Genomic DNA, 66,918 nt, shown 5'->3' on the forward strand with positions numbered 1-66,918 from the left:
CTGCGCCCCCCATACAACGGGCCGTTCAGGGTCCTGGAGCACGGGGATAAGAGCCTGCTCGTGGACATTGGCTGGGTCAAACCCGCGCACCTGGACATTGCCCAGCCTTTGGGGTTGGCCCTCCCCCCGCGCCGGGGTCGTCCCCCTTTGCCCTGTGCCCCTGCGCCTGCCGGGGTGCCCTTGACCCCGCCTCGGCCCTTGTCCCGTGACTCAAGGGACAGTGCAGCCCAGCCCCCCTCGGCCCCTACAGTGCACACCCGCCGCGGTATGGTCGTCATCCCTCCACGGCACGAGGATTTTGACTATGGGTGAAATCTGGGGGGGCTTGTGTGGTGTTTACATAATTCACCCGCGGGACCTCGAGTTGGGGTGCTGGGTTCCGCACGGACTGTTTTTGTTGTTGCTCTTCCGGAGGTTAACAGCGTTCCCGCCGTTATGCGAGCAGTGTTTTGATGTCTGCCAATAAAACAAGTTTTGTTCCTGTGTCCGACACTCCGCCTCCGACTCCTTTTCTCCAGCGCTACATTCTCACTGTTGTTTTACCGTTTTATTTTAAAAAATAATGAATGGGAGTACATTTTCTCATTACCCTTTGATATTGCAGCGACTCGATATTTTGTTATAAAAACTCCAGAGAGGTGAAGCCGGATTTGAACCTCAGTCCTCAGAACTGTGAGCCAGATGTGCATACAAGTCGGTGAAATAATTGACTATCCTCAAGGATGATAAGGACTATCATCGAAGACCTTGCGTTGAGCTGAAGAAAAAAAATGGATGAAGAATGTTGGGTGCCCGATTAATGGATTTGCATTGGGAGCCCAAATTTGGGCTATATCTGGTGACAGAGAATCGTAAATAGGCTACGCCCCTCTCTGTGTTATTACATGTCCGTAAAAAACATGTTTAGGTCGTGAGGTGGCGAACTGCTCACGTCAAGTAAGGTTTGGAGTGCGCCGAACAGGTGGAAAGACCAGACAACATTGGATTGATTGTGTTCTGTACTTGAGCTGCATATTCAACCTGATTGTACAGAGCAGGAAAAAGTCAGACTTATTCAACCTAGAAGAAACTCAATTGACATTGACTGGAATAAAAATTAATATAATGCATGCAAGTGCGCGCCAGTATAAATGACTGCTCCTGATTCGATAATCAGACTTCAACCGAGTTTCCTAATGCCTATATTCTCACGCTTGTCTTGTATCCAAGTGCATTCCAAGTTTGATCCTCATCAAGAACACGGTTTAACAATGAATTTAGATGTTTTTGAATCCAAGATGTCAACCAAACCAAGGTCTCGAACCAAAGATGGTAAAACAACGGGGATGAAGATTTTGCTTTTTTTGAGGGCCTGTGAATGCAACAGTGGATTTGACAGCACGACAGCAAACATGGCGCTTGTCGGAGCGTCCCAGCAACATCTCCTCTTTCCTCTCAGCTGTCAGGAAAGAAGCTGGCTGGGGGACGATTTATAAGTGACTGTGATCAGCTGTTGGCGTTTGTCCGCCTTCCGTTGTTTTTAATTTCCCTGCTTTGCCCGATGATAACGATCTTTGTGAAAGAGTGAACCGACCGACACAACAACAGCATCGGCTAGGTTTCCTCACTTCAAGCGACATGCTGAACAGGTCAGACACGATTTGACTTACTGTGGCGTTACTGTAAAATGTACTATCAATGACACAACAGCTCGTTTTGGTCAGTGGAATTCCTCAACGAGGACAGAAGTTGGTTGTTAGGATAAGGGGTTAGGAATTTAAAGCGTACTTTCGCTGTTTACAGCTATCTGTTCGAATTGTAATAACTGCGTTTACATGTTCAGTTGGTCGCCTGTGTAGACTTGCGAGGTAGACGTCTCTGACAAGGTGTTCATGGCAAGGTGTTTTTGGCATGGAAAAAAATTTGAAAATGAAAAAGTCGTCACGAATAGACAGCGGTAATAGGTGGGGAAATGTTTTTTTTTCACTGTGGCGTCACCACCCTGACTTCACCGAGGTTGACAGGTTAACGGGTTACGTCATCAACCTCGTTATCGCTAAGTCATGGGTTCTCAACACATGTTGGAGATGCTCAAGCACACCGAAATGCGAAGAATACAAGCACCTTTCAATTTTGAGATTTATTTATTTTACACTATGCCCTTTTTGAACTAGTTAAAACGGTGTACAGCACTGTATACCCATATAGTCCTTGATTGAAACGCAATCCGTTTTCGACAAGAACACACCATGAAAAAAACGTACCTGGTTTACATTTGGGTATGTGGAACATTTCTGAACTTCGACCACTCATTGCCAATGCATTATTATTGTGAACATTATTCTTTTTGTGTGTGCATGTAACCATACCTTGTTAAAGGTGCATATTGTAGTAGCGTTGAAACCGCTAGCAAGATTTTAATGTAGCCTCACTTCATTGATCAACTATTCAAATAGAGACAAAGACACAACACGGAGTTGAGGTAAAGAATAAGCTGAGATCAAAAATCTATTTAAAAAATATTTCTGGTCAGGGGTTAGGGTTAGTTTGCTGTTTGTTTGTTTTTTGGTTATAAAACACCTAACCACAGCAAAGTATTTTTTCTGAAGAATAATAAAAAAGGCAGCACTGTGATTCAGCTGTAAAGTGTTGGCCTCACAGTTCAGAGGTCCAGGGTTTGATCCGCCTATGTGGAGTTTGCATGTTATCCCCGTTCCTGCGTGGGTTTTCTCCAGACACACCAGTTTCCTCCCACATCCCAAAACATGTAACATTAATTGGACACTCTAAATTGCCCCTAGGTGTGATTGTGATTTCGGCTGTTTTCCTCTATGTGCCCTGCAATTGGCTGGAAACCAGTTCAGGATGTACCCTGCCTCCTGCCCGTTGACAGCTGGGATAGGCTGCAGCACTCCCCGAGACGCTTGTGAGGATAACCGGCTAAAACAATGGATGGACATATTATAAAGAGATATAGATTACACCTGGAGGGAAAAGGGGGTAGCTTGACCCAAGAACACCATACCTACTGTAAAGCATTGTGGTGGTGTCATCATGTTGTGGGCTGTTTTGCTCCATTAGGAACTGGAGCTCTTTATAGAATTCATGAAAAAAGAACATAGCGTGGATATTTTAAGGCAACATCTCAAGACATCAGTCAGGAAGCTAAAACTTGGGTGCAAATTGGTCTTCCAAAAGGAAAATAACCCTAAGCGTACTGCCAAAATACAGAAAAAGTGGCTTGATGATAAAGTCAATGTCTTGGAGTGACCATCACAAAGTCCTGATCAGAACCCCATCAAAAATGTGCGTGCATACTGCCAAAATGGTTCAAAAGTGGCTTGTTGATAAAGTCTTGAAATGTTCATCACAAAGTCCTGATCTGAATCTCATTGAAATTTGTAGACAGATCTGAAAAGGCATGTGCAGGGAAGGCAACTGACAAAGCTGACTCAGTTACACCAGTTCTGGTCAGGAGGAATGGGGCAAGATTCCATAAGAGTACTGTCAGGAGCTTATGGAAAAGTAGAGAGTATACTGTACATAAATTGAACTTAAACTATATTTTTTTTATTTTATATGCTTTACCTTATCAAAAGGCTGTTGTTTTATTATTAATGCATTATCTATTTTAATTGGAGACTGTTATTTATCATATTCTTTTGCAATTAGTCCATTCATTTGTCTGTGGAAGTCATTAGGGGAAAAGAGAAAAGAACTCTGCATTATTTTATTAATTGAACTGAAACTGGCTTATTTTCATTGTACTTACCTTTTCAGAAGGTAGTTTTTATCCATCCATCCATCCATCCATATTCTTGGCCGCTTATCCTCACAAGAGTCACAGGGAGTGCTGGAGCCTATCCCAGCTGTGAACAGGCAGGAGGCAGGGTACACCCTGAACTGGTTGCCAGCCAATCGCAGGGCACATCGAGACAAACAGCTGCACTCACAATCACACGTCGGGGCAATTTAGAGTGTCCAATTGATGTTGCATGTTTTTGGGATGTGGGAGGAAACCGGAGTGCCTGGAGGAAACCCACGCAGGCACGGGGAGAACATGCAAACTCCACATAGGCCTCAGAACTGTGAGGCCAACGCTTTCCAGCTGAACCACCGTCCCGCCCCAGGTAGTTGTTATTTTGTTTTTTAATTCCAAGTTCCATTATATTACTATGTCTGTTGGCCACAAAAAGGGGAAAAGAAAAGCCTTCATCATAAGACTTATACCGTATAAGGCTGTTAATTTTTATGTGGCTCCAGCCAGATTTTACCATATATGTTTTTTGGAATAGAGTAAGTATCTTTCGGCTTGTCCCTTTCGGGGTCGCCACAGCGTGTCATCTCAGATGAACTCACATATATGTTTGGCACAATTTTTTTTACGCCGGATGCCCTTCCTGACGCAACCCTTCTCAGGGAGTGGAGGCCCCAGTGGGATACGAACCCACAACCCCTGGTTTACCAAACCAGTGCTCTTACCGCTGAGCTACAGGTAGTTGTTATTTTGTTTTTTAATTCCAAGTTCCATTATATTACTATGTCTGTTGGCCACAAAAAGGGGAAAAGAAAAGCCTTCATCATAAGACTTATACCGTATAAGGCTGTTAATTTTTATGTGGCTCCAGCCAGATTTTACCATATATGTTTTTTGGAATGTGGGAGGAAAAAGGAATACCCAGAGAAAATGCACACAGGGTCTTCAGAATTGCGAGGCAGATGTGCTAACCACCATGCCGCTGTTAGTTGCAACTCTATTGTATTGTATCCTTTGTATTTGTCATTCATTGATTCTTTCCTTTCACCACTCTGCAGGTAAACTCCCTGTCAACCAGCCTCTCCCATTAGTCCTCATTCCCACCTGCTGCTGATGTCATCACCACCACTGAAGCCATGTCCCGAGTCTGGACTTTCCAAGACTCTGGATTCTCTGTCCATGTCTTCACTTTTATCTGGGGAATTAAACGAGAATGGAATCGAAAGAGGAGGAGACCAGGATGAGGATGGTCTTAGACACCTGGAAGTGAACCCATATGACAGTCTGCCTTTTTCTTCTCGCTACTACACGCTGCTGGAAGAGAGGCAACAGCTTCCTATATGGACACTGAGACAGAATCTACTGGAGCACCTGGAAAGTCACAGTATGGTGCTGCTCAGTGCCCCCAGTGGAGTAGGGAAAAGCACCCAGGTAAATAAAAAAACATTGGTTAAGTATCTTGTCCATTTAGTTTGCTGGCCTCTCTCCAGAAAAATAAAGGATATAGTTGAACAAGATTTCATATTAGTCCCTCAATTTGATCCATAAAAATTTATAATTTGAATCTGTTTTCATCATGTCAACAAACATGCAATATGACCATAACGTTAACATAATCGTTATGAACATGACTCCCTCATGCATTCAATTAACGTGCTAACCAGTCAACCATGTGAACTACTGTACATCTTGTGCCAGTGTTATTGCTTGTTCCTGGTATTACCATTCTCTAATAGCCAAAACATTTATTACTTTTATTTACCATTGTATGTAAACAAGCAAGTCAATGTCAAGGATGAACCCCAAAAAGCTTCAACACAGTAGCCTCCAATTTTTCTCAATGTTTAAAATTCTCATGTAGAATTTTATTTAAACATACTGTACAATAAATATCAACCTCTGAACATCGTTTCTGCACAAAAAACTTTGTACATACTATTTATCTATAGTTAGAAAAATGCTTTAATGAATAAAATTTTGCAAGGGCATAAGCATAGAATCATCAAAACCAGGAAAAAAACTTTGTGAACTATTTACTCATTGAGTTAAAACATTTCAGTGCAATCCTTTGAAATGAAAACTAAAAAAAACCCATCAGTTCCAGGAGAAAGTTCGTTCCATTCAAAGTCTTATTCGATCACATATGAAGAGAGACCAAGTTGTGAAAAATCCAAAACATTGAAAAGTAAGATACCGTAATTAAATTAATTTTAAAAATTAACCAAAAGGAATATTAAATTAATCAGATTGCCATCCCCTTGACAAGTTCCTTCTTGAAACGTATCTATGGAGTAGGCAAACATTAAGAATGGATGCTGGAGTGCATTCTCCTTAAGCCTTTGCACTAATCCTCTATTTGAATTTGCCCAATCCTTTCAGAAGGTTTTTCTGCTGTCTTCAGAAGCTCCATCTACTCTTCATCCTGCATCTTACACAAAGATAGACTGGGAATCCAACTCAGCATCCTGTTGATGCTCACCATCGGGAACAAGAAACCCCATGTTTCCAGCTTTAATTTTTAACCACCAAATTGAAGAGATGATGAAGTTGATAAATATTGGACTGAAATGTAAAATTTTATGTAGGTAAAAGTTGTGGTGGGTTATTTGAGAATTATCTCACCTGAGGATTCGGCCCTTGTGAGGGTAAGGGGTATGGAAAATAATTGGATGGATGTTTTTTCCCGTAGAATTTATAAAATCTTCCATGAGCAGTATTTTATTGCTACTTCCTCTTCTTGATGACCGTTCTTTGTCTTATTCTTTCCTCTAGGTGCCACAGTGGTGTGTGGAGTATGCTTTGTCCTATGAATTTTCTCAGGGGCTGGTTTGTTGTTCCCAGCCTTATTCAGTCGCAGCAGTCAGTCTGGCCCTTCGTGTGGCCGATGAGATGGACCTCAGCTTGGGTCTGGAGGTGGGCTACGGGGTGGCTCATGATGACAGCTGTACACCAGATACTTTGCTCAGGTTAGGACACATAATAAAGGCTAATAACATACAGTACATGCATATTATTGTTGTTGTATGACTTGCAAAAGTGCTTTTCCAGCTACATTGGCAGGAAAAAATATGTGAATTATGTGGAATTTATTCAATTTCTGCATAAATTGATCAGAAAATGTAGTTTGATCTTCATCTGAATCATAAGAATAAACAGTCTGCGAAACTAATACCACACAAATATTGTTTTTCATATATTTAGAAAAGGTAATGTCCACATTCACAAGATGAGGCGGAAGAAGTAAATGAACCCTTTATTTAATAACCTAATAATTCTTATATGGCAGCAATAATCTTAGCAAAACATTTTCTAGAGTTGACAATCAGACGTGCACAATGATCAGGAGGAACATTGGCCCATTCCTCTGCAGCAGACATGTCCAAAGTCCGGCCCCCGGGCCAATTGCGGCCCGTGGACAAATTTTTACCGGCCCGCGGCCTCTATCATGAAATCAATAATATGCGGCCCGCCAGCACTGTTGACCACAGTATAAAATACATGTGTACAAAAAGCTATTTTTCATTTCACCAGAAGATGGCAGTAGCCCTGTGGCCGCACTCTGGCCGCCGTGACCCTTGACCTTGCGTGATCGTTTCAGCCCAGCCCATTTCTAACATGGCGTCTGTAAACAAAAAAAGGAAAGTTGACCGCGAGGGCCGCCGCTTCCAGGACAAGTGGAAATTTGAGTATTTTTTCACTGAAATACGAAACAACTGTGTCTGCCTAATTTGCCAAGAGACTGTGGCTGTTTTCACGGAATTCAACATCAAGAGGCACTACCAGACGAAACATGCTAGCTACGACAAGCTAACTGGGAACAAACGCGGTGAAAAAGTGAAGCAACTGGAAGCTGTTTTAACGGCACAGCAAAGCTTTTTCACAAGAGTCCGTGAGTCAAATGAAAATGCCACAAAGGCAAGCTACGAAGTGGCAACGCTGATTGCAAAGCACTGCAAACCTTTCACTGAGGGTGAATTTATTAAAGACTGTGTAATGAAAATGGTTGAGAAAATTTGTCCCGCGAAGAAGCAAGAGTTTGCCAATATTTGCCTGGCTCGTAATACTGTGGTACGGAGAATTGAAGACGTTTCATTAGATATTAAGAGACAGTTAGAGGCAAAAGGAACTGAGTTTGACTTTTTCTCGTTAGCGTGCGATGAAAGCACGGATGCGTCCGACACCGCTCAGTTACTGATCTTTTTAAGAGGAGTGGACAATGACATGAACGTGAGTGAAGAGCTTCTGGACCTCCAGAGTCTGAAGGGCCAAACAAGAGGAACGGATTTATTTGTTTCTGTTTGTTCCACCGTAGATGACATGAAACTACAGTGGAATAAAGTCACCGGGATTATTACGGACGGCGCACCTGCCATGGCTGGCGAGCGGAGTGGATTATCAAGCCTTGTCTGTAACAAAGTCAGCGAAGAAGGAGGCAGCGCTATTAAACTCCACTGTATTATTCATCAAGAAGTTCTCTGTGCCAAATATATGAAATATGATAATGTTATGAAACCGGTGATAAAGACTATTAATTATATTCGCTCCAAAGCGCTGTGCCACCCCAGTGTTCAACAGTTCTTCTCGACATCCAGGCTGAATACGGAGATGTTTTGTATCACACACGGACGTAAGGTGGCTCAGTCGGGGGTCTGCGCTGCAGCGCTTCTTCTCTCTCAGGGAGGAAATTGGACAATTCTTGACTAAAAAGGGACAACCCATGCCACAATTAAATGATCCTGTTTGGCTGGCTGATTTGGGATTTTTAGTTGACATAACGCGACATCTGAATGCGCTGAACACAAGCCTTCAAGGGCAAAATGCAGTGGTAAGCCAACTGTATTCACACATCAAAGCCTTTCGGACCAAGCTGCTACTTTTCCAAAGACACCTGTCACAGGCGCAGCCCAATACCGCACATTTCCCGTCGCTGCAGGAAATTGTGACGAGTTTCCCACAGATCAATATCAGTGCGCAAATGACAAAGTATGCAGCAGACATCTCATCTCTGGTTGAGGAGTTTCAGCAGCGCTTTCGGGACTTTGCAGCTATTGAAAAGGAGATCACGCTTTTTTCCTCTCCTTTCTCCGTGGACCCTGATGGCGCTCCAGACCACCTGCAACTGGAGCTCATTGAGCTGCAGTGTGACGCCGAGCATCGCAGTCGGCACCAACAGCTCCCTCTTGTCAACTTCTACCGCCAGCTGGATGAAGGCAGGTTCCAAGCAATTCGGACATTTGCTAAGAAAATGCTGAGCTTGTTTGGCTCCACATACATGTGCGAGAAGACATTCTCCGTTATGAACATTAACAAGAGCCGCATGAGGACGAGACTGAGTGACTCTCACCTGCGTGACGTCTTGCGCATCAAAACCACTGCTCTTGAGCCAGACATGGACTACATACTGCAGTCAAGATCCCAGTATCACCCTTCACATTAGTGCAGGCAAGACCTTTGTTAAGTCCTCTCAGTTGAATAAATTCTTAAATCTCAGTTAATTAATTTTTTTGTGATGGTCAAAATCACAGTTTGAATATGCAGTGATCGTTTTGTTTTCAGCACTTTTCCTACAGTGAGCATATAATAGTGAATAATATGTAATGTTTCACATGAACTTAGATATCCTTTATAGTTTTCTTAATTTTTTGTGGTTTGTGATTTCGGTAAAAACCTAAATGTAAAAAAAAATGTAAAAGTATGCCATTTGTAATTAAATTAAAAAAAATCCCAAAAAGTTAATTTGTATTTAATGTTAATGGTTCAAAGAATGTCAGGCTAAATAGTCGGCCCCCACACATTTTCACCTTACCAAATCTGGCCCTCTTTGCAAAAAGTTTGGACACCCCTGCTCTGCAGAATTGTTGCGCTTCAAGCAACATTTATTGGACGCTACCAGTCTTCAGGTTATGCCACAGAATCTCAATAAGGTTGAGATCAGCACCTCAACAAGGCCACTTAGACACATGGTCTCAAGTTCTTCTGCAAATTTATTTTGATAAACTTCACTGCTTTGCTTCACCCACGGTCAAGTGATGTACACCTGCAACAGCGCATACTATATTTTGATAAACTGAACTCAGTTTTCCAGTGATAATAGGACAATATCCAGTCTTTGAGGAATTAAAGCACCCCCATGCTATCATGTTTCCCGTGGCCCTTAATGTTTTCTTTAAAGAATTCTAACCAACTTACAAATTCTGCCTGGGTAATCAAACATATGAGCATAACTGTGTGTTTTCTCATTAATGAAATAAACCATCCATTTTCTTTGCTACTTATCCTCACGAGGGACACGGGGAGTGCTGGAGCCTATCCCAGCTGTCAACGGGCAGGAGGCGGGGTACACCGTGAATTGGTTGGCAGCTAGTCACAGGGCACATGGAGACATACAACAGTCGCACTCACAATCACACCTAGGGGCAATTTAGAGTGTCCAATTAATGTTGCATGTTTTTGGGATGTGGGAGGAAACCGGAGTGCCCGGAGGAAACCCACACAGGCACGGGGAGAACATGCAAACTTCACACAGGTGGGTCCAGGATTGAACCTGGGATCTCAGAACTGTGACGCCAATGTAGCTGAGCCACCGTGCCACCTGAAATAAACTAGGGCGGTCAATTTCAAAATAAAAGCAAGTAAATAAAGTATTACATGTTCAGAATAACTATTTGGACAAAACTAACGAAATACAGGTAATCATGTTCTGATCGTATGGGAGAAGCAAAAGTGTAAAATGCATTATAGATCGGTAGAAGTGTTTTCTAAAATTTTGATGTCAACTTTGGGGGTGCGTATTATACATGAGTACGCCTAATACACCATATACCATTACAGAGGCCAATATCTTGAGTCAAATGCACATAGAGCACAATTGGACGTTTATTAGAAAATGTCGAGCAATCTTTCATTTTTTTTATACATTCTATAGAACAGTATATCCCTTCCTCACCTGTACAAATTAATAGATTACTAACTACTTCATTGATTGAACATAAATATTTTATCTGTTTAAAAATTTATGAGAATTTTTATTTAAAGAAACATTTACACTTTTCTTTCTGACACTGCAAGTTTCTAGTAGACGTCCATTTAAAGTCAGTGCACAGGAAGCATGAAAACATGATAGCTTCACAACTACCTCCTACTTATAGACCTTATGTCTCCTTATTTTCCTTGATTGGCACATTTTGTATTGTGTAAAATTAAGAATGCTAAAACTCGAGTACAAAATAAATGTTTACTTTTTAAAACACCTTTAAAACCTCAAGAACCCCCTTCTAATAAGGCAATGAATTAGTGAGACTTGGTTACGAAACATATTCTCTTCGGGGTTTTTTCCCACATGTACTGGATGTCCTGTGGAATGTTTATCACGGTGCAAACATTGGATTTCACCTTTTTTGTATTATTTCCTATGATCCTTGTTGTACTTTCTGCCACACCTTGAGTGTTCTTTGTTCCATGAGCTTTGCACCCTGTAGGGGCTGTAAATGTGTTACAGCAATGTAATTTAATACCTATGTTGGCTTCACTGCATTCTCATCCATTCATTTTGAGTTGTAAGTCTCATCTCCGTCACTTCATTATTTGTGTCAACGGAATACACGGATTTGCACATCCTTTTCAAAGTAATTTCAATTGAATAAACTATTAAAATACAAGAATATGTTCAAACCGATGAACTTTTTTCTGCGCAAATATTCTCTGTATTTGAATTTGATCTTGCAACACCAACAAAACAACAATAGGCCTGGAAGGTTTGAGCCATATGCAGTAAAATCTGTTTAGAACATTCCTCAAGTGAACAGGTTAATTGGAAAGAGGAGTGTTATAAATGGGTATAAAAAGAGCATCCTTGAAAGGAACCAGGAAGAATGGAGCGAGGGTCACACTTTGTGAGTAAAAGCGTGAACGAATGGGATTAGGGTCCAACACTTTAAGAACAGTGTTTTTAACATACTGCCGAAAGGAATTTAGGGATTTCATCATCTATGGTAAATAATACAATATCATAAGATTCAGACAATCTATACATATATACACAGTTTTGAAATTAATCCATTCTGGAAGTGTTTTCATAATGTGAAAGTTTTGTAAGTAGAATTGCATTGTACATATAAATCCCCTAATCCATTCGAAGCTCCCTGCCACTAAAAATAAGCATTCAAAGTGTACATAATGTAAGTAATAATAAAAAAATGATGTTATTTTACCTTTGGCATTGAGTGTGTGGCCAGCAAAAAGGCATAATGGGGTCTGAAGGAGGTTACCGACTGTAAGGTTGTAGTCGGGGAGCGTGTAGCTCGACAGCATTGGATGGGGGTGTGTAGGAAGACTCTGGTAGTGGGTACAAAGACTAACAAGACAAAGGTAGAGCAGAGAATCAGGTAGTGGAAGTTGAGAGAGGAAGAATGTTGTGTGGCCTTCCGGAAAGGGGTGAGCCGTGCTCTAGATGGATAGGAAGAGCTCCCAGAAGACTGGAATACTGCTGCCAAGGTATTCAGAAAGGTAGGCAGGAGAGTACTTGGGGTGTCTTCTGGTAGGAAAGGGGAGAACGAGACTTGGTGGTGGAACCCCAAAATACAATAGGTCATCCAAGGTAAGAGATTAGCGAAGAAGAAGTGGGACACGGAGAGGACTAAGGAGAGGCGTAATTTGCATTCAGGATGTTTGTAGAAAAGTACAGAGAAGGTCAGAAAGATCTACATTGTATCTTTGTCGACCTAGAGAAAGCTTATGACAGAGTACCAAGAGAGGAGCTATGGTAGTGCATGTGCAAGTCTGGTGTGGCGGAGAAATATGTTAGAATAGTACAGGACATGTATGAGGGTATCAGAACAGCGGTGATATGTGCCGTCTGTGTGTCAGAAGAATTTAAGGTAGAGGTGGGACTGCATCAGGGTTCCGCGCTGAGCCCCTTCGTGTTTGTGGTAGTCATGGATAGGCTGATAGACGAGGTTAGACTGGATTCCCCTTGGACCATGATGTTCGCAGATGATATTGTTATCTGCAGAGAAAGCAGGGACCAGGCGAAGGAACAGTTGGAAAGATGGAGGTACACACTGGAAAGAAGAGGAATGAAAACTAGCCATAGTAAAACAGAATATATGTGCGTTAATGAGAGGGGCGGATGAGAAAGAGTGAAGCTCCAGGGAGAAGAAATAGCGAAGGTGGACGACTTCAAATACTTGGAGTCAACAATACAGAGCAATGGAGAGTGTGGTAAGGAAGTGAAGAAACGGGTCCAAGCAGGGTGGAACAGTTGGCGGAAGGTGTCTGGTGTTCTATGTGACAGAAGAGTATCCCCCAGGGTGAAGGACAAAATTTATAAAACAGCGGTGAAGGCGGCCATGATGTACGGATTAGAGAGGGTGGTCCTGAATAAACAACAGGAAGCAGAACTTGAGGTAGCAGAAATGTAGATACTGAGGTTCTCGCTTGGTGTGAACAGGTTGGATAGGATTAGAAATGAGGTCATTAGAGGGACAGCCAAAGTTGGATATCTTGGAGACAAGGTGAGAGAGAGCAGACTTCGATAGTTTGGACATGTTCAGAGTCTAGAGAGTGAGTATATTGGTAGAAGGGTGCTGAGGATGGAGCTACCAGGCAAAATAGCGAGAGGAAGACCAAAGAAAAGGTTCATGGATGTTGTGAGGGAGGACTAGAGGACAGTGGGTGTTAGAGAGGAGAATGCACGAGATAGGCTTAGATGGAAAAAAAAGATGACACGCTGTGGCGACCCCTCAAGGGACAAGCCGAAAGAAAAAGAAGTTGTAGGTAGTTGTTGTAGGCACCCCAGACCAGACTGCAATTCTGTACCTCCTTAATTTGAGTAGACTTAACTCTGTAAAAGTAATTCTGCATGTCGAGCAGAAACCTATGATTGTATCTGTATTAGAGCCGAATTTGATGCATGACAGATAACTGTTGCTATAAACCCAAATTTTAAGATAGACTCCTGATATTGGTTTTAGTTTGTAAACATTTCGTTCAAAAGAACAAATCTTTTCAGTAAAAGTAATGAACTGAATCTGTTTACGTAATGACAAATTCTTTGAGCTCTACCGCCATTAGCCAGCCCATTATGACTGGAAGCTGAATCGTTCGAGTCGGCTGGGACTTGAAATGGAAGAATTCTGTGCAATCCCAACGTGTCAATTGAGACATGCTGTTGTTGCAGTTGAGAAGATCCAGTCAATTTTCATTATTAAAAAAACTGACACACGAATTGCAATACAACAAAAATGATAGAAATTGGTCATTCTTTGTTTGTGATCTGGTAACAAATTCCTCACGGCCCGGTGTCAATCCATGGACCGGTGGTTGGGGACCACTGTTTTAAAAACTATAAAATGTTGAACTGTATAGTAATATAAGTCCATATGGCCTCCAAAAATGTTTGAATAAAAAGGACAATCAGCTATATCGGATGATTTCCCCCCGCAACACACACAAACACATACACACCATTTGTTCATTTTATCCTGGTTCCAATGTTTTGGACAACTTATGCTGCCATCCAAGCAGCATCTTTTTTCAGCCACATTCTGCACACTACACTACCATGGTTAGAAGAATGTGAGGGCTGAGCTTGCCTGCCAGTTCCTTTTCTAAACTGTCTCCTATTGAAAATGTGTGGTGTGTTATGAAGTGCAAAATACTACAAGGGAGACCCTGGACTGTTGCGCAAATGAAGTTGTGCATCAAGCAAGAATGGGAAGGAATTCCACCTACAAAGCTTCAACAATTAGTGTCCCCAGTTCCCAAATGCTCACTAAGTCTTGCTAAAAGGAAAGGTGATGTTAAATAATGGTAAACATGCCTTTGCCCCAACCTTTTAGGAACGTGTTCCAGGCAACCAATTCAAAATGAGTGAATATTTGCAGAAAACCAAAGTTTATTAGTTTGAACATTAAACATCTTGTCTTTTTAATATATTAAATGAATCTAAGTTAAAAGGATCCGCAAATGATTGTCTTTTGTTTTTTTTTGCATTCTACACAACATTATAATTTGTATTTTAATTAGTAAGATCTATGTTATTCTAAGAGACATTAAAATAGTTTTTAGTTTAAGTTAACCTTTGTTTTTCTTCCAAGGTTTGTCACCGACACTCTCCTGCTTGAGGAAATGATGTCAGACCCCTTGCTGCATCAATACGGCATCGTGGTTGTGGATGAGCTCCAGGAGCGCACTGTAGCAACGGATGTGTTACTTGGCTTATTGTGTGACGTCTGCCGCCAGAGGCCCGATAACTTTCATGTGGTTCTTCTGACTCACCCATGTCTCGCTCCTCAGCTCGCCTCCTTCTTGGGCCCCTCTGTCCCTCACCTCTACATGGACAGCCTTTTTTCTGAGGCCTCTATAAATGGACAAGAAAAGGAAAGTGTGTTAAAAGTGGAGATGAACACCAAAAACATGAAAAGAATGGAGACTATGTACCAGGAACCTTTACCTGGGAAGGGCCCTGTGTTTACTGCCTGTCAAATGGTTCTAGATCTTCACCAAAGAGGAGAAGAGGGAGATATGATGGTGTTTCTTGCTAGTGCACAGGTGCAAACTTTACTTTTTATATTTGACAATTTGAGAATCATGGGGTTAAAAGATGTGCAATTGTCTTGTTGCAACAGTTCTTAATGAGAAAAAAAAGTCTTTAACCCAAATCACTTGTATGAGTTCCTCTTTTTGCTAAGCAAAGGGAGGGTATATTCAACACAGATTTCGAAAATCATTTTAGACCTGCATCACGACAGTGTATCATACGCTGGTTTCTCTTAACAGTGCAGCTTTGTAAACAGATATTCCCTCAGAAGCACTGGAGGGACATATTATTCATAATATTGTCATATTTAAAGAGAACCAAACTTCTATGTATCATAACTTCCCATTCCTGTCGGTCACCATTACACTATCACCTTAGTGGTTTTGCTTTCCAGTTAGTCGGGAATGGATGTTGAAAAGAACAGCCTAATGTTCTGTTTCTTCCATGTTTTTCTGTGTAGGAAATACAGGAGTGTGCTGCAAGGCTAGAGGTAGAGCATGTAGCTCTCAGTACTCAACTTGGCTCATTCAAGATCCTCCCCCTCCACACTGGACTGGGTGGGCTGACTCAACGAGTATACACCACTGAAGTGTCTACTCACAGGGAGAATAATAGTTCAGAGACAAAGGACAGCACAATGCTGGATGCTGAATATCCAGGCATCCAGAGGAAAGTGATCCTCACTAATAGCCTGGCAGAAGCTTCTTTTTCCCTACCAGGCATTCGCTATGTTATAGACACAGGCTTTCAACTTAAAACTGTAAGTTTGTGGTTAATGCAGACAGATGACAATACATCACTGAGCTCTTGAGCACATGCACTTTTGTTATTTAAAAACTGCCCTCACTAATCAGAAAAAAAACAGGGGCGATTTGTCAACATTTCTGTCTTAAAAATGACAAAACAGATGTGTACTGATCTTCCTCCAAGATACAATATGGATTTAAACAATTGAGACCCAAGTCAATGTGTAGTCTGTAGAACTTCTATACAGTAATCACTATTAAACAAACGTCTTGTGGCAATATTTTATCCATTTCGATTTTTGCAAATAATGCCAAATTTGTCTTTTTTTTTACCCCTTAGGTCTACAATCCTCAGATAAGAGCAAACTCACAGATCCTGAAGACAATCAGCAAAACACAGGCGGACATGCGAGCTCAAAGAGTTAATAGCAACCTTCCTGGTAGGTCAAAGGTTACAGCTCCACAGTATATTTCCATTCATTGTAAAAAATATGATTTGACTAATGAAAATACGTTAATGTTGGAATTAAAATAAAAAGTTTTGTTTCCTTGTAGGGCTGTGTTTGCGTCTGTATCCACAGTCTCTGTATGATGATGGTATGGTGGAAGCACATTGTCCTGGGGTATTGGAGGAAAATCTTAGCCACTTAGTCTTGTTACTCAAGAGACTGGACATTGCCGACATGGGTCAATGCAAATTCCTAGACAGACCAGGTACTGTTTCATGTTTAACCAAAATTCTGATCTGAACCTTGTGTTCCATGGAAACCTGATGTGAGAAAAATACTTTCATTCTAAAATATTTATGAATGAGTTTTTATAATCAGGCCTGTCATAATACATACAAGATCGATATATCATTCCATAAATAAAATCGAGTCATTGTTGTGGTGACGCATGCTCAGTGCAAGATGAGCGGCTTGACTGCAGTATTCACTTCAATGTCTATAGGGAAAAACAAAAGTGAGCGGCGAGCGTGTCATCCATGCACAAAGTTGCGCAATTATGTGTCCCTCGACATCCAAGTGGTCGCCATATTAGTTGCGTCCTCTGTCCTTGACGTCATCGTCACTTCTGCCATCGAAAACGCGCAGTACCTGCTACTATGGAAGCCGAACAACAGAGATATTCGGATTTTTCCGACGCCCTTCTGACACCGAAGCTCTTTTCGAAAAGGACAACACCACACAACCGAGAGAAGTTACCTGGGCAATATTACACTATTGTTTCGAGCCCTCAAGGATATATTAGACTATTGTTTAGAGTCATATTCAGATGATATCCGATCACGGCCAAACCGCATCCCATCCGATCCATTTCTGCGACGGAGATGAGCCATCGCGGCTCATCGCAGCCGGCCGGTGTGGCTTATGACAGAGCTGACCGGTGCTGCTTTAGGTGGGTGCTCACAGTCGAGCCGGGGCGCTTTATGCGCGCACGCGACTGAGTAACGCATTCTCGGCTGGGTTCTTCAGAGCCGCCCCGTCGCAAAGGCCGACGCGCAGCCTTCGCAGAAGCTGTGACCGCCGAACGTGGCGCCTCAGCCGGTGTGGCTGAGTTTCGGCGTCCGTGGTGGCATATAAGGAGGAGGTGGAGCCAAGCTATGCTGCTTTTAGGGGTATGTTCAAAGTCGCCGCAGTACGCGATGAACATTATCGAGACATTGTTGGCTGGGCAACGCGCACATCGACACATTTCATACTCTTTTGTTACGTTATGAGAAAGACCGATTACGTGGTCCCCCCAAACAATTTTTTTTTTTTTTTGAGCTGTATACACACCTACCTGTTACTTGGAACCCACGACTCTCTCGTTCTCTGCACCCGTGCAATCCATTTTTCACAACGAACAGGGTCTCTTTCAAACTTATGATGGGTAGCTCCATTCTCCCGAGTGTTTAAGCAATGTCCAGCAATGCAATGAGCCGACATTTTGGCTAACACGAAGGAATAACGAGCTACCTTCCTGGAGGTAAAACTAATGGAAACAAATGAATCCACGAGGGGGCGCGGCTTTCCTTTACGTCACTTCCTGCATCTTCTCGAAAACAAATTCCTGAGAGGATTTTCATGGCGGGAGTTACAAAAAGCTGTATACGTCAAAATCATGTTTTGTGGTGAAAAAACACATGGGACCATATTGGGTGTGGGTTTTTCATTAATAATATACCAAAAATCATCCGTTTGACGACACTTGACCTTTAAGGGAAAGTTAACCGTTTGTTCCATTTTCTAATCAGCAAGCTAGGAGCTAACCAGCTCACATGACTGTAGTGAGGTCATTTAAAATGTCAGCAGTCGCTCAGAGTTGTGTGCTGTAGTCCCCACTTAACTTGCATATAGGCACGTTATAGTGGGGGGAGAGGGAGTATTTAGTCAGCCAACTATTGTTTAAGTTCTCCCACTTAAAAAGATGAACTTTCATCATAGGTGTACTTCCTCTATGACGGACAAAATGAGGGAAAAAAAACACAAAATCGCTGTCTGATTTTTAAACAATTTATTAGCAAGTTATGATGGAAAATAAGTATTTGTTCACCTGCAAACCACCAAGATTTCTGGTTCTCACAGACATGTAACTTCAGAGGCTTTGTTTTTCTCCAAAATTTCAGTCACACACCAAACTCCACTATGGCCAGGACCAAACCTCTGTCAAAGGACAGCAGAAACAAGATTGCAGATCTGTACCAGAGTTCAGGAGGCATCAGATGCCCCGGCCACCGCATCTGGCTCCTCTCAATGTGGAGGAGCAGTGGCTCTGCTCTGAGCCCCTCCTGGATGACCAAGCTTCTCACCCTATCTAAAGGAGAGCCCGGACACCCTGCAGAGGAAACTCATTTCGTCCGGTTGTATCTGGGATCTTGTTCTTTTGGTCATGACCCACAGCTCGTGATCATAGATGAGGGTAGTAACACAGATCGACCGGTAAATTGAGAGCTTCGCCTTTCAACTTTGGTCCTTCTTTACCACAATAAAAAATCCGTACCACTCCAGAGGCTGCACCGATCTGCCTGCCCATCTCCTGTTCCATTCTTCCCTCACTTGTGAACAAGACCCAATATAGTTGAACTCCTACATTTGGGGCAGAATCACATCCCTGATCTGGAGAGGCCACACCACCCTCTTCCAACTGAGGACCATGGTCTCAGATTTGGAGGTGGTGATTCTCATGCCAGCCTGAGCACACTCTTCTGCAAACCACTCCAGTGAGGGTTGGTTAAGGCTTGATCAAGCCAACAAAAAACGTCATCTGCTAAAAGCGGAGACGTATTGCTAAGACCACCTAACCAGACCCCCTGTAGGCCTTGGCTGCACAAAGAAATTCTGTCAATAAAAACAGAATCATTGACAAAGGGCAGCCTTGGCCCAGTCCAACTCTTACTTCCAACTTACTTCATGCAATTCGGTCCAAACTCTGACACCGGTCATACAGGGACCGAACAACCCATATCAGGGGGTTCAGTACACTATACTACTGAAGCACACCCCACAGGATTCCCTGAGGGACACGGTCAAACACCTTCTCCAAGTCCACAAAACACATGTAGGTTGGTTGGGCGGACTTCTACGCACCCTTGAGGACTCTGCTGAAGATGTAAGCCTGGTCCACTGTACAACGGCGAGGACGAAAACCACACTGCTCTTTCTGAATCTGTGATTTGACTTCCTGACAGACCATACTAGGGACCCTGAGGAGTGTGATCCCCCTGTAGTTGGAAAATACCCAAACCCTTCTTAAAACGGTAGAACACCACCCCAGTCTGTCAATCCAGAGGCACTGTCCCCGATGTCCAAGCGATGTTGCAGAGGTGTGTCAACCAGGGCAGCCCCACAACATCTAGATCCTTTAGGAACTCTGGACGAATCTCATTCAGCCTCGGGGCCTTGCCACCGAGCAGCTTTTTAAAGCATCTTTGTGACCTCAACCCTGGCAATAGGAGCCCAGAATTTGCTTCCTCATGGAAAGGCGTGTCGGTGGAATTGAGGTCTTCGAAGTATTCTCATCACCAACTCATAATGTCCCGAGTTGGTTCGGGTTAGTGTTGATATACTGCACTGTTTCCCCCTTCTGAGATGCCGAATGGTGGGACAGAATATCCTTGAAGACAGTCTGAAAGTTTCTTCATAGCCTCACTGAACTCCTTGCATGGTGGAGTTTTTACTTCATTGACCATCAAAGCTGCATTCCGGTTGGCCAGCCGGTACCCATCAGCTGTCCCAGGAGTCCCACAGGCCAAAAATGCCCGATAGGACTCCTTCTTCAGCTTGACGGCATCCCTCACTGTTGGTGTCCACAAATGGGTTCAGGGATTGTCACCACGACAGGCACAGGCTACAGTTCGCTCAGCAACGGAGGCGCGGAACATGGTCCACTCAGACTCAAATCCCCCCCAATCCCTGGAACATGATCAAAATCATTTCAGAGTTGGAACTCCTTTTGACAGGGCATTCTGCCAGATGTTCCCAGCAGACCCTCACAATACATTTGGGCCTGCTATCTTGGACCGGATTTTTCCCCACCATCGGAGCCAACTCAACACCAGGTTGTGATCAGTTTACAGCTCCACCCCTCTCTTCACCCGAGTGTCCAAGACATGCGGTCACAAGTCTGATGACACAACTGCTAAATGGATTATCAAACTGTGTCTTGGTGCCAAGTGCACGTGTGAACAGGTCTCACTGTCATTGCCCATGTGAGCATTGAAGTCCCCTGCAGGAGGGCACTCCAGCACTCCGAAGAACTACAAAAAATGGTGTGCATTCTGAACTGTTTGGTTCATAGGCACAAACAACACTCAGGACCCGTCGCCCCACCCGAAGGTGAAGGAAAGCTGCCCTCTTGTTCATCGTGGTACAAGTACAAGTGCCGAGCCAGGGGGCAATAACTATACCGAAACCTGCTTGGCACCTCTCACTGTGTCCTGGTCCCATTGTAGAAAATTACTCACCTAGCACAAACTTACACCATTTACAGTGACAATTTTTTTCACCCGACACATCTGGGCACACACACACATCAAGGGGTTCCTGGGGGACGAGTATGGGGTCAGGAGGGTGCAGGTGTCGGGCCGGGCTTCAATAGTTTACAAGGTCCGGGTGCCCTACCCCTCTGGCTTGCCTGTTCAACTTTGTTCTGTTCGACTGATTCTCAGTAAATATCCATTATGAAGCAAAGCTGTTTTATCTATATGGCATATTTCATACACAATGTAACTCAATGTGCCTTAAATTGCTTTTTCCCAGTTAATGATTCTTTCCTCATAGGTGTACACGCTGCCATTTGTCAGCCTTCAGTGTTAAACATGATGTGTTATTTTGGTAATTTTATTTGAGTGAAAAAACTCATTTGGTCTGAAACCTAAGATGGACCTCCAGGCTGATTTTGGCTGAAACATTTCCATCCATCCATTTTCTGAGCTACTTATCCTCACGAAGGCCATGGGAGTGCTGGAGCCTATCCCAGTGGTCATCGGGCAGGAGGTGGGATGCACCCTGAACTGGTTGCCAGCCAATCACAGGGCACATGGAGACGGACAACAGCCACACTCACAATCACACTTGGGGGCAATTTGGAGTGTCCGATTAATGTTGCATGTTTTGGGGATGTGGGAGGAAACCAGAGTGCCCGGAGAAAACCTACACAGGCATGGGGAGAACATGCAAACAGGAGGGGCCAGGATTTGAACCCCGGTCCTTAGAACTATGAGGTCAACGCTCTATCGCTGCCCCATCGTTCCGCCCTGAAACATTTCAACAGCCCAAATCTTGGTCCATCAATTAATACTTGATTTTTAAAACATCTTTACATCATAATTTGTTGTATTGCCAATTATTATGGGTGTATACTTTGTGTGCATGGAACATTAACAGTATGGACTTTAAGTGTTAACAAAGGGAATGTACTATTTCATAAGACAGCAAAGAAATTACTTTATTTTCATTTTCATTCACTAAAATCTTTGTGGTCTCATATCTTTCTCTATTTCTTTCACTCTCTTTCAGCACCAGAGGCTTTAATGCAAGCCTTGGAGGATTTGGACTACCTAGCAGCACTGGATGATGACGGTAACCTGTCAGAAGTGGGCATCATAATGTCTGAACTGCCGCTGGAGCCAAATTTGGCTAAAGCCCTCATTGCAGCCTGCGAGTATGACTGTGTTGATGAGCTTCTCACAATAGCTGCCATGTTGACAGGTATAGAACAAAAGGTCAAGTAAAAACTAACAACGATCTTTAAAATGATCCAATTTAAAGACAATACAAATGAGCTACTTTTTCGAGTAAACGGTTTGATCTTTGTCCTCTGTCAGCTCCTTCCTGCTTTTTGAGGCCAGAACCTGTCAGAGAGGAGACTGCTGTGACTAAGTGGCGACCTCTAATGCACAATGAAGGGGATCACATGTCTCTCATTAACATATACAACGGCTACATGGAACGTAAGTTCTCACTAAGTCTGTCAGAGTAAATAGGAAAGAGTTTGTTGCTGACGGATTGTGGAATGTGATTTAATTTTGTCACCAATTTTGGAACCAGAAAAAAATTCTGAGGTAGTAGTTTACAGTAGTGTAGTGTTAGCGACCTTCAAGTTAGTCAGCAAATGAATTAATGACTTGTACCTTGGTGTGAGTTTGACTTATTGTCCTTTGCTAATTGCAGATAATCAGGATGAAGCATGGTGCACGACACACTTTCTGAACCATGTGGCATTGCGTCTGGCTGTAGTGATCAGGGCCGAACTGCTGGAGGTCATGCAGCGAATTGAACTTCCAGTGTCACACCCTGCTTTTGGATGCCAAGACAATTGCACAAATATCAAAAGGGCTCTCATCTCAGGCCTCTTCCTCAAAGTAAGCTCCCAATTGATTTGTTGTAACATTTCCTGCCTACTATTGTGAGAATCTTGTGAAAACGTTTGACCCAAGTCAAACGGTTTAAAGGCACTATCAGCAAATGCCAATGACCTGTATGTAAACTTCTGACTGAAGAAAGTTGTGTGGGGGAAAAAAATCCTTCTCTCATTATTCTGGTACTTAACATATAGAAATAATTTTGGTTATCCTAATTCTCCTAAAATAGACAAAACAAAAGTTTAAGTCTTAGTTCATGTCGAATGGTGAAAATAAAAGCGTACATATGCGTCTTTTTATATAGTGTATGGATATGTAGTGTTGCCACAGTTACACTGAAAAGGTAACTTAGTTACTTTACTGATTACTTGATCTTAAAAGTCATTTAATTGATCAATTACTTGATTTCATTAGTAACCGTTAGGAAAAAGTAACTTTTTTTTATTTCAGCAGCTGTCAAGTGGCAGGAATAGCACTTATCGACTACAAAAAAAAAGCATGAGTTTAACTGTGCCCGTTCTTTGGGAATGTATGGCACATAAGTTGCAGAATGTCATCATCAACGTGAAAACATTGCATATAGTTGAAACCACATGAAAAGAGCAACTGAAAGAAGACTTGACGTGCTGAATAACCACCAAAATACAAACAAGCACAGCATTCTCAGTTCACTTCTTAAACGACTCTTAATTGATAGATGCTGTCGGCAGACAGACAGACAGACAGACAGATGGTAGCAACCCTGGTGATTGCGTCTGGGTCCATGAAGGCAACTGTGCGCATAGTGTATAACAAATCTTAGTATTGTCCTCTTTAGAGAAAGTTGAAGTAGAGACTGCCTTTACAGTTTAAGTGTTATAATCCCTCATCACTGTCCATTGTGTTTGTGCAGCTAGATGCTTGGGCACACGTGAATTGACTGTGCAGAAAACATCACGTGACATCATTGTCCCAGACTGCTCTGTTTTTAAAGTGCCACTGACACCTAAAACATAAAATTTAGTATGTTCTTAACCCCAAAAAAATCAGCCGAATGGACTCATCCGTTTGTTCACAGCACATCAGAATGCTGCCGTATATTGATTTTTTTTTTTTTTTTTTTTTTCCCCCAACTCCTGCCATGAAAAGTCTCTCGAGGGCTTTGTGTTGAAGAAGAACCAGGAAGTGAGGTTTTTTGCAGAAGCCTACGGTGGCGGGGTTGTGTGTTTATACCTATTGTACCGGCGAGAAATTAGCTGTTTTTTCTGTGTGTTAGCCAAAATGCCGGTTCATTGTATTCCTGGATTTTGCTTGAACACTCGGAAGGATGGAGTCATCATTAAAAATGGATTGTACAGGTGCAAAGGACAACAGCTTTGTGTGTTCCAAATGACACATAGTGTGTATAGAGCAATTGAGAAAAATAATAACTGGGGGGGGGACTAATTTGTCTCACAGTTTATAGCATATGTTACGTGTGAATTTACAATAAATCCCCTTGGCCAAACCGGCTAAATATAACATAGCACTTTATTGGTTTTAAGACAATTTAATCACACACAATACAATCCAACACAAAACAATAACAAAATAGAAGTACAGAGACAGTTTAGCAGCATGTAACATGCGCTAACTAGCCAAACGACGTATAGTCATCATAGTCGATCTTCCAAATAGGTGAATGTTATTTCCAGCGAATGTTCCAGGAAGGCAGTGTGCTGTCTCTATACTTGTTCAAAAGCAGCAGCATTAATAAAAAAAAGCTCTGTCGACAGCCATCTTCATCTTTATAGGAATACAAATCCCCGTCCGAAAATATAATCCTTCTCTCAGAACGTCTCAAAAGATCCGCGTCATGATAACTTAATAAAGTCAGGGGTTCTCAATGTGCTGCCGCCGTTTCACCCGATGCAGAGGTTGGTCGGGCCGGGAAGATGGCTGGACTGTGGTGTCGCACCACTGGCGGGGAGGAAAAAGGTCCTCTCCCCCCCACTGACCGGTGTCTGGGCACCCATGACGTAATTACTTCGCCTGGCACGGGTCCTCCCAAGTACGGTACAAACACAAGACTTGTAAAAGAGTTAGGAAATCGAACAATTATTGACCAGTCGTTTTGAATATTCATCTGGTTCCTTGTTTGTCTGTCTGGAAGTCTGTTAGTTAGAAGTGATCCGCATATCATCTAAATATGGCTGTAAACGATATTGTAAATTGGCCCCGGTTGCTTCACTCGCTTCTGAGATGTTCTCTTCCTCAAAAAGACCTTCAGTCTCAGAAGGCGTATCAGGAAAATCAGAAAATCGCTCTCGTTCATCTGCCATTGCTTTCAGCACAGTGTGTTTTCAAGGCCGGGGGCTCTTGCAACGTTGCGCTTTAATAAAAAGCTCCCAGCTCACTTTTTCCGACTCGTATTATCATCAATATTATATGTACTTTTGATAACAATACCTATTTTAAAATGTATACTTTGGTGTCAGTGGAACTTTAAATATTTCACCTTTTGTTTTTATATTTTAGTTCCGGTGTTACTGGAGGTAGCAGAAATTAAGAGGTTCTCGCTTGTAGTGAACATGTTGGATTGGATTAGAAATGAGCTCATTAGAGGAACAGCCAAAGCTGGATGTTTGGAGACAAGGATAGAGAGAGCAGACTAAGATGGTTTGGACATGTTCAGAGGTGAGAGAGTGAGTATATTGGTAGAAGGGTGCTGAGGATGGAACTGCCAGGCAACAGAGCAAGAGGAAGACCAAAGAAAAGGTTGATGGATGTTATGAGGGAGGACATGAGGACATTGGGTGTTAGAGAAAAAGATGCACCAGATAGGCTTAAATAGAAAAATATGACATGCTGTGGTGACTCCTAACAGGACAAGCTGAAAGGAAAAGAAGAAGAAGTAAAGGGACAACCCGAAAGGAAAAGAAGAAGTTATAGTATTTTGTGCATTTTCGTTATGGATAGTTAAGAATGTAGTATTTTTCGTATGTTTTATTAGTATTTACTAAAACAAAGGCTGAAAATTGGGCTACACTTATGATATGCACCATGACTGAATCAAGAGTCTTGGTTATTGACTTGCCTCATCTTCCCAAGCACTGTAGTTTGTAAATGATAAATACCGGTTCCCTAAGCATGAATGACATATTAGTATTTGTCACGACCCATCGGAACAAAGGTAGGATCCGAATGCAGGATTCGTCAGATGCAAGGTAGTTCGGGGAAAAATGTTTATTATTAAATGGTCGGGGATGGGGCAGGCAGTCAGGTGCAGCAGCGGTAGTTGGGACGTCGGGCGAAGAGAGCAGGTGAGCGGGCAGGCAGGAGTCGGTACACGGGAGATCAATCAAGGCAGCCAGAAGTCTCAAAGGAGTCAGGGTTATGGGGTCGGTCGGAGAACAGGCGAAGGTCGGTACACCCGGGTTGACGATCAGGGATACAAGAGTGCTGGAACGGGACATGAACCTCAACGATCTGGCGGCCACCAGTCGTCATCGGGGTCCTATATATACACACGGGATAATCAGCCCGCATGAGGCGCAGGTGTGTGCCTCCCAATCAGCGCGAGCGCGGGCACCTGTACAGCCCGGGCTGGAGCGGCAGGATCATGACAGTATTCTATAGCATACAAAATTTTGGATCTTGTAAACTCAGTCGCTATTGTCAGATAAATTAAAGTAACTTTAATCTGCCAACTTTAATTGAAAAAGTAACATTTTACATTACTTATGACTTCATTGGACCAGATTTTTTGAGTAATGCTTTACTTTGTAATGCGTTACTGACATCACTGCCATTATGTTAAATTTATTCATACTCTTATCACATCCTGTAATTCACCATATTTGGGGATTTGGAGTACATACTGTAATTGTCTTGTGGTAAAATAAACACTTCACCAATCATAAAACATTGTTTGAACTGTTTAAAAAAATGGAAAGTTTCATTTAAATACATGACAAAGAATAGAATGTGCATTATGGTAGAACTGCACGTTACTGTATGTTTAAGGGTTTAAAAGGTCCCAAGATCCCCTACCCCGGATTGTAACTGCTATCGCTGTGTCTGCTCCCCTGTGGAAACAGATGACCACGGGGATGCTTGGTTGATTTCACATGGATGCTAAATAAATTATCAGCCAGTCCAAATGAGCTCATCAAGGCAGAGACTAGGAATCCGGACTCCTCACCCAGACATTAGATAAATTTGGAGGTACCCCAGAAACCTCAACTCTGAGGCATGCCAAGATAAAAGTTCAAAGGGTCATTTGTTCCTTTTATCTGTGACAATACATGTGACACGAGCAGCACTAACAGGCAGTGGAGAGAAACCATAACTCTGGGGAAGTAATCACAATCTGCACTGATTATGAATGATGTATGATATTTCAAGAACTTTGCATGAGATCTCGCAGTTACCATTACAACAGCATCACTAGTGATTGTATTTCTGGAAATTTGAACATCACATCTGTTTGTCAACTCAACCGGAGGAGACGTTTCACTCCACTCAACACTATTGCCTTATTGCAAATATTGGGGTTCTCAACAACCACATACAATTGAAACATTTATTACATGGATCGAAGAGGATGTGTGCGTGACAGTGCAAAGCTGCACACTGCTCTCATCTTAAATTCTTTAACTAATACTTTATTTTAACAACAAAATAATCCTAGGATGGAAAAATAACATTAAGGGGCAGTCTAGCTCTAGCTCCCCTTTTGGCTGCTAGAGGGGGTGGGAGAACCAACCCCCTTTGTTCATCTGAGCAGAAAGGCCGGCATGCTCATTTGGCCACCGTAATGAAGACTGGCTCAGCCCAGAACCCCCACCTCTCAATATGAGGTGGGGAGGACAGATCGGGCCTTTGCCCACAGCAGGGTGCCTTCTGCCAGCACCATGAACGGGTCTCTGTGTAGTTCACGTACAAGTTCTGTTGGGAAGGAATTAACCGGCGCATGTCTCCTCCGAATATCTTGTGACCAGCAACACCCAGGGTTCGTCTAGCCTGCCATGGAACTCTTTACGGTGCATGCCTCCATCTTCCTATTTGTTCCTCCACCTGCTTCCTGCTTTAACTATAGATCACAATGTCATCTGCGAACATTGCGGTCCAATTGGATTCCAGTCTAACCTCATCTGTCAGCCTATCCGTTACCACCGCAAACAGGAAGGGGCTCAGAGCTGATCCCTGATGCAGTCACACCTCCACCTTAAATTCTTCTGTTACACCTATGGCACCCCTCACCATTGTTCTGCTGCCATCATACATATCCTATACTATTCGAAAATGTTTCTCTGCCACACCAGACTTACGCATGCAATACAATATTAATATATAATAATATATATATATATATATATATATATTATATATATATATATATATATTATAATACAATAGTTCCTCTCTTCGTACTCTCTCATAGGCTTTCTCTAGATCCACAAAGACACAATGTAGTACCTTCTGACCTTCTCTGTAGTTTTCCACTAGCATCCTCAAGGCAAATAATGCATTTGTGGTACTCTTTCTTGGCATGAAACCTTAATGTTGCTTGCAGATACTTCTGTCCTGACTCTAGCCTCCACTACTCTTTCCCATGCTTTATTGTGCGGCTCATCAACTTTATTCCTCTATACTTCGCATAGCTCTGCAAGTCGCCTTTGTTCTTAAAAATGGTAACCAGCACACTTTTCTTCCATTCTTCAAGCATATTCTTCCCCACTAGTATTTTGTTGAATAAGATGGTCAAAACTTCTACACCCACCTCTCCAAATTGCTTCCATGACTCCACAGGTATGTCATCAGGACCAATTGCCTTTCCATTTTTCATCCTGTTGAGTGCCTTTATAGCCCCTTACTAATCATTGCTACTTCCTGGTGCTTGACACCTGCCTCTTCTACTCTTCCTTTCCTCTCATTTTCTTCATTCATCAGGTTCTCAAAGTATTCTTTCCATCTATTTAGCACACTACTAGCACACATTTCATCTCTCTCCTTCATCACCCTTACCTGCTGCACATCCTTCCCATCTCTACCCTAATGTCTGGCCAAGCTGTTGAGAACCTTTTCTCCTTCTTTCGTGTCCAACCTGGTGAACATGTCAGGTGAAGTGTCCCACATAGTTAAGGTCAGAGAACAGAGGCAAACAATACCTTTATAAATGAGATGACAAGAGCACAATGCTGCGAAAGTGTCCGGTGCTATCCTGAATCTGATAAGCGTGTCTGTCCGTCCGTGTGTGTGATTGTGTGCGCCTGTACATGTCAGCGGGTTGTCAGAATTTAGGTGGGCAGAGGAGAGACAAGGTAAAGGGGAAAGAGTCGGTAGAGACGTCAAATTCCTGAGACTCTGATTAATAAAACCGTAATATGAATATATTAACGTTTCTCCTAATCTTCATGTCAACCAACTCCTGGGATTTTTCCGTCATACTCCCAACAGTCAAAAGCCCCAAACTCAATTCCAGGCTCTTTACTTTCCTCTTCACCTTCTGCCAAAGAACCCGCTTTCCACTTCTTCTTCGTGCTCGACCCACAGTAGCTGAATTTGGCGTCTGGTAGGTTAATGGCACCAGTGGCAGGAAATTGTTAACCCAGGCCTAATCCAGTATGGAATTCTTTTGATGAATGCTCATATTTGTTTGGCAAAGTTTTAAGATGGATGCCCTTCCTGACTCAACCCTCTGCATTTATCCAAGGTTGGGAGCAGCCTATAGTTTGGACTGACTTGTGCCACCCACAGGGTTGCATCACACAGTTCCGAACAAAAGGACTGTAAAAGTGATGGACATGGACAAGAATAGAGGAGCTTGTTCTAGCTGATAGATATTGAGGATTTAATGAGTCAGTGATGGTGTAATGGTACACACACCTAACTTTGGTGCGGGGAGCGTGGGACCAATCCCCGTTCAGTGATGGTGTCGATATCTGCCCTGCGACTGGCCGGAGACCAGTTCAGGGTCTGCCTTTTGCTCGAAGCTAGCTGGGATAGGCTCCAGTTCTCCCGTGACCCTTGGAAGGAAAAGTGGCTTGGATGATGGGTGGATGGATATTGAATATTTATTTTGATTAGATAAATCATGTAACGATGTGTGTTAGAAATGTCAGGAGGGATTGGCTGTAGACCAGCCCAAGTTGTCTCCCGCCTTTTTCTCCAAGTCAGTTAGGATCCATCCCAATTCATGCAAGACCCAAATGAAGACTGTTTTTACGCCGGATGCCCTTCCTGTCGCAACCCCTCGTGGGGAGTAGGGACCCCAGTGATATACGAACTCACGACCCCAGGTTTACCAAACCAATGCTCTAACAACTGAGCTATGGGGCCTCTATGCCTCTCTGTCATTGTGTACCAGTACTAAAGAAATTACTGCAGTACTGAGCCGTCAAAAACATATATAGTATCAGTCACTCACATTCGATGAGTGCGAACACGCTTGCGCGCCTCCGTGGTCGCAAATCTGCACAGTCGAGCACGAAAAATCACGTCCGTAAAATTTGTTACAAGTAGAAAAAATAGATATTGAAAGACGTCGCTTATATTTTGTGTCTTGTCATTAATTTACGTGTTTATTTCATAAACGTTGTTAACTAAACAAGCCTGCTCCAAAACAACCAGTGTTCACCCGCAAACAGGAAATGCAAGTTAACCGTATGGAGCATGTACAGAAGTTAGGCCGAAAGTGCATGTTCAGAGCAGCTTCACGTAATGCGAGCGCATTTACGTCGAAAGTCATCATCATAATGAGCCATGTCAAAGGAAATTCAGTTACACCAGAGGTGCTCATTGCGTCGATCGTGAGGCAGTGTGACAGCATGCCCCCCCCAAAAAGAAAAGACATTCGACTATCATCCATCTCGTCGCCTGATTGAGCTGTGGCAAATACGTCGAGCGGATGCAAATAAAGGCGTGTTCTAGCAAGCCGGCCTTCTATTTATTTATTTATTCCTATATTACATAACGATTGCCGACAGAAATGTTTGTTACAATGTATTGCTAGCTTGTTGCCACTAACGCCGATTATGTTGAACTGTACTTTCAGCATCTTCATTACACTGCGGGTATAGACCATTCATGTTTATTCCTTGACAGGCCAGTGCATTTAATTTTTCTTCAGATAGTTTGTCAGATCAAGAATTTTTATTGATGAAAAATTTTAAATACCGTTTGATATCATGTTCTACTAATATCAGTTAAAATTGGAAATTATCATTTCGCAGTTTGAAATTTTACTTTTGTATTTTAGTTATGTATTTCTTTATTTTATTTGTAATTTACAGTTATGTTATATTAATCCAGTAAGTTATTTTAAGGTCTTGAGATTCCATCCCTAATCACACCGACAACTTTATCTGAGAGCATGACTGACCACATACATTTTTCAAAAGTGAGTGACTGTGTAGTATGACATCTTTTATAAGTTCAAGTATTTTAAAAAAAATGCAGCGACACCTCCCTATAACTATATATATATATATATATATATATATATATATATATATATATATATATATATATAAATCAGGGAGTTTCTTTTTCGTCATGTAGAAGATGAAGAAATAAAATTGAGACAAAAAATGGCTATAAACTCACAGAAATATCATTTACAAATGAAAAATAAAATGAAAAATATATTTCAAAAGTTCACCACAATCCCGTCATATTCTAATTAGTATGCTAATAATTTTTTTGAATTATTTACAAATTTAATAATTGTACCTTCTTTGTCAGCAGTTGTTAAACTGCTTTTATTCAAGTTTTAGGTTTTTGCAATGGTATGTTTTCGGCTCCAGTATCGAGGTACATTATGCAGTGATATTATTGCAGTCACAATTTTGGTATCGTACCAACATTAGTATTATGTTTTAATCTAGACACGTTATCTGAGTCCAGATTTTGAATTTGAAGTGTCTTGGATTAGAAACATTTAGGAATCTCCCAAGTTTATTTATAGTATGTTGGTGTAATTCTTTTGTCATATGTGTACAGACAGCACATTTAATTTCTTTAAATGACTGGTTTGTGGTTCTTCCTCAGGTGGCTCATGATGTGGATGGTTCCGGTAACTACCTCTTGCTAACTCACCGCCACGTTGCTCACCTGGACCCCTTCTCTTCCTACTTGTGTCATCAACCCTGTCGCGCACCCCCTCCCTGGGTTCTCTACCATGAATTCACCATCTCCAGTGACAACTGCATACGCGTCATATCAGAGGTTCACCCCCAGATGTATGTCAAAGCTATAATACTCCATTCAATGCTAAGCATACTTTGTAACTCAAGGTGTTTTCTACATAATGGATTGAGTTGTTAATGTATATTCTTGTTTTGATTACATTCTTCACACTCCACGAAGGAATACATGTTTATGGTTTGATTTTCATCTGCAAAAAAATTCAAACAAGATGGAATAAAATTTGGTTAGAACTAGGGTTGGACGATTAATTGTTTTTTTTTCTAATTAAATTATTTTTTTTCTTTTTCCAATGACTTTTTCTTGAGCGCTTCAATCGTTCAATGAGGCTTCAAAAAGAAAAGGGCTAGTTTACAAAAGTACAGTTTAGTAATTTGGTTGCTATATTTAATTTTATTTCTGGTCCCGTAGTGCGCTTTTATTTTATTTTTAATCGACAAGGAAGTTTATTTGTCGGGAAGAAACACAGTATGAGCAGAATTGTTTTCTGAACCAGCTGAACCATGCAGTTTGATGGCTCATTTGACGTTAAATTGAACATTTAAAATATTGATGTATTAAGGGTCACATTTACATGCATTTTACAAGAAGCAATTCATTCCCTGTATCTGCAATTTTTTTTTTATGTAATTTAAATTTTTGTGCTGTGAAAGTTGGTGCAAATTAATGGCGGGGGAAAAAAAATTCAAAACTCATTTATTATCATAGGGAATAAAGGAAATTTAAGAAGGTGAAAAATCCCCCAAAATTAAAGTTTTTCTGAAGTTTAGTTCTAATTTCATTTTTCTAGAAGCAAAGGAGTAAAAAAAGTGAGGTGGTGGCTATTTGACGCACTTTTTCAACACCCGTCATTCTGTATCGTAGGCTTGTGGAGCTCACACCTCAATACTTCCTGGAAAACCTTCCCTCTAGTGATGGAAAGGAGCTGCTGATCAAGGTGAGGCAGAATACCAAGTCTTCCTCTTCCAAACAAGATGGAGTAACGGACGCTCGCGGCAGGACCCACAGAGACACAGAAGAGTCTGGCACAGAGCTCTGTGTTGTCCAATGAACTTACTGTATGATTTGTCTTAAATTGGACTTTTGTCATTCCTTGGGTACTGGAAAAGACTAATATATTTTAATTATGAGTAAGTTCTCTAATCATTTAGGGAAAATGTAAACCCCATGTTGTTTTCCATATTGCGCTGCACTGTACTGTACTGTTAGCTTATTGAACTCTGTCAATACAAGTTCACTGGTATTTCCATGATGGAAGTTTTTAAACACATTTAAAGAGATTATAGAGGATGTGCTGAAACCCAAACAGTATCCACAAAAAAATTTTCATTGGGGGAGTGATAGCGACCTTTTTTCCCTCAGCTTGAGGGTGGACCTGGGGTGTGGTAGTGACAATGTTTCCTGTCGGCTCGAAGAAAATCATACTGATCAAAAAGGAAGATCCTGCTGCAAAAAGGGCACCTTTTTATCCTTTGCAAAAGGACGTGTGCTTTAACACCACAGGCAGTCGATCCGTGCTCGTGCCTCAGTGATTCATTTCTTTCCGGTTATTCTTCAGACTTCAGTGTATCCAGCCACTCTGGAGAGTCTTTGGAGGGAAATTCACCTCTAAACTGTCATTTCCTTTTGGAAAAATCTCTTCACAAACAATCTGAAGTTTTTTTGATACTTTTATACAGTCTTTGGAGATCCTACTCCCTCCTGATGTTTGGCACTTTTTGGCAAAAAAATGAAAACCCTTTGTTTAAAGTAGATTCCACATGAATCAGATGAATTTACATGTACTGTTTCAAGAAATACAAATTTGTTTCATAACTTTAACGGGCTATTTTAGCATATTACAGATGCATACACATTGGCACTTTTAAAAATAGTTATCACTTTGATATAGTTTTGAGCAGTTGTTTTTAAAAGTGTGAGGTATGTGTCCCATTTTAGAAGTCCAGCAACTTGAGGGGGACAAAAACAGAATTTTAGTTGTTAACCTCATTTTACTTTTGACTTACAGAAACAGAGCACTGTTTTGACTTTGATGATGTACGTACATATTTACTTTACTGTACATTAATGTGGATGTATGATCACTCATATGAACCTCACTGAGACATGGCAGTTTTCCTTTTTTTTTTTTAAATCCCGTGCTCCTTGGAGGGAAGGGTGCCCGGCTCTCTTTTAGCGTAACAAAATCAAAGTCACTCCTGCATCTCACTGTCCCCCAACCACTCCTCTTTTGAATACGATACTCTTTTGAAACAGAGGTGGGTAATAACACGTTACCTTTACTCAAGTAACATTTTTTAGAAGGTGTACTTGTCAGAATATTTTAAACACTGTACTTTTTACTTTTGAATGTTTATGTGAAGAAGGATTGATACTTTTACACCATTAGAATGATCAACATGGCCTTCGCTACTTTTGTTTATCCATTCTTATTTTTAGACTCCATCTTCGACTTCCGCATAGGGTCCCTGTTGTGTCCAACCATCACTTACCTCATTTGACTCTAATTCAGCAATTAGACAACACAAGGCAGTCACAGGAATGCGCACGTAGCTTTTCCGAGCTAATCAGAATGACTCATTTTGGGAGGGAAAAGAAGCCCCTCGTGTACGTTTACAGACAAAAAAAAAGTTTTGTCATGCATCTCTTAAATTTTGACCACCCAAACTTGGAAATTTCAGTACACTTCTAACCTGAGAAAACACCTCAGGGAAGTTGCAGATTTGTTTGCGTTTTTTTTGGCAGTTGATGTGGCAAAATTAGCACACAAACCTTTATGAAGTCATTGATGGGAATTCAGCAAATAATATTTCTGTAGAGCCTGATGCATGTGCAGGTGTGGGTTGAATTGGTTTTTGGGCAGTGAATAATTGAAATGGTTTTTCGACTCCCATGTTTTTTTGTTTTGTTTTTTTTAAACTTGATGTTCATGCTCTGATTGAAAAAAATAAATCAGAATTTACCCAGAAAGGATTCTTTACTAAGTTTTTATTGAGTACTCTTTGACTCTTAAGAAAACATTTGTATGACTACTTTGACTACTTTTTACTTTTACTGAAGTCCTATTATTCAAAGGAAACAGTACTTGAGTACAGGTTTTGGATACTCTACACACCTCTCGTTGTAAAACTCACTGAAACTAAACCCAGCATAATTCCTGCCATCTACAGACCTCTACAGACCATCCTCAATGAATTTTCTCCAGGATTAACTATTTGTGCAACATCCTACTGTTATCCTTCTCAGCATATTCAACATCCTCATTGATGACTTGCAATCGACTCTCGGAAGCATGCATCAAGGCAACCTCCCAACAGAGAAACCATTCAGTTTCATTCACACAAGTATCAGCTTGATTTCCTCTCGTTGTTGACCTCCTCCCTACAGTCGACTCTTAACTACTCAACATCCTTATCCTCCTGGACCTGAGTGCAGCATTCAGTGTAATTCCTCATCAGCTATTCCTGGACCACCTGGCTGGAATTGGATTCTTCTGGTTTTTATCAGGTGGAACGGTGGCGCAGCTAGAGAGCCTTGCCATGTTTCTCTTTTTTTTTCCCCTCAGTGTGGGTGTTCTCAGGATTGCTGAGCTTTTTGCACCTCGCCCGCTATCTGTTATGGACTATGCCAGGAGGACTCAAATGCAACATTCAAGGCAGGACTCGATTACAACCCCTCACCCCCACCCCCGTCCCCACAAAAAAAAAAAAAAAAAACCAGGAGACTCCTTGGCAGGCTTCAGCAGACTGATGTGAAATGTTGAGTGTACCCGCATTGACCTTGGGTCTCACTGTGACAGCCTCTCAGAGACTAGATGTTATGTGCTGAAGCAGCATACGTATGTACCGCCATTCGCTGCCAGTGCTGTGTAACATGTGGATATGACTCCCGAACCCAAGGGTGGGCAAAGTTTTGGCTCAGAGCCACATTGACTTTTAAAATTTTACAGATGGGCTGGGTCAGCACAAGATATAGTACATATAAAAAATGCATTTGTTAAGAGTACTTATCAAACAAATGGAAAAAAACATTACCGTATTAACATACTTTTTAATAGCAACAGTATTGTTGGTCACCCATTTTAACCAGTGCATCGAAGACTGGTGGTACTGTAATCCTGTTGTGGTAATTCTCAGAACAGATCTGAGGTGTTCATCACTCATTTGGAATCAGTGGGGTGCTTTGTTGGTGTTCCCCACACTAAAAGTCTGTTGTAGAGACAAACAACACCAGCATCTTCCGTGCCGTCTTCTTGATGTCTGGAAATTTGGCTGCACTTAATTAGGTCTTAATCTCATCCTGTTTCTGGGAGTTGAACTTGTCCTTTAACACTATGTCACATTGGAGGTCAATCAGTTCCAACTGTAACTCCTGTGGCACTGTTTATGGGTCTTGTCAGAAGGGACATGACACCATCTGAAGTGCCTTGTCAATTTTTCCAAAACCGACAACCGAATTCTTCATGCAGGTATCCAGTCGTTTCCTATATTTTTTTTCCACGTTGCAGATCATAGGTTGTAATGATATCATTAATCAACATTGATTTGTTACTCAGTGACCTGATATTAAAAAGAGCTAGTCTCACAAAGTAGAGACATTGGTTTGATAGATTTTATCCTCACTAAGTTAGTGGTTCTTTTTTGTGTGTGCCATATCTCTTTGACCAACTTTCTGTCCCTTGTAACTACAGGGATGAAAAAAAAACCCTCCTCGAGCCGTCACCTTATCATCGTGGAGGGGTTTATGTGTCCCAATGATCCTAGGAGCTAAGTTGTCTGGGGATTCCTGCCCCTGGTAAGGTCACCCACGGCAAAAAGGTCTGAGGTGTGGGACCAGACAAAGTACGTCTCCAAAACCCCTATGAAGAGTTATCTACCACAAATATTGGATCTTGGTTTCCCTTGCCTGGATGCGGATGCGGTGGCCCCCCCTCTGGAGCCAGGCCTACTGATGGGGCTCAAAGGTGAGCCCCTCGTGGCCAGGCCTGCACCCATGGGGATCAGTGGATGGTGGCCAAAGGCTTGGACCTTGGTGATCCAATCCCTGGCTACAGAAACTAGCTCTAGGGACATGGAATGTAATCTCTTTGGCAGGGAGGGAACCCAAGTTGGTGCGTGAGTTCGAGAAGTTCCGACTACAAATAGTCGGACTCACTTCTCCGCACCGCTTGGGCTTTGGCACCACTCCTCTTGAGAGGGGTTGGACTCTGTTACACTCTAGAGTTGCCCACAGTGAGAGATGCCGAGCAGGTGTGGGTATACTTATTTTTATACTTTTACTACTTTATACTATTATTATACTATTTTACTTTCATTGTACTTTCATTATTCGATTAAATATGACCTTATACATCTTATCAACAGATTAAGTGTTGTCCATTTGCTAATCAGACAAGGATATGTTGGGGAGCCGGTGGTCTTTGTACGCAGAAAACCGGCTGGCGCCATCCTCCTATCCCAGACGTTGCTGTGGAGACGAACGACACCAGATAAGGAGCGGAAAGTTACCATCCCGGCCCAGGATCAGACTGCTAGGGGGGGCAGCCACTTCCACCAAGGACCCATACAGATAAAAACCCTGTGTTGCCGGGCAGCCCTTGTCTTCTTCTTGGGTCATCTTGTCAGAAGACACACATCTCGTGTGCAGTAGATGCCTCGATAAGACCCGGACGTCTGTATTGCACATTTCTTTGTAATAAATCCATTTGTTGTTACGGCTACATCAATGGATAAACTATCTAAAGCAGAATATATTCCTTCTTCTTGCACTGTTTAGATTAATTTCCCTGTTTTATTTAGTTTCTATGTTTCTCATCTTTTATTTCATGGTTGTGTGTGCTCTCAGGTGTAATGAGCCATTTCCATTTACTCATCACTCCAGTCTGCTTTCCATTTCTCGCCAAATGTCTTTTTTTCACGTGTTATTTATCAAATGACCTTTCAAGCATTTTACATAAATTTTTTTTCCTGGTATTTTCATGTTTGCACCTTGTTTTTTACTAGTCACGTTCTATTGATCCATTGCTAGCCATTTTCCTCATAATATTCATTTAATTTACTTTTAATGCTTTGGTATGTATATATCTCTGCAGATTCTCAGCCATCCATGTCCTGGTAATCCACAAAGATTGAATAAAGCCAACTAAAAAGGGAAAAATAAGGGAAAGAAAAAGTTGAAAGAACTTACTTCAGGCACTGAGTTGGTTTGTATCAAATTTGCAGATTAAAATGATTGTGGAATGGAAAGCTTCAATTCAATGATTTCTTGAGAGTGAGGAAGTGATGACAACACATGCCTAAACTTGAGTTGTATTGTATTGTATTTTATTGTATTGTACTGTACACACCATTGTCACATGTTCAGTTTGCCTATTTCATGTTTTTACATTAGACAATTTGCCATCCAATGGCTAATGTGAGCGACAAACAAGCTGCTTCTTGACAACTCAGCTCAGGGTGACGTCAACTTCTTCCTCTTCAACTCCAACTCAGTCTGCATGCGCATGGACTAAAGGAAGGCAGACAATGTCAAACAATAGAGAATAAGATTGTACAAGAATAAGTCATCATGGCACAAGAGTACAGTGATGCCATCACGGAGAAATTTGTTTTTTTTGGGGGGACGGTGGGGTGGAAAGGTGAGGTGAACCTTAACACAACTGTGTCAGACCATTACCCTCTTTCTTTAGGCACCAAATAAATTGGTGACTTGGCGTTTGTGGTTGTGGAGCAAACACAACTAAAGAGGTAATTTGCACAATCACATAGTGGTATTATATTGACAAAACATTGACTATGTTATTGTTTGTAATGTTTTTTGTTTGTTTTGTTTGGAATTGATGTCCTTGCTACCTCATCCCCACATTATTTTGTTGGTTTGTTTAGTATCGTCTGAAGAGTCGGACTGGACTCTATCCACTGTTACTAAAGCATTTATTCCACTTACAGGAAAAACAGATCAAAAGCAAACTGTAATTCAGCCACTCCGACAATTCAAAGTGGCTAAGGATTTATTTGTCAAAGCTAGACTTTGTTAGACAATTCAACCTGAGACTATGACATTTTCCCCTGGTCCCTACACACCAGGATTAAACATAGTATTATAGAACTCAAGTTATTAACCATGTGGCCTAACATAATAATGATACTTAATAAATTCACTACCCACAAATTCTGTTGTGTAAAACCACCATCACGATCTTAACAGTATACCTCCAAGTCTTTGGTGATTGCATGGTTGGGCCCGTGGGTGACCATGAGAATGCTGTAAGCTTTGCAGATCAGGCTGTGGCCCAGCTCAGTCTTTCCTGACTTCCATTGTATGACACCAGCATGCATGTGGGCCAAGCCCAGTTGGGCATTGTTGTGAGGGTATAACTTCCTGTTGATGGGAAGTTAGAAACACAGTTTATCCATCTTGTTTCTGTCCAGCTGTAATAGAGTCTGTACAATAATCTCTTGTTTTTTGCGGTTAATTGGTACCAGACCCAGCCGTGAAAAGTGAAAAACAGCGAAGTAGGGGTAAATGGCAGGTTTTTTTTTTTTTGCTTCATAGGTCCTTTTCGTCTTGCTGGGGATGCTGCATTATACCCTATTAATCCGGCTTCCCATTACAGTACTGTAACTAATGAATGCTGGCGGTTTTTTTTTTACATCATTGGTCCATGTCGTTGTGCCATGGATGCCGCATTATAAGCTATCAATGTGGCTTCCCGCTACAGTTTTTTTTTAATTATTGTTATTATTTTTTGCTTAATTGATCCAAGTCTTTGCGCCTGGGATAGCTTAGTATGTAGCAATACGGCTTTTTTGGTGGGATTCCAGAAATCCGTGATGCACTGAATCTGCGATAGGTGATCCGTGAAGTAGAGAGGGATTATTATGTATGTATTTCTAATACATATTTTATGTTTACTAAAGAGAAATGATCTGATTGTGACAAATGTAAATCATCACAAAAACCCATTCACACTCTTAATGGATTTATTATCCTGCTTTTTGTCTGCCCGACTTCTGTTGAACTCGTTCGCAAGTTTGCCACTCAAAAAGTCCTTGGGGTGGCTGGTGGGCGCAAATGTCATATGATGATTTTTTTTCCTTCGAATTCTCCCAGGTACAAGTGCCTGCATAAACAGTGCTTGCAAAATTTCAGGATTTTCCAAAGTTGGAAATGGAACAGGAGTACACTAAAATCACAGGTTAGTAGTCTATTACAGTTGTGAGCCATGTAGTTGAAAAGAACACTGCAAACACAAAAGTACACTTACAGTAAATTATAATACAAATTCTGTTGCATTGTACATCTTTCAGTTCTATGCACATCTTCTTTTCCTTTCAGATTGTCCTGTTGAGGGTCACCATAGGATGTCTTCCTTTTCCATGTAAACATATTCCCAACATCCTCCTCTCTGACACCAAATGCCCTCATATCTTCCCTCATGACATCCATTAACTTCTTTGATCTTCCTCTCGCTCATTTGCCCTATTCTAACATACTTCTCTGCCACTCCAGACTTCCACAGTAATTCTCTGTGTACTCTTTGTCATAGGCTTTCCTCTAGAACCACAAAATCACAAAGTAGCTCCTTCTGATCTTCTTTGTACTTTTCCATTAACATCCCCAAGGCAAATAATGCATCTGTGGTATTCTTTCTAGGCATGAAACCATACTGTTCCTCACAGATATTTATTTCTGTCCTAAGTCTAGCCTCAACTACTCTTTCCCATAACTTCATTGTGTGGCTCATCAACTTTATTCCTCTATAGTTCCCACAGCTCTGCAAATTGTTTTTGTTCTTAAAAATGCAGACTAGCACACTTTTCCTCCATTCCTCAGGCATCTTCTCGGCTCCGAGTATTTCGTTGAAAAAGTTGGTCAAAAACTCCACAGCCACCTCTCCAAATTTCTTCCATACCTTAACAGTTATGTCATCAGGACCAACTCCCTTTCCATTTGTCATCCTCTTTAGTGCCTTTCTAACTTCCCCCTTACTACAGGGTTCGCACGCGGCCCTAAAAGTCCCTAAAAACCCCTACATTTTCGAAGGTGCATTTAGGGGCTCCTAAAAGTCCTTAAAATCCGTGAAAACCGGTGAAGTCCCTAAAAAGGCCTTAAATTAAAAAAAATCAAAGGGAGGACCTCTACCGCCAAAATTCTCCCTAAAAAAGAAATTAATCTTTTATGTAAAAAAAATAGCGATCCGTCTGGCATCCAAATCAGCCGGAAATTGTCAACGGAAGTCACCGTGTTGACAACTAGTCGCCATCTTGTCGATATTCCATTGTTTGTTTCCGTGAGTAGGCATTTCACTTCGTCTTCGTTACGACGTAGCGTAGTTCTTTCATCGATCCAACTTGTATCACGGGGAAGTGCATTTTTCAAGAAGCTTGGGTTCAAAGTGAGGAGTTTTGGAGCTGGGTTCATCAAGATCCAAAAGATCGGCACATGTTTTACTGCCATCTGTGCAAGCAGAGTTACCAGCTTGAAAAGATGGGTGTCAAAGCGCTGGAGTCGCACCGGAAAAACAGGAGAGACGCTGATTTGGCGAAGACTCTCTCATCTTCCGTTGGTATTAATCTGTTTCTAAAATATCAAGATAGTGACGCATCAACTTCAGGCAGTGGTACTAGCAGTGCATGCGCACTACGGATCGCAAAAAACCGCTTACTTTCATAACCGTTTTAACCGAACAGCAAAAAAACGATTAACCGGTTTTAAAACCGGTACCATAGTGGTGTTTACATAATTCACCCGCGGGACCTCGAGTTGGGGTGCGGGGTTCCGCATGGACTGTTTTTGTTGTTGCTCTTCCGGAGTGACGAGTTCACACAGTTTCCCCCCGTTATGCGAGTAGTGTTTTGATGTCTCCCAATAAAACAAGTTTTGTTCCTGTGTCCGACACTCCGCCTCTGACTCCTTTTCTCCAGCGCTACACCATCGATCGTTAATTTACTCCGCGGTAAAGGGGTAGTTTGTATACAATATTGACAAACAAGCTTGTTGAATGTGTGAATTTTAACGTTGACATTCTTCTTTCGGACTTTCAGAAAGGGCATGAAAGTATACCGACCGTTTCCTCGATGCCATGTTTGATGTTTCTTTGATTTAACTGAATGTTCTTTTGAGTCCAACTTTACTCTAACAGCGAAACTTACTTACTAACACCAATCGCCCTCACAACATCCATCAACCTTCTCTTTGGTCTTCCTCTCAATCTTTTGCCCGAGAGCTCCATCGTCATCACCATTCTACCAATATAGTCACTCTGTCTCCTCTGGACATATCCAAACCACTGAAGTATGCTCTCTCAAACTTTGTCTCCAAAACCTCTAACTTTGGCAAGCCACATGAGCTGAATTTCCACTGATGCTCAGCAGGTTAACGGTGCTAGGAGCGGAGCGTTGTCAAACCCTGGCCACAACCGATCCAGCATAGGATTCTTTAGATGAAAACTCATGTTTGACAAAGTTATAAGCTAGATGGCCTTCGTGATGCAACCCTCTGCATTAATCCAGGCTTGGGATCAGCCTACAGATTCCACCGGCTCGTGCCCCTCATTGGCCTACATTCATCAGTCACATGCACACACACAGTAAGCAACTTCTGCAAGCCTATTAAGGCTACACCTAGTATACATTTCTATATTCTGTAAATTGTAGCCTCACGACTCCATCAAGTCAAAACGTTTCTGGTATTTAGTGAAAGAAATTGATAAAAGTACTGTACCATGGTAATAAAATCAAACCTGCAATATACTGTCTATACTATACGTCTGTATTCATGTTACTACTGTAAATTAATGCTATGGTAACCAGATGTTACTTGGGGTGTTTTTTCTTCAAAAATCACCAAGGATGCAAAATATCAGGGTTTAATAGATAGAGAGTTGAGCTGTCTTGTCTGTGTTTAATTTGACTGGGTTTGAATTGGAATTGTTCCCATTCTTCATTGGGGTCTTCTGGCTTCTAAAATGCCCTCCACCCTATCAAAAAATGCAAGTCTAGACATGAACATTTGCAATTAAAATAAAAAAAAAAAACATTACTCTAGTGTCCATTGGGGACCCCTGGACACCTACTGGCTCCACCACTACTTATTTTTCATATTTTACTAAATATACTATTGATAACAATAGTGTAGAATTTTAATTTCATCGAATAAAAACATTCTAGTATAAACAAATCACCATTCCAATTTGGTTGAGATGCTGTGCAAAATGTAAATGAAAAACACCATACAATGATTTCCAAAACCTGTTCAACCTATAGTTCTCCCCATTTCCATGTTCTCCCGGAGCCTGCGTGGGTTTTCTTCGGGTACTGCAGTTTCCTCCCACACCTCAAAAACATGTGTTAAGCGGAGAAATTAAATTGTCCTTGGGTGCGATTGTGTGTGTAAATAGTTGCTTGTTTCTCTGCCCTGCGATTGGCTGGCAACTAGTTCAGGGTGTACCCTGTCTCCTGCCCCATAGATAGCTGTGATATTGCATGTTGTTTTTTTGTTCGTTTTTTTTACATCAAGATGCATAGTTTTACATTATTTTTGCAGAAAGTTTTCAATTAAGTAACAAAAAAATCTGAAGAATCATTCAGGAGCCAAAAGAGCCGCCAGCTCTGTTAGTGACCCATTCCATTTCACACCAGTTTTCTAAAAAACACCAAAATTCCCACCATTAGAATATACTGTATGCTGCCATCCAAGCAATGTCCTTTTCAGACATGTGCCTCCTTATTTCAGCACGACAAAGCCAAGCTGCAAGTGTTTCAGCAGGATGGCTTCGTAGGAAAAGTGCAAATACTAGACTGGCCTGCGAGTAGTACAGAACGGTGAAAATGTGTTGTGCACTTTGAAGCACAAAATACAGAGACCCCGGACTATTAAACAGCTTAAGTTTTACATCAAGCAACAAAGAAATTCCACCAACAATGCATCAATAATTACTGTCTGTCATGAGCAAGACCTAGTCACTGCCAAGAGGGCCGTGGCCAGACCACTGCTCTGGGTGGTGCCACCTCTGACCCCTGTCAGAGCTGTCTCGCATTAGGCACTGTAATGAGACCAAACTTTTAAGTTGGAGTTTTGTAACTGGCATTTGTCAGTTCGTTGCATTGCATTTATTGCATATTGGATTCTTTGTTACCGTGTGTTAACTCATAAGTCTAGTGTTGAGCTATATTTGTAACAGCGAGTCTGTGCCCTTTTGTTTATCCACGTCTTGTCAAGTCTTAGTTTGTTAGTCATCGGACCTCGTTTCACGTTGCTGGATCCTGCCTTTAGTTAGTGATTTTGTGCCTCTGCCTTGTTGGACTGCTACATCATGTATGACCCTGTTTCTGGAATAAAACCACTCCAAACACTATGCCATTGTCTGGATGTCCTGCATTTGGGTCTGCCCCCGCAACACTGGCTCATAACAGAACGAACTGGCCAGAACAGGACCCAGCAGGGAATAGACGGCCTCGCCAGCCAGGTCGCCGGGAACGCCATCTGCCTACAGACCCAGCATCTCCTCTCCGGGTGTGCTCCATTAAGTTGTCCTCACCAACCGAGTCATCTGCACCAACCGGGTGGCCTGATTATGTTCCAACCACGACCCGCTCACCAACATTGGATTAAGATTTTTCAGATTATGAGGAAGACCTATATGACCGGCTGCCTGATTCTGACTCGGACAATGAATTAGAATTTTCGCTCCCGGTGATGAGTCTTAATGAGTTTGTTTCGCGGTCCCACGCTTCCAGCTCCCGAGCGCCTTCGCCCTGTGAGTCCAAGTCCTCTTCCTCTAATCCTTTTTTGTGAACCCGTTTCACCATCCATCCGGGTCCTCCGCCTGGCGGCCATAGGAGACACACAAGCAGGGTGCCGCTTTATGCCTCCCGCTGTGCGGCGACCAAGACAAAGCCAATGTCCGTCCACGTCTCGTCGAAGATCGAGGCTCAGCAGATTTCTGCCAACGCTTGACCGATGACCGAGCCAGCGGGCTCCAAGTCAACGATCTTTGAAATTGCAGATTTTATGGACGGGATTCAGCGGCAATTGGACATTCTCGTCCCGGGATGGCCATGGCTGGTACAAGCCCGTGCGTGCTGCGTGACGAGCAAACCGCTGCCGAGCCAAGCCCACGTCGGGGTGGCGACTGACCCGCTGCCAAGCCACGCCCACGTCGTGGTAGCAACACACTCTCTGCTGAGCGATGCTCAAGTTGCAGTGGGGACACACCCGCTGCCGAGCCATGCCAACATCGCGGTGGCAACAGATTTCCTGGCGAACCACGCTCCTTGTCTGGATGTCCTGCATTTGGGTCCGCCCCTGCGCTGCTGGTTCATGACACTGTCCTTAGTTGGCATACACTTATTGAGTGATAAGGTAAACATACCCCTCCCTGCCCCATTGTTTTCAAAACACATTGCAGGCATCAAACTCAAAAATTAGTGACTATTTATGCAACAACCAAAAAGATGACCAGTTTGAATATTAAATATCTTGTTTGTAGTTATTCAATTCAATAACTTTTGAACAGGCTTCCAAATTATTGTATACTGTTTTTATTTAACTTTTACACTACATCTCATCTCATTGGAATTTGGCTTTGTAGTAGATCTGGAGGCATGCCTTACGTGTATCCATCCACCATCCTCTGAGCGTACACCGCAGCCTCGGAGAACAATTGCTGGGATAAAAGTACCTCGGTGGATATACTGAGCACACGCAGTTTGTAGAGGTGAGTGTCAGCCAAGACGCTCTCCTGCTTCTCCAAGCACTCACCACACAACTTTACCACCTAGGAGCAGACACCTGTTCTAACAATGACCAGTGGGCAGGGCCAAATAGAAATAGCGAGAACCAGAAATGTACCTTGTGGAAATCTTTCTCAATATAGCACTTCTCAATCTTTTCCAGACAGTCTTCACTAAAGGTAGTCACCTCCTTCAGTTTCTCAGCAGATGCCTAAGAGGGAAATAAAGTACAAGCATTAAGTGACCCTTCCTGTTTCATCCAATTTCTAGAATCACATTCCACCACCATATCTCACTTTGGGCTCTGCAGCAGCAGTCATCAGATCATCCTTGAAGTGCTGGCTGCAGTGCTCACACGTGCACTCGAATTGGTAGCGTTCCATGAGCTTCTTTTTGCGGACCCCTGACAGGTTGAGGAAGTCAACGTAGCTGATGGTCAGCTCCTGACCCTCAGGGATTTTTCCTAAAGCTCGCAGCTCGATCCTGACAGACAAGACTGGACTTATGTATTATTCAGTTTCAAAGAGTGAAAGTGACAAAAGAGATGTTTAACCCCACTACTTTGTTTCTTACCCCCTCTCGAGTGAGATGCAGTTTTGGTTTGTTACTTAGGTAACATCGCAAGGTGTGGATATGGGGCTTTATTTCACTTGTCACATTTTTTAGTCAATATGAGAATTCCTCCCTATATGAAAATCTACTGTATATGGTAGAGTCGATCCATCAGTCAACTGCCCTGCAAACACTTTTTTCACTTTTGATCAAGGAATCTATTTTCTCTTGCTATTTGAGTTACAGTGCATGCTGCTATGGCAAAATCAGTCATGTCATCACACCTATCGTATCCTAAGATACAGTTGGATAAACATTTTTTTTTATATTGGAGAGGTCCACTGTAGCTGTTATAATTTAACATCCTGAAACAGTCACTGATGATGCAACACCAGGAACAACTGGGGATTCAAAATCATAGTCAAAGATCCTTGAACGTGGTCACGAGGTTTGAACTATTGAACTCTACCACCCCAGCCACATTATTATTATTTTTTTAATCCAGATCTCATCCAGCATAAGAATCCCACACAGCATTTCTTTGTACATTTCTATTCTTCTAATTACAGCTACTCAAGATCACTTCATTAGTTTGATTTTACGATGTCAGTCTTCTGCCTGTCAAAAGGAATTTCAACTCCCACTTCCAAAAGAACTTTGCTCGTGTTACTGGGAAGGTGGGGAATATTGAGTCCGAGTGGACAATGTGCCGCGCCTCCATTGCTGAGGTGACCGACCGGAGCTGTGGCCGTAAGGTAGTCAGTGCCTGTTATGGCGGCAACCCCCGAACACGTTGGTGGACAACAACAGTGAGGGAGGCTGTCAAGCTGAAGAAGGAGTCCTATCAGGCATTTCTGGCCTCTGGAACTCCTGAGGCAGCTGATAGGTACCGCCTGGCCAAGCGGAATGCAGCTTCAGTAGTCACAGAGGCAAAAACCCGGGCGTGGGAGGAGTTCGGTGTGAGCATGGAGAAAGACACTCTCACTGGAGTTGTTCATAGCCGAGTGTGAAGCGGCTGGGACGAGAATCTGCACCTCCAAATCTGAGACCATGGTCCTCAGTCAGAAAAGGGTGACGCACCCTCTACGGGTCGGGGATGAGAACCTGCCCCATGTGGAGGAGTTCAAATATTTTGGGGTCTTGTTCACGAGTGAGGGAAGAATGGAGCGGGGGTTCAGTGAGGAAATTCTGGTCCGCTGTCTGGCGTCTCAGGAGGGGGAAGCAGTGCATCGTCTACACTGTGTATAGTGGGGATGGGGCACCACTGACATCAACTCGGGATGTTTTGAGTCTATGGAGAGAGTACTTAGAAGACCTCAATTTCACCAAAGCGGCTTTCAATGAGGAAGCTGAATCTGGGTTCTCTGAGGTGGGCTCATCTATCTCTGGGGTTAAGGTCACCGAGGTGGTTTAAAAAGTTCCTTGGTGAGAGGGCCCAGACCCCAGGTGGATGAGATTCAGCGAGAATTCCTAAAAGCTCTGGATGTTGTGGGGCTGTCCTGATCAAAACACCTCTGCAACATCACATGGACAACAGGGACACTGCCTGTGGATTGGCAGCCTGGGTGGTGGTCCCCCTTTTTAAGAAGGGAGACCGGAGGATGTTTTCCAACTATAGGGGGATCACACTCCTCAGCCTTTTGGTATGATCTATTCAGGGGTGATGGAGATGATTGTTCGAGTGTGAAGTGGTTGGTATGAGAATCAGCACCTCCAAATCTGACACCATAGTTATCAGTCGGAAAAGGGTGACATTTCCTCTCCGGGTCGGGGATGAGATCCTGCCTCAAGTGGAGAAGTTCAAGTATCTTGTGGTCTTGTCCACAAGTGGGGGGAGAATGGAGTGGTAGATCAACAGACTGATCAGTGCAGCGTCTGCACTGATGTGGACTTTGCATCTGTCTGTTGTGGTAAAGAGGGAGCTAAGTTGAAAGGCAATTTACCAGTCAATCTACGTTCCTACCCTCACCTATGGGCACAAGCTGTGGGTTGGGACCAAAAGAACAAGATCCCGCATACAAGTGGGAGAAATGAGTTTCCTCCACAGGGTGTCCGGGCTTTCACTTAGAGATAGGGTGAGATGCTCTGTCATCTGGGAAGGGCTCAGTGTTGAGCCGCTGCCCCTCTGCATTGAGAGGAGCCAGATGAGGTGGCTAATCCATATGCCTCCCAGACACCTCCCTGGTGAGGTGTTCCGGGCATGTGCCACAGGAAAGACTCCGGACTCTGGGAATAGCCCAGGAGACGCTGGAAAGACTTTGCCTCTCGGAAGGCCTGGGAATGCCTCGGGATCCCTCCAGAAGAGCTGGAAGAAGTGGCTGGGAAAGGGAAGTCTGGGTATCCCTGCTGAAGCTACTTCATGAATGGATGGATGCATTGATTTCATTCAATTATCATACACATACCTCCTCTGAGAATGGAGAGCAGAGCTCACGGCCGTTTGACTGCAAAAGAAAGCAGAAAATTAAACCTTTACATGGGATGGATCAAGCATCATTTATTGATATGATGGAGCCGCCAATCTAAACCTGATACATAATTCCCTGTCCTCAAAGGTTAAGCAAGCGGCAGTAACTGATACATACTTGCCATGGTTGAGGACAGCAAAGCAGTTGGGTGAGCAGTCATGGTTGACCAAAGACAGGTTAGGGAAAAGTCCCACACCAACAGCTTGCAGCCCCTTCTGGTCACTCATTATGAACTCATTACACATAATCTGCAGGGACACACACAAAGAGGAGGCATGTCAAGATGATTGTAATGAAATCAAGTCTAAAACTAACCGATGTAATTTGTCAATGTTACAATGCCAACGATGTGTGAGATGTAGTCGACTGAGTGGTGTATTTTCCCACAAGACCAATATTCCAGGAAGCTCTGGACGTCAGTCTCAAGCTGTTCATGATCCTTCTGTGGTAGGTCAGCCACGTGGTCCTCCAACTGTTCTACTGAGATCAACTGACTGTCTGACACAATGCCTGTGTCCTTGTGAAGGCGCCAGAGCACACGAGCAGCAAGACTGCAGGCAAAATAAAAAGTATGAGAAGAGTTCAATTGTAAAACCATAATAAGCGCTCGTTTCAGTCTTGTATTTAGGCCATCATAGAAAATCAAAGAACCCAGTGTCATCTTGAAGGGACAATAGAATAATGTTGGAGCACATGACGAGCAAAACAGCTCCACTCTGCATAACAAACAATAAACAAATAACTGTACATCTTCATCCCACTGCATCTGGAGAGACTACTGGCAAAGATGACAGAGATGGGGTGCTGGGGTCAAAGTATGTGAAGAACATAATCAAACTCCAAATGTCAGCAATTATTTACTTTTAAGAAACAGTTTTAAAATGATTTCTCATAGATGATTTGGTGACTCTACCAAAGTTGTAAGAACTTGGCTTCGGGATCTCAGTTTAGTGGTTCAAATCATCCATCCATCTATCCATCCATCCATCCATCCATCAATCCATTTTAAACTTTGCTATCCTTTGCTGTGGTCATGGAGGACTGAATCCTATCTCAGCTGATTATTATAGCTATTTGTGAATTTTGATAAAGCTTATTTAAATGTTGAGCCAGAGTAAAAGAGGAATGGTTTGGAATCATAAAATAAACATATCCCCCTAATTTCTAGGGGAAGAGAACTTTGAAACAATAGTACTTTTCCAAACACATAAACCGTATTTATTTGTTGCTGGAATAAACCAGCCCTTGCCTTGCAAACCCATGACTCACTCCACGGTTCTCATGGTATATTAAGCAGTACTCAAGAATGGCTCAGCAGTTTTGTATTCCTCTCGTTTGTGTTTCCAGTGAGGCTAGACCAAAAATAAATGTTGAAAAAAGTTTTTTTTTTTTTTTTTTTACATATATGATTATATCATAAACCTATAATTTGAGGAAAAACCTGCAATTTCCTAGAAACCCGAGATATCCAGGTGTCCCCAAACAGGTCATGAATAAGGAGTATTGATGCAAATGATCCATCACAATGTGGTCATCAAAGATTGGGCATCGGACCAGCTGCGGTCCTAGTTTGAATTGCACTCTGTGCGAGACCCCCTTTGGTGTGCGCACACGCATCTCAATTAAAAGCCCACTGGAGTAGTAGAGTATTTTCCCTAAAATATGTGGAATTATAAATATAGCAGGACTAAAGAATATATCAACAAAATGAAACAAATGGAGAGTTACAAAGTTAAAATCTGACAAATTCCAAATGAAAACAAACAAAAAAAAATAATAATTTTAACTTTCTTTTCTCATGATTTTGCTTTGTTTTATGTTGCCAATTCCCACCTGCTGAATTCCATTTACCATCCTGATATTGAAAATCCTCAAAAATCCTTCAACAATGGCTTTGGAATGACTTTGCTTTTAGTGTTAAGTATTCTCCCGATGGGAAGCGTGTCATAGACCAAACTACAATGGTATGTCACTGAAGATAGCCAATAAAGGCTTTAGCACTACCGCAAACTTTGTGAGGATAGGCAGCTCAGAAAAGAGATGGATGGATTATATTGTATTTACACCAACATCATCGGAATGTGGATATAAGTGCCAAACAGAAACAAAGAACATATGTCCCACAAACTTTAATAGACCTAATTAAACAGCCGGATCAATCAATCGATTCATTTTCTGAGCCACTTATCCTCACAAGGGTTGTAAAAAGTAAAAAGTAATGCTTCAAACAAAATTGCTTGAGTATGTGTTAAAAGTACACAGTGAAATAGTTTCTCAAGTACTGAGTAACTGTGAGTAACTTGATTTATTTAACCATAGCATAAATATCCAAACATCTATTTTCTGAGCCGCTTATCCTCACGAGGGTTGCGGGAGTGCTGGGGCCTATCCTAGCTGTCAATGAGAAGGATGCAGGGTACATCCTGAACTGGTTGCCAGCCAATCACAGGGCACATGGAGAGAGACAACAGTTGCACTCATAATCACACCTCAGGGCAATTTAGATTGTCCAACTAATGTGGCATGTTTTGGAATGTGGGATAAAACAGGAGTGGCCAGAGAAAACCCACGCAGGCACAGAGAGAACATGCAAACTCCACACAGGTTGGGGTAGGTTTGAACACTGGACTTCAGAACTCTGAGGCCAATGCTTTCCAGCTGCTGCCCAGCCTGATTCAAAGAGGCTAAAATAAACTGACCGGGCTAATACTACTTTTATTGCTGTTGACAAGTGACCCTTTTCTAACTCGGGAACATGGCTAGGTTTCATAACATGCTGTGGAATGGACACATGAAACCTATTAATAAGATTCCTTCATCAACCTTGCTGTTGCTCTAACCTCTGACACCTGGACGTGCAGATCTAATTGACCTACACCACTGTATGACTGTGGAACGCGAGATGAAAATTGACGTTTTGCAGAAATACTCTGACAGTCACTTCTGTTGATTTAATCAAAGATCTGACAGACGGCGGAGGTTAGTGTGGCCAAATGTACAGGTCATTCTCAACAATTTAGAATATGGTAGAAAAGTCAATTTATTCAATTTATTTTGACAGGAAAAGCTCAGGAGATGGTTGACATAATGATTAGGAGAAAGGTTGATTTATTGTGCATCCAAGAGAGCAGGTGGAAAGGTAATAAGGCTAGAAGTTTAGGAGCAGGGTTTAAATTACTTTACCATGAGGTAGATGGGAAGAGAAATGGAGTGGGGGTTATTTTAAAGGAAGAGTAAGCAAAGAATGTCTTGGAAGTGAAGAGTATCAGCTCGAGTCATGAGGCTGAAACATGAAATTTAAGGGGTTACGCATAATATGATGAGTGGCTATTCCCCACAGGTAGAATCTGACCTAGAGGTATCATGAGCAAGTGGCATGGGGTAGGACCCAAATGCAGGATTTTGAGGTAGTGACAGAGTCTTCGTGGGAGGTTTAATTTCAGGCTGAGCTCAAAACACAGGTAAGCAGTGGAAAAGGGCAAAAGCACAAAAACGTGGCAAAAGGCAAGGTCCAAAAACCATGAAAGAAGGGTCAGATAACAGCAAGGTGAAAAAAATGGCACATGAACAAAAACAAGACTTGATTAGATGTGGTGGCACAAAAACAATGGGACGTGGAAATGAGGCAAATCACTCATAAGAAGCCCATGTATTCATGCAAAATTCACACACACACACAAAAATCAAACACACAGAACAAATTGGCAAATAGTGACACGACACATGAGGCTAAAATACAGTACATAATTAGCAACAATGAGGCACAGGTGAGAGGATGACGAGCAGCTGCACGCAAGACAGTTGCATGACCACGATCCCTGACCAGAGGTGAAAGACAAATTCTGGAAGGAGCTAGATGAAATAGTGTTGAGCATCCCTGACAAAGAGAGACTCATGATTGGCACAAATAGTAATTGACATGATGGTGAAGAAACTGGTGACGTAGAAGTGATGGGTAAGTTTGGCATTAAGGACGGGAACAATGAGGGAAAATGGTGGAAGACATTGTAAAAAGGACGGAAATAGTTGCGGTGAACACTTTCTTTCAGAAGAGGCATGAACATGGGGTGGCCTCCAAGAGCAGTGGTAGAAGCACGCAGGTGGATTACATCAGGCATCAGAGATCAGCCCTGAGGTCTTCCCTGTTTGCACTGATGATGGAAAGGCTGACAAATGTGTTTACACTGGAATCATTGACATTGTGATCTCCAGTAAAAGCGGGGAGAAGGTAGAGGAACAATGAGAGAGATGGAGGCATGCAATGGAAAGGATAGGAATGAAGATTAGCTGAAGTAAAACAGAATGTATGTCCGTGAATGAGAGAGTGGAAGGGATCGCGAGGGTGGATGACTTCAAATACTTGAGGTTAACAATCCAGAACAATGGTGAGTGTAGTCAGAAAGTGAAAAAAACGGATCCAAGCAGGTTGGAACAGCTGACGGAAGGTGTCTGGTGTGTTATGTGACAGAATAGTTTCTGCTAGGATGAATGGCAACATTTATAAAACAGTGGTGAGACCAGCCATGATGTACACATTAGATTAGAGACAGTGGCACTGAAGTGGCAACAGGAAGCAGAACTAAAGGTGGTAGAAATGAAGATGTCGAGGTTCTCGCTCGGAGTGAGCAGGTTGGATAGGATTAGAAATAAGGACATCCAAGGTTAGCCATTTTCAAGAAAAAGTTAGAGAGAGCAGACTTTGATGGTTTGGACACATCCAAAAGAAATAGAGTAAGTATATTGGTAGAAGTGTGATGAAGATGGACCTGGAAAGAGAGCGAGAGGAAGATAAAGAAGGCTGATGTGGATGTTATGAAGAAGACATGAGGGCAGTTGGTATATTAAAAGAGGATGCAGGGGATAGGTTAACATGGAAAGGGAATAACTCGAAAAGAAAAAAACTAAATTTTAATTTTTAATGAATATTTTTTACATGGTGGTAACTTCAATAAAAAATGAAGAAAAAGGCAAAAAAAAAAAAAAAAAACCTCCTTGTATGGAAAAAATATCTAACCATGACATGTGAGTACTGATTTTAAGCCAACTGTGGATTTTTTGTATTGTTGCACCCTCTTATCTAAGTAGGTTTCAGCAGTTCATGGAGAGAGTTGAAGATCTCTTATCCCAGTAGTTGTCTTTTAAAGATTTTTTTGCATCGTTTTTATTAAAACAATTGATCATTCGAACATTTTAGCATCTGTTTTTGAAGTTGTCCATTTGTGTTTAGCCCTAGTTTAGTTGTGACTGAGTGAAAGGAAAAATGAGTCTTACTTCCAATCCTTCCCACTTTTACCCATCTTAAAGAGAGACTAGATGTCTTACCGAACATTTTCATTCGGTGCCTTGCCAGCCTTCCTAATGGCTGCACACTCATTCTTGTGTTCATCCCAGCATGCAGTCTGGCAGGTGCGGTTGCAGTAGAAGGCAAACTGGCAGTGGGTGCAGCGATGTAGCTTGGCCTGCTGACGGAAGCAGCTGTGACATACCTGCATGAATAGGCTGACAGCGAGCATAATCCTTTAATTTTCATGTCAAGAAGTTGAATCTGAATTTGTTCTCTTAGTATTGTGAAAAGTCATCTGATTTGTCTTCAATGTTTTCAATCGTACTACATATATCACTCACCCAATAAATTAATGGTTAAAGTACAAAAGTAAGGAGAGTGTTTTGGGACCATAAGGCCAATTATTTCTGGAGCGCAACTAGGATTCCAAGGTCACACAACTGACACAACCACATTCAAAGTAAAGTCATGTACAGATGCAAATGACACCTTGTCAGCCACTATATCTCATTTTGCTGGTGTCATGATAGTTGGCCATTTTAGAATTGAGCTCACATCTCAAACAAGACTTGTGGAGGCACCTGCAGTCAAAAAATGTGCTCACTGAAAACTGATGGTTTATTCTGTCTAATAAGAGAATAACAGGATCCCCCTACCTGTCAAAGACCACAGCAGCAAAGCTGGCCTCTGCAAAGACCACCTCCCCTGTGCTGAGGTCTCTGCCGGCTCTTAGGCCGCGACCTTTTTGCCCAACGTCAAAAAGCTCGACAGTCTCCATGTTCCCCACGGTCATTGTGTGGGCTGAACAAAACAAAAAATGAGGAAGATATGATGAAAACAGTCGCAGACCGTGGTACAAGCAGTAGGCTAGAAAAGCTACAGGGAAGTGCTAGGTTCTCAGGGAATTCTCAGACATGTTTAGGGGTGCTGGCTCCTTGGACCGACCCCTGCCATAGCCAAAAATACATTCTCCACCTCTAAGGGGTGCACCATGTCCCAAGTGTGAGAAGGAAGACTATCAGGGGGAGGTGAGAGGGTCTGTAGTGCCAAGGTGGGAGTCGTTCACGTGTTGGGTTGCCTCCCCTTATGGTATTTTTGCCTCTGGCAGCTGTTGCCTTCCATCGGAGGCACATGACAGACGAAAGAGACACTCAGACTTGTTTTGATTTCAGGTGGGGGAAACAGTAGCAGGACAACAGTAGACAAAAGTTTGATGGATAGAAGGTGACGTTGGCCATACTTTTATGTATTTTGACATGATACGTTTTACAGGATTACTGATAGTCTTATAGTGCAGTCCTACACCAAGTATACAGATCTAGATCAGGGAGACTGCACTGCAGCATCAAGAATACACTCAGAATTATCATTCTCTATGAACCATTGAGTGGCCTGCTCGTACTAACTAAAGCTGCCATTGCTGTTCATCAGTAATATTGGACTTTCTCAGGGCCAAGATCTCCTCCACTGTGATTTTGAACAAATGACACAATCAGGAGTATGTCCACAGCCCCCTCCTCCTCACCCCCTTCACTCATTTCAGGTCCCCTATTCTCCACAGCAACACCATCATAAAATTTGACCAAGGGCAGTGAGGGTGATGATAATGTACCTTGAACTAAAATCCAAGCAAAGTCAGCATTTCACGCTCCTCAATGATGGAGAGGAGCTAGAGGGTGGAGAGCTTCAGGTTTCTTGTGATCCTTGCTCGCCTGGTTCACAAACTGGGGAAGCAACAACCAAGACCTCTTCCTCGGGAACCACGTGATCTTCCTGAGAAGTACCTATTGCTCTATGGTGTGGTGTGGTTCAGCTGCTCTACAGCAGAGAACAGGTGGGCAGGCCAGTGACTGTGACCAGACTATATCTACTATCTATGTATATATCTACTATATATCAGAGCATATCCATTAGTGAAAGACTCCAGTGGGAAGACCCCAATCTCACTGGTCACATCCTTAACTAGTGCCCTTGGTAGATGTTCCAGGAAAAAAATGAAACAGAAGCAGCATACACCCACAGTAACTGAGGACAATTACTATACCCCACACCCCCAATGACAACTCAAAACTAAAAATATACAAGTCCGTAAAAACAGTGGTGCTACGGTATAATATTTACTGTCATTTTTATTTTATTTACATTCCTATTCCAATGCCCACATTATACTCATAACGACATTAATGTAATCCATCCATCCATCCATCCATTTTCTTAGCTGCTTATCCTCACAAGGGTCGCAGGGAGTGCTGGAGCCTAACCCGGTTGTCAACAGGCAGGAGGCGGGGTACACCCTGAACTGGTTGTCAGCAAATCGCAGGGCACATCAAGACTAACAGCCACACTCACAATCACACCTAGGACCAGTTTGGAGTGTCCAATTAATGTTGCATGTTTTCAGGATGTGGGAGGAGTGCCTGGAGAAAACCCACACAGGAACAGGGAGAACATGCAAACTCCACACAGGTGGGTCCGGGTTTGAAACCGGGACCTCAGAACCGTGAGGGCACCACTTTCCATCTGATTCACCGTGCCGCCACATTAATGTAATATTTCAGTCAATATAAATGCACATCTGTTTTTGCTCTCATTTTGAATTAGCTGAACTAAACAAACTAAGACAATTTTTTGTTCCAGGCCATGTAGTTATGGTTACCATGAATAAACATGCCTGCATTTATGTGCATGAATAATCACAGCAACACTGAAAACAAATACCGATACTATGTTTACGATTGTTTGCCTCGAGCAGTGCAAGACATCTCCTTTGCCTTCAGGTTGGTGATTGTGGGTTGTGGAATGTTGGGCCACTCTTCTTCAATGGCTGTGTTAAGTTGCTGGACATTGGTAGAAAGTGTAACTGTGATGTAGGTTGATCCAGAACATTCCTAACATGCTCAATGGGTGGCTGAATGTCACAACCAGGGGAGTGTAGTAATACATTACATTTACTTAAGTCACATTTTGGACAAATTGTACAGGATCAGGGAAGTTTGAATGCAACATACATTTTATTTTTACGTATTTCTGTTTAGAAAACTCTTTAAGAAACAACAACAACAATTGGTCAAGCAGTGTAGTCATATGTTTTGCCAAACTTGAATATTTCAGGGTGGCACGATGGAGCAGCTGGAAAGCGTTGGCCTCACAGTTCTCAGTTCACTCCCTGTGTGGAGTTTGCATGTTCTCCCCATTACTGCATGGGTTTTGCAGCTGCAAATAAGTATTTGAACACCTGTCTATCAGCTGTTAGTCAGCCTTTACAAGTCCACCTCCACTCCATGTATTATCCTGAATCAGATGCACCTGTGTGAGGTCGTTAGCTGCAGATAGACAGCTGTCCACCCCATACAATCAGTCAGACTCAAACGTGTAACATGGCCAAGACCAAAGAGCTCTCCAAAGACACCAGAGACAAAATTGTAAAACTCCACACGGCTGGAAAGGGCTACGGAAAAATTCCCAAGCAGCTTGGTGAAAAAAGGTCCACTGTTAGAACAACCGTTAGAAAATGGAAGAAGCTAAACATGACGGTCAATCTCAGTCGGAGTGGAGCCACATGCAAGATATCACCTCGTGGGGTCTCAATGATCCTTAGAAAGGTGAGGAATCAGCCCAGGACTACACGACAGGACTTGGTCAATGACCTAAAAAGATCAAGGACCACCATTTCCAAGGTGACTGTTGGTAATACACTAGGACGTTGTGGTTTGAAATCATGCATGGCATGGAAGTTTCCCCTGCTTAAACTAGGAAATGTCAAGGCCCGTCTTAAGTTTGCCAATGACCATTTGGATGATGCAGAGAAGTCATGGGAGAAGGTTTTGTGGTCAGACAAGACCAAAATGGAACTTTTTGGTCATAATTCCACAAACCGTGTTTGGAGGAAGACAAATGATGAGTTCCATCCCAAGAACACCATCGCTACTGTGAAGCATGGGGGTGGTAGCATCATGCTTTGGGGATGTTTTTCTGTACATGGGACAGGACGACTGCACTGTACAAAGGAGAGGATGACCACGGCCATGTATTGCGAGATTTTGGGGAACAACCTCTTTCCCTCAGTCAGAGCATTGAAGATGCACACAAATAAATTGTTTAAAAAAATCATGCAGTTATTTCTGGATTTTTCCTTTTAGATTATCTCTCTCACAGTGGACATGCACCTACAGTGAAGAAAATAAGTATTTGAACACCCTGCTATATTGCACGTTCTCCCACTTAAAAATCATGGAGGGGTCTGAAATTTTCATTGTGGGTGCATGTCTACTGTAAGAGAGAATCTAAAAAGAAAAATCCTGAAATCCCAAATGTATGATTTTTTTAATGAATTATTTGTGTGATACAGCTGCAAATAATCATTTTAACATCTGTCTATCAGCTCCAATTATGTATGGAGAGAAATTAAGTTCCAAACATATTTGTAATGCAGACTGCCATGAGTGCAAGGGCACTGGAAAAAAAAGCTGCAATATGGGTGGAACAGCTGGTTAAGAGTTCCTGCATCACAGTTCTGAGGAGCAGGGTTAAAATCCCAGATCCGCCAGTGTGGAAATTGCAGGTTCTCCCTGTGCCTGCGTGGGTTTTCTCTGGGCACTGCTGTCTATTCCCACATCCCGAAAATGATACGTTAATTGGAGACTCTAAATTGCGTGTAGATTTGAGTCTGGGAACCGTTCCAGCACTCCGACGACACTTGTGAGGATAAATTGCTCAGATAATTGCTGGATCGTTAAGAATAATCTAGAAAGGGAAAGATAATGAGTGGGAAATGGTCTGTGGACATTAATCTGTAAAACCATTGGTCTTTATCATGGTGAACAAGAGATAACAAAAGGAAAAAAAATTAATAATTTTATAGATTTAGTAATATTAGTACAGTACTCAGATTTCTTACTATTTCCTGAATTGTACAGAAAAATGATACAGACAACAACACAAGGAAAATCTCAAATGCAGTAAGACTTTGGTCCGTTTTTCAGTTAGGTTAAAAATGCACGCAGGTGAAGATATAGGAAATGTTTTCATATTTTTCAATCCCTAAATACGGTATAGAACTACATAGAATTTTCTTACATTTTGATCAGAAGTGAACTTAATCTTAATCTACACCATCAAACTAAAATTACCATGACACATTTAAGGCCACAAAATCAATTGCATTCTCATAAAGAGTTACAATAAAAGCCCATAAAATATATTTAGTATGCCGACAGTTTCTTTTCAGAATCATTGATTAAAAAGTTTCATCAAACTACTGTTAAAAAATAGCTCTTCACCGTACCGTTAATTTAACACAAAATAAATGCAACTTCAACTACAGATACAAGAGTAACAAAGGAAGCACTTGAACAATCGAGGCCAAACTCTACGACTGAAAGTGTGCTGTGCTATGATATATTTTGGGGTCTAGACGTCATAGAAGTCAACGTGATCTCCTGAAGTGTATTTGTCTTCGAGCAGTAGCTTCATCATCTTAGTACAGGAAGCTTCACATGTAAGCAGCTGGCCTTCATCAAACATGTCTGAAAACGCCTTCCTTAAGCTCGATTCCCCAGTTTTGGTCCTGGCGACTAACTGCATGTCTGTGTCCAAAGGACCTGGTTAAATGCAAAAAAAAAAAAAAAGAGAGAATATGTTTAAAAATCCTTTAAAAATGATTTCGGAGGTTTCCAAATACATTCGACATTGTGAAAGATAACTGCTCAAAACATACAAAGACAGAACTGTATCCATCCATTTTCTAAGCCATTTATCATCACAAGGGTCACAGGAGTGCTGCGAATGGTGGACTACACCCTGAACTGGTCGCGAGTCCATCCATCCATCTTCTACCGCTTACTCGGGTTAAGTTGCAGGGGCTTTAGCAGGGATGCCCAGTTTTCCCCAGCCACTTCATCCAGCTCTTCCAGGTAGGTCCCGAGGTGTTCCCAGCCCAGGCGAGAGATGTAGTCTCTCCAGTGTAAACTGGGTCGTCCCTGGGTGTCGACACTGCACCGATCCACTTGTCGAATTCCCGCGCCATTCTTCCCTCATTTGTGATCTCCTCCCCGACCTGGAGAAGGCGTACCAACCTTGCCAACTGAGGACCACGGTCTCATATTTGGAGGTGCTGATTTTCATCCTCGCCACTTCACACTCTGCTGCGAACTGCTCTAGTGAACGTTGAGGATCACGACTTGATGACGCCAACAAAACATCATCATCTGCAAAAAGCAAAGCTGCTTAACTGAGGCCACAAAACGGACCCCACTCTATGCCTCAGCTACACCTAGAGATTCTGTCCATAAAAGTTCTGAACAGAATCGGGAAGGAGGGCAGCCTTGGCAGAGTCTGACTCTCACTGGAAACAAGTCCGACTTACTGCCAGCAATGCGGACCAAACTTTGACACTGGTCGTACAGGGACCAAAGACCCCGGATCAGGGGGTTCGGTATGCCATACTCCCGAAGAACCCCCCACAAGACTCCCCGAGGGACACAGTCGAACACCTTCTCCAGGTCCACAAAACACATGTAGACTGTTTGGGCAAACTCCCAAGCACCCTTGAGGACCCTGCCGAGGGTGTAGAACTGGTCCATTGTTCCACGGCCAAGACGAAAACTCCATTGCTCCTCCTGAATTAGAGTTTCAACTTCCCGACAGATCCTCCTCTCCAGCACCACTGAAAAGACCATATCAAGGAGGCTGAGGAGTGTGATCGCCCTGTAGTTGAACACATTCTCTGTTCCTCTTTCTTAAAAAGGATGACCACTACGCCAGTCTTCCAATCCAAACGCACTGTCCCTGATGTCCATGCGATGATGGAGGGGGGTGTCAACCAGGACGGCCCCACAACATCCAGAGCCTTTAAGAACTCTGGGATAATCTCTTCCACCCCCAAGGCTTTGTCACAGAGGAGCTTTTTAACCACCTCAGTGACTTCAACCCCATAGATAGAAGAGCCCGCCTCAGAGAACCCAGACTCTGTTCCCTCATGGGAAGGCATGCCAGTGGAATTGATGAGGTCTTTGAAGTATTCTCCCCATGACTAATTCTCTGCGCTTTAACTTTCTTTTCTATAGTAGTTGTTAGGTTTATCACCTAATTTGCTGGAATAGATGCACAAATAACGGACAAGAAGTCTTCTTTCTTCTGATCAGGAGAAGGTGTTTGGAGCCTGTAACTGGCCTGTCTCTCACATCCTCCTGATCAGAAGAAAGACCACTTCTTGTCTGTTATTTGTGCATCTCAAATGTATTTCTCCCCTTAAAACATACAAACGACTGTTACTTAAAACATGGCTTGTAAGGTTTTGTGATGACAACAGTTTGACCCCAAAACAAACAAAAAAATTACATCCAAGAAATGAGAATGAAGCTATTTAACCATGCGAAAAGAGATACATACTGTATATGAATGTAAACAACCCCCCACCTGGAGCATAGTTGAGCACACGCAGGTCTGGTTCCTCTTCAGCCAGAACCTTGAACATCATATCTCTGGCTGCCTTTCCAGTACAGTACAGCACCCAAGAGCGGAATGGCTTCACGGCGCACAGTGAGGAGATGTTTACCACACAGCGGCGCATACCTAACTGCTTTGGAAAGGCCTGCAGCACACTGGCAGTAAGGCACAGAGCAGAGGTTATGTTCAAAGAAAGATATGAGTCCACTTCGGCCATGTTGGTGAAGCCTTTGGAGAAACGGGACACATCACCTAGAGAGGCTGAGAAGACAGAATTGCTACAATGAATATTTAACTTGGTAACCAGATGGTTAAAAGATAATCCATATATCAACCTTATATGCAAACACCAAAGGCATGAAAAAGATAACTATATATTATATAAAGTGAGGAAAAAACGTATTTGAACACCCTGTGATTTCATAGGTTCTCCCACTTTGAAATCATTGGTCTGAAGTTTTCATCTCAGGTGCATGTCCACTGTGATCATCATAATCAAAAAATATATATAAATCTGGAAATCACAATGTAAGATTTCTTAAAATAATTTATTTGTATATTTGGTGTTCAACCACAAAGTCTGCTTCTCCCCTTTCCTACCAGAAGATACAAGTGCTTTTCTGCCTACCTCTCTGATTGATCACCTTGGCTGTTGTAGTTCAGTCTTCTGGGAGCTCATCCTATCTATCGAGAGCCAGTCTCACCTCTTTCTGAAAGGGCGCACAACATTTTGCCTTTATCAGCTTCCACCACTTGGTTCTCTGCTTTACCTTTGTCTTCTTAATCTTCCTACACACCACCATCTTATGCTATCGAGTAACACTGTCCCCTACCACTACTTTACAGTCAGTAATCTCCCTCAGATTACATTGAACAAAATGAAATCCACCTGCGTGCTTCTACCTCCGTTCTTGTACGTCACCCTATGTTCCTGCCTCCTCTGGGAAAAAAGTGTTCATTACTGCCATTTCCTTCCTTTTTGGAAAGTCCATTATTATCTGTCCCTCAAAATTCCTTTCCTGGACACTGTACTTAGCCATGATTTCTTCATCGCCTGTTTTCTTCATTAACATGTCCATTACAATTTGCACTAATCCCAATTCTCTCTTTGTCTGGGATGCTCAGAACTACTTAATCTAGTTCCTTCCAGAATTTCATTTTCATGGTCACTTCTTCTTACCTGTGGGGAATAGCTGTCCTTTAATCACATTATACATCACCTCTTCAATTTCAGGTTTCAGCCTCATCACTCAATCTGATATCCTTTACACCTCCAAGACATTCTCAACCTGCTCTTCCTTTACAATAAACCCTACCACATCTCTCTTCCCATCTACTCCATGTTAAAATTAAAATTAACTTTAAGCTTTACTTACCTTTCCACATGCTCTCTTAGATGCAGAATATATCAACCTTTCTCCAAATCATCATGTCAACCAACAAACCCTTAAGATTAATTTCCTGTCGTAGTCCAAAAATTCAACGTCTCTACACTCAGTTGTAAACTCTGTGCATTCCTCTTCTTCTGTCGACGAATCCCCTTTCCTCCTCTTCTTTGCATTGGACCAGAAGGAGCTGAATTTAGACCAACGCCCTGCAGGTTAACAGTGACGGGAGTGGAAGTTGTTAACCTGGGGCACGAGACCGATCCGTATGGGATTTTTTGATGAACGGTCATATTTGTTTTGCAAAGTTTTAAGCCCGATGCCGTCCCTGACGCAACCCTCTGCATTTAACCGGTTTTGGGACCGGCCTACAGATTGCAATGGCTTGTGCATATGACTACTCATTTGACATATGACGTATGAGACCATATGTCGCCTGAGAACAAATCTTACCAGCGTTATTGACGAGAATGACATGTTCTATGTCCCCCGAGAAAGCTTCTTTTGCGGTTCGGACGACGCTCTCCAATGCCTCCATCTGGGACAGATCTGCCATCACGCACCGAACCTCCAGGTCCGATTCGGCCAGCTCTGTTTGCAGAGCCCGCAGCTCGTTTCCGGATCGGGCTACCAGTACGAACACCGATCTAGGCTTCACCAGCCGGGCCATCTCCTTCGCAACAGCCCGGCCAAAGCCTCTGGAAGCCCCTGTGATGATGCACAAAGCTCGGCCAAGATGCTCCATTCTCTCTGCAGTAGCGCAACAGAGAAGTTAGTAGAACTAAACGATTACTCCTGGCTGTCAGTCTCTACTTCTTTTGTTTAATAGGCGTGGCTCGCGCACACTTGTTACTCTATTGCCATCTCTCGGTTTCACGTCGCATTTTCCAACATCACGTGAAGTAAAAAACTTATGTTCACGCAATTTCTTCAACAGAAAGGCTGTTCAAGGGGAGCATCAGAGGAATAGGGATTTATTTTATTTTGTTTTTACATCTACCTATAACTGCCTTGTCTATGAACAGCGTAGCCACTGTGAAAATAGCCACCATTAGGTTTAATTTAAGGTTTGCAAAAACCATGTGTAACTAGCAGAGGTGGCAAAAATACTCACACTGTACTTCAATTTGTGTTGGCAAATTGACGAAAATGTGCAGGCCCTCGCTTGTTATTTACATGACCTCGTGTTGACACACAGGTTTTGGGGAAAAGGAAAAATACCTAGTTGGAGATTTTATTCCACACAAAAAAAGAAAGAAAGGAAAAAAATGTCCAGAGTAATTTTTTTGTGTAGTAACATTAAATAATGGTTCACTTATCAGTCTCAGAACTAATGATAATATACAAATAATTATGTTAGTATGAAGTTGATCATGGATATTGAGTTGGACCATATTGACATTATACTGACAATGTATATCATGAAATAACGATCGTTGTACTTACAAAACACTGTGGGGTAGAGATGTTTTCTGTAAGACTTCAAGTGAGTGGTAGCAGCACAATTGATCAAACATTCTAAATTAAAACGCATGATATTTACCATTAGTGAATAGATATTGGGAAGTCAGCATCTTGAGGGCACAGTGGTGCAGCTGTAGCGCATCAGCCTCACAGTTGTGAGGACTGGGGTTCAAATCCCTGCCCCACCTCTGTGGAGTTTGTATATTCTCCCCATGTCTGCGTGGGTTTTCTCCTTGCACTCCAGTTTCCTCCCACATCCCAAAACCATGCAACATTATTTGAACACTCTAAATTGCCCCAGGGTGTGATTGTGATTACGGCTGTTGTCTTGTCTCCATGTGCCCTGCGATTGGCTGACAACCAGTTCAGGATGTACCCTGCCTCCTGCCCAATAACTGTTGGGATTAGCTCCAGCACTCCCGCGACCCTCGTGAGGATAAGCGGCTCAGAAAATGGATGTTTGGTTATTTCTGCTATGGTTAAATAAATCAAGTTACTCACAGTTACTCAGGAGTTGAGAAATTATTTCACTTTGTACTTTTTACACATACTCAAGCAATTTTTTTGGAGCACTACTTTTTACTTTTACTTAAGTGAAATTATTGTGACGTAACAGTACTGTTACTTGACTCACTGTATGGTTACTCTCACCACCATTGGAGAGGACATCCTCTATTCCTACTCTTATGTTTAACCAAAATTTTTGCTCATCAGATTAGCCATCATCATCTTTGTTTGACTGGTCTTTTGTATTTTTGCGTTGCTGCTGGTCATGGCCCTGCAGAACTCCGATGCACACGTAACATCAGCAACAAGAGCTGATCCACTAGTACATCAAGTATTCATTAGGAAATGCGCTGACAATTATTTTCTTTCAGTTCTTGTCAGTCCATTGCCTTGTCACGTCCAGCTCATCGCTCACTGCTTGTTGCATTATACTGTTGCGTTATTGACATTATGTCCGTCATGCCATGATCTCTTAGTGCCACGTCTCGTAAAGTCTAGTTTAGGCTTATTTAAGTTACCCTTTGTTACTTTGAGTATTCTGGTTGTTACTTTGTCTTGTCGTATTTAAGAATTCAATACATTTATGATTCCTCTGCTCCTGCCTTGCATCCCTGCTTCCATGCAATCGGGTCCTCCAAGCCTTGCCTTGGCTTCCTTACGCTTCAGTAGCCTCATTCGTGAGCTAACCCTAACCTCAAGTACTGTAGTGTTGCGGGTTTGATTCCCCTTAGTTTAATTTTTTCCCTTGGTGTTATCCTTCTGCTGTGGCTTCGACCACCTCTCTGATTTAGAATTGGATAATTGTTGCTTATTTTGCATTGACCTTTTATTGTCAGCGTTTCTCTTGCTTGTGGGACACAAACATAAACTCCATCATCCAAAAACTCCAGCAAATGATGTACTTCCTTTGGTTTCTGAGGAAGCACTGCCTGCCACGGGAGCTGCTAAGACAGTTCTACACAGTGGTCAGTGAATCGGATCTGTGTAGCTCCATCACAGTTTGGTTTGGGGCTGCCACAAAAAAAGGACTAACTCAGACTGCAACGGACAATCAAAACTGCTGAATGGATTGTCGACACTACCCTACCTAACCTTGAGGACTTGCACGACACCCGAACTAGGACGAGAGCAGGCAGGATCCTCTCAGACCCTTCACATCCTGGTCACCAGGTCTTCCAGCTCCTTCCCTTAGGTAGGCACTACCAATCCAAACCAAAACTACCAGCCATTCCAATGGCTTCTTCCCTCTCGCAATTAATTTCTTAAGCAGTTAATATACAAATAAACTGTAACATGCTGCCAATATTTTGTCTCGAGTTTGTTGTCACATCCTGCCGGCCCAATTAGGATTATGTGTTTATTGTAGATTAGGCAGAACGGTGGCACAACTGTAGCGCGTTGGCCTCACAGTTCTGAAGACCAGGCTTCAATCCCGGCCCCGGCTGTATAGAGTTGCTTGTTCTTCCCATGCCTGCATGGGTTTTCTCTGGGCACAGTGGTTTCTTCCCACATCCCAAAAACATGCATTCATTGGAGACTCTAAATTGCCCCTAGTTGTAATAAATTTGCACAATCGACTGAGGAATATCTCCAACATTTGCACAATAGATATTGTCCCAGATTATTACACGACTAGTCACTTTAAACTGCATACATTCCTTGAAGTCTTGAATTGTCTCTAAGTATTCTCTGTCAATTGCCTGTCTGTCTGCTTTTGTACTCAACATGTATGTCGTACTCAGGCAATTCCAAATCCCCGAGACAAATTCCTTGTCTGTTGTTTACATTCTTAGCCAATAAAGATGATTCTGATTCTGAATACAAGGTTGGTCAATTGGTCTGGCTTTCCTCCCACGATCTGCAACTGCAGAGAGAGTCCCTTAAGATCATTTCGTCTTACATTGGTCTTTTCCCCATTACCAAACTCATCAATCCCACTTCAATCCATTTAAAACTCCCTCAGTCTTTGAAGACTCATTCTACTTTCAACATCTCATTGCTGAAGCCTGTCTCCACCTGTGCCCTGATCCCTCCGGCAAA

General features: G+C 42.4%; 4 protein-coding genes across 8 annotated transcripts; 2 read left to right on the forward strand and 2 right to left on the reverse strand.

Moving 5' to 3' along the window:
* Positions 1 to 462: 462 nt before the first annotated feature.
* dqx1 (DEAQ box RNA-dependent ATPase 1) lies at positions 463 to 35,000 on the forward strand. Of its 4 annotated transcripts, none has more exons than XM_061800891.1 (12): positions 463 to 1,628; positions 4,795 to 5,167; positions 6,509 to 6,702; positions 14,833 to 15,286; positions 15,736 to 16,035; positions 16,362 to 16,461; positions 16,577 to 16,735; positions 22,024 to 22,215; positions 22,332 to 22,457; positions 22,678 to 22,868; positions 31,881 to 32,071; positions 32,901 to 35,000. In XM_061800891.1, the coding sequence occupies exons 2-12, from the start codon at positions 4,850 to 4,852 to the stop codon at positions 33,085 to 33,087; spliced, it is 2,412 nt and encodes an 803-aa protein (XP_061656875.1). In that variant the 5' UTR covers positions 463 to 1,628; positions 4,795 to 4,849; the 3' UTR covers positions 33,088 to 35,000. The 4 variants fall into 4 exon arrangements, with proteins under 4 accessions (XP_061656875.1, XP_061656876.1, XP_061656877.1 ...); XM_061800892.1 differs by lacking the exon at positions 463 to 1,628 and adding an exon at positions 2,022 to 2,258; XM_061800893.1 differs by lacking the exon at positions 463 to 1,628 and having other exon boundaries at positions 5,046 to 5,167; positions 6,116 to 6,702.
* Positions 6,710 to 8,290, forward strand: LOC133490614 (general transcription factor II-I repeat domain-containing protein 2-like). Its single transcript, XM_061800895.1, has 2 exons — positions 6,710 to 7,963; positions 8,049 to 8,290. The coding sequence occupies exons 1-2, from the start codon at positions 7,352 to 7,354 to the stop codon at positions 8,055 to 8,057; spliced, it is 621 nt and encodes a 206-aa protein (XP_061656879.1). The 5' UTR covers positions 6,710 to 7,351; the 3' UTR covers positions 8,058 to 8,290.
* A 3,443-nt stretch (positions 35,001 to 38,443) lies between the features above and the next one.
* Positions 38,444 to 63,795, reverse strand: LOC133491043 (histone-lysine N-methyltransferase Smyd1-like). Of its 2 annotated transcripts, XM_061801896.1 has the most exons (12): positions 63,361 to 63,795; positions 61,493 to 61,783; positions 54,733 to 54,877; positions 54,115 to 54,291; positions 49,130 to 49,343; positions 48,910 to 49,040; positions 48,730 to 48,768; positions 46,069 to 46,255; positions 45,891 to 45,983; positions 45,653 to 45,816; positions 39,248 to 39,416; positions 38,444 to 38,543 (listed from the first exon to the last, which is right to left on the reverse strand). In XM_061801896.1, exons 1-12 carry the CDS (start codon positions 63,650 to 63,652, stop codon positions 38,487 to 38,489), a joined length of 1,959 nt encoding a protein of 652 aa, XP_061657880.1. In that variant the 5' UTR covers positions 63,653 to 63,795; the 3' UTR covers positions 38,444 to 38,486. The 2 variants fall into 2 exon arrangements, with proteins under 2 accessions (XP_061657880.1, XP_061657881.1); XM_061801897.1 differs by lacking the exons at positions 38,444 to 38,543; positions 39,248 to 39,416; positions 45,653 to 45,816; ... (5 more) ...; positions 54,115 to 54,291; positions 54,733 to 54,877 and adding an exon at positions 56,294 to 59,676 and having other exon boundaries at positions 63,361 to 63,766.
* Positions 59,698 to 61,144, reverse strand: LOC133491045 (uncharacterized). Its single transcript, XM_061801898.1, has 2 exons — positions 60,441 to 61,144; positions 59,698 to 60,282 (listed from the first exon to the last, which is right to left on the reverse strand). The coding sequence occupies exons 1-2, from the start codon at positions 60,751 to 60,753 to the stop codon at positions 59,972 to 59,974; spliced, it is 624 nt and encodes a 207-aa protein (XP_061657882.1). The 5' UTR covers positions 60,754 to 61,144; the 3' UTR covers positions 59,698 to 59,971.
* Positions 63,796 to 66,918: the final 3,123 nt, after the last annotated feature.

Source organism: Syngnathoides biaculeatus, chromosome 17 (assembly GCF_019802595.1).
Source record: "Syngnathoides biaculeatus isolate LvHL_M chromosome 17, ASM1980259v1, whole genome shotgun sequence".
Lineage (NCBI taxonomy): Eukaryota > Metazoa > Chordata > Actinopteri > Syngnathiformes > Syngnathidae > Syngnathoides > Syngnathoides biaculeatus.

Bases quoted from the DNA above. Each gene is read 5' to 3' on its own strand.
- dqx1 (XM_061800891.1), top strand. From the start codon at position 4,850: ATGTCATCACCACCACTGAAGCCATGTCCCGAGTCTGGACTTTCCAAG. The intron at 22,216-22,331 runs GTATAGAACAAA...GTCCTCTGTCAG, and splicing joins AATAGCTGCCATGTTGACAG to CTCCTTCCTGCTTTTTGAGG. The intron at 22,869-31,880 runs GTAAGCTCCCAA...GTTCTTCCTCAG, and splicing joins TCTCAGGCCTCTTCCTCAAA to GTGGCTCATGATGTGGATGG.
- LOC133490614 (XM_061800895.1), top strand. From the start codon at position 7,352: ATGGCGTCTGTAAACAAAAAAAGGAAAGTTGACCGCGAGGGCCGCCGC.
- LOC133491045 (XM_061801898.1), bottom strand. From the start codon at position 60,753: ATGGTCTTTTCAGTGGTGCTGGAGAGGAGGATCTGTCGGGAAGTTGAA. The intron at 60,283-60,440 runs GTAAGTCGGACT...TGCTTTTTGCAG, and splicing joins TTTGGTCCGCATTGCTGGCA to ATGATGATGTTTTGTTGGCG.
- LOC133491043 (XM_061801896.1), bottom strand. From the start codon at position 63,652: ATGGAGCATCTTGGCCGAGCTTTGTGCATCATCACAGGGGCTTCCAGA. The intron at 61,784-63,360 runs GTAAGATTTGTT...CTGTCTTCTCAG, and splicing joins CATTCTCGTCAATAACGCTG to CCTCTCTAGGTGATGTGTCC. The intron at 45,817-45,890 runs GTACATTTCTGG...GTCTGCTCCTAG, and splicing joins TTGAGAAAGATTTCCACAAG to GTGGTAAAGTTGTGTGGTGA.